The sequence below is a fragment of the Antechinus flavipes genome, chromosome 2 (assembly GCF_016432865.1).
Source record: "Antechinus flavipes isolate AdamAnt ecotype Samford, QLD, Australia chromosome 2, AdamAnt_v2, whole genome shotgun sequence".
Lineage (NCBI taxonomy): Eukaryota > Metazoa > Chordata > Mammalia > Dasyuromorphia > Dasyuridae > Antechinus > Antechinus flavipes.
In genome coordinates this window covers 607,962,581-608,034,669 of record NC_067399.1, presented here as the reverse complement: position 1 = coordinate 608,034,669, position 72,089 = coordinate 607,962,581, and the positions used below count along the sequence as shown (strand labels likewise).

The following is a 72,089-nucleotide window of genomic DNA, read 5'->3' as shown; positions in this document are numbered from 1 at the left end:
GAGAATTCTAGCTTCATGGATCTGGTGCAGTGGATAGAATACCACTTTTGAATCCAAGACAACCTGAGTTCAAATCCAGCCTCAGATACTTACTATATAACTCTGGACAAGTCACTTAATCCTGATTGCCTTCAATTTTTTTTAGTTCTGTTAAGGTATCACTAAGCAGTCCATTTACCCCCTCTCTGAATGTCAGTTACCTCATTTGAAAAATGAAGGGTTGGATTAGACTCCATGAAATGAATTAGACATTCATAAAATGAGGGGTTGGGAAGGACTTCAAAGTCCTTTCTAGATCTAGTTCATTGAGCCTAAGATTATGGAACTAAAGAATTATTCCAAGAGTGAAGCAGAGGGAGCGATGGAATGACAGATTTTCTCAGAGAAGGGAAATTCAGATCATGGAAGCATCACAATTATGGGTGGTTCAATTTAAAGGCATAACCATTTATATGTGTACCTATAAAATGAAACAATACATCATGGAAACTGAGAATGATCAACAAATTGCTTAAGTCTCTAAATCAGAAGGCTCAGCTTGGGATGGAGAATGCCATGTACGTCAGACACTGACATCTTTGAGAATGGAGGAGAAAGGCGGAAAGAGTGAAAAGGGACTTTGTGTGAAATTGAGACTGAGAGAGATCAAGAGATCATTCGAGATTGTATAGTGAGTGACAAAGCTAATTATCTCAGGGTCTACTCAAATCAAGCTCTTTTCACTACACAGAGAAATACTTTTCCAATAAGAAAGATATGATATTATTTCCATCTCCTTACTGGCCTCACCAGTCAAATCCACAAATATGCAATAAATGCCTACTATTTGCAGAGTAGTTGCTTGGAAGCTTTTTGAGGCTCAGTGGATAGAGCACTGGGCTTGGAGCCAGAAAATCTGAATTCAAATGGGGCCTGTGTGATCCTGGGCAAGTCACTTAATCTCTTGAATGCAGAAGAAAATGGCAAACCATTCCAGCATTTTTGCCAAGAAAGCCCCATGGGTGGTATAGTCTATGGAGTCACAAAGAATCAGGCATGACTGAATGACAATTTGCAGAACACTGTGCTTTAGCAGCTGGGTGATGGAGTGGGTAGAGTATTAGACATGGAGTTAGAAAGACATGAGTTGGAATCTAACCTCAGACTCATGCTAGATCTATGACTTTGGTCTAGTTACTTAATCCCACTCTATGCCAGTTTCCTCAACTGCAAATGAGGATAGAGTTGGCAATTACCTACCTGGATTGTGGCAAGGAGCAAATGAGATAATATATGTAAAGCATTTAAACCTTAAAGTGCTATATAAATGATATTATTATTATTATAGGTATTAGGGAAAATAATAAGTATAGCACTAGGAAAGGACATTTTTCAAATAATTATGGTACAAATTAATAAGAACTTTGTGGAGTTTAAAGGACAGAGATTGTTAAGAACTGAGGTCATAATCTTTCCTATAGGAAAAATGATGTAACTGGTCTGTAAAAGAGGGAGATGAATTTAATAGGTAGAAATCTGAAACATTTGAAGCATAGAAAACAGCAGGAGGTGGGAATGTTGTAGAGGATCTTGTTGATGGTAGACTAAGAAAGCCTTGAATGCCAATTAAAGTTCAAAGTTTACTCAGTAGGCAATCAAAAACAATAAAAAGTGTTTTGTTTTGTTTTTAGCAGAAAAGTGACAGCTTTATGCATTAAGGAAAATGATCCTGTAACATAATATTTTCACTTTTTTATTGCTATTTGCTTATTTGTTATTCTTTCATTTTTTTCTTGCACAGCATGATAAATGTGAAAATATGTTGAGAAGAATTGCATATGTTAATATTATAGATATTAGGGAAGATATAAGTATAACACTGGGAAATGACAAATATGCAGATAAATACAGTACAAATTAATAAGAACTTTGTGGAATTTACTGGATTACTTGTTGTCTGGGGGTGGTAGGAAGGGAGGAAGAAAAATATGAACACAAGGTTTTGCAAGGGTTAATGTTGAAAACTATCTTTGCATGTATTTTGAAAATAAAAAGCTGTTATTAAAAAAAAAAAAAAAAAGGAAGATGATCCTGGAAAATGTGAAGGAGTTTTGGAAGTTGAGAAAGCAGAGGCAATAAGACTCTGGCAATATTCCAGGTGGGAGACAATAAAAGCCTTATTTTAGGATAGAGAAAGAGGGGACAGAGGAGGAAAGAATGAAATGGAAGAATCAGCAAGGCTTTGTAATTAATTGGCTATGTGAGGTGGGGGAAATGGGAAGGTCACCAAGTTTCCAAACCCAGACCAATCAAATGGTGATGTCACTGAGAGAAAGAGCAAAGACAGAAAACGGTGTAGGTTTACATGGAAAGATATTCAATTCCATTTTGAACATGTCACGTTTAAGATGGCAGCTAGACTTCTAGGTAGAAAGAGGTATGTTCTAGGCTGCTAAAAATACAAGCATTCTGGAGCTCAGAAGAACTATGAGAATTGGATGTTAGTGTTGGGAGTCATCTGGACATTGAAGGAAAATCAGAGAATCCAGGAGACAGAAAGAGAATAATTCAGCCATGGGGGATGGATATCCATTCAGCAGAAAAGGATAAAGTATTTCATGCAAGAAAGAACCAAAAAGTCCTGATTGGATCATAGGGTACCTGGAGGAAACAACTAATGTTGAGATGTTACAAAGGATTAATATAAAACAATGGCTGTTGAGTGCCCAAACTGAAATGGAGTCTACTTTATGAGCTGTTATTTTTCTTGGGAAGTATAAGGAGGAAGGGAGGAAATAGCAACATCAAGTTCAAGTAAATATGAGGGTCTCAGCAGAACTCAAGCCAAGTCAGCTATGGCATAATCCCAAAAGAAGCCAATTGAGTTACAGCAGACCATAAAAATTGGGACCGAGAGTGAATTGGGCTAAGAATACAGAGATGCTCAATCAGAATTCACTATAAAGTTGGGTCACTGTTGGCAGAAATCTATCAGTGGCTCATGGGATCTTTTGATGAGGCATAAGGGCGCAGCCACCCCACCCATCAGATGCCTTAAAGGAGCCATGGTTCATTAGCCCCACCAACCAAGACAGGTGGAGCTGCATAACATGGGGCTGAGGCTGGGAACTTGGCAGCTGTGGTCAGGACAGGTGCAATGAGCCTGTTGGGACTCAAGCACCAAAAAGTTAAGGCAGCCACAGAATTCTCAAGCTTTTCTTCCCAGCCCAGACTCTGAGGGAGTGAATTGTTTTGTTTCTCTTCCCCTCCTCCCTCAACAGTTTCCAGTGCCTAACTTACCAGTTTCTGTGGTTAAGTTTGATGAATGTAACCCAAGAACAGGAAGCCAATGATCCACAGGAACTCCCAGAGAACAAATTTATTGTATGACTTTCTTTGTGGACTGCTCCTTATTCCATCAATTAACTGATATTAAATGATGACTGCCCTAAGGAAAGAAAAAGGCTTTATCCTAAATACAATGAAATTTTGGACATGTTACAAGGCAGAACTTCAGCAATTCGGAATTGATTTAAGAAGTCTTATTAACTATTAAGAGTATGAGACAGCAAGAATTCAAACAAATGTCTGATTGTAGCAGAAGAACAGGTTACCTACCTGGTGATGAATTCCAAAAGGACCAGGAAGAAAAGTCAGGGTAAGGAAGGTGACAGAAAAGAAGCTGAGCTTGGTATTAAGGCAACTAGACAACCAGAGCCCAGTAGGGGAGTAAGCTAGAAGGAGACAGTAATCAAGAAATTTAAGTCAAAAGCTAACAAAAAACCAGGGCAATTGTAACAATCTTTACTGAGTAGAAATGTTTCTTACTTAACCTAAATATTGTGCCCGCTGAGCTCTTTAAGCCTACATAGAAAATGTAGATTGCCATTTTTCTCTCTTTGTCCACTGACACCAGATGACATTCAATTTTAGATATTCTGGAGGTATGGGGAGGGAAAAGGGCAGTGAATTTAGTGCTGGCAGAAAATCAGGAAAAAATTGCTAACTCTATTCTGTTTCTCTAAGACTTGATAAACAAAGCTCCTAAATGGTAATTTGCAGGGAGTGGCCAGGGGTGGGATAGTAGCTGAAAGACACTAAAATGTTTTCCCAATCTAACATAAAGAAAAGACTAAAATCCGAAGAGTGACAGCTGAAGTAATAAAATAGTAGTTAAAAAGACCCTTTTAATGACTAAAGATTTATCTGGCCATATGGGTGTTTGAGTCACAAAAGAACTGAAAGGACCTCTGGAAATATGACCCAGGACCAAAAGATGCCATCAACAAAGTAGCTTATCCTAGAATCTAGTAGATGACCATCAAATGGACAGTATACTAGCAGAGGACAGTATACCACAGCAAAGAAAGCAGCTTATAGTCTAATGACATCACTAGGATAGGGAATGCTATTAATGGTTCTAAAGCAGTACCATTGGATACAGAGAATAATTCCAAGTGTACCACTCTCTATCATCATGTGTTGCCTTAGTGACTTATATTCCTTAGTTATAAGTTTTCTCTATGTATATGCTCACTTCCAAATATATTGACCTGGTCAAAGGTATTCCCTTTCCATGTATCTTCACCGTTGGTTTTCCCTAATCATGTTTATATCTATACATGCTCTCCTTCCTATTAGTGTTTTGGTAACTTTTGAGAGAGTTTTTTTTTGTTGTTGTTCCACTGGGAGAAATTTTCCTTGTCATTTATTTTTTCCAGGATATTGAATTAAATGACTTTTCCTTTGAAATTGTGTAGTCTGTGATTGGCAAGTGTAACTATCAGGTGATTCTATTTGGCAAGTTTAATTGTATAGATAAGAGAATAGCTTCCATACTTTGGTATTTTAAGGATTTGCCCCTAAGCATAGTCACTCTTCCCAGACTATACTTTCCCATTCACACCAGTCAGATCAGAGGATATGATATTCTTGTGGTTCACACCTCTACTCAGTCTTTCACACTAAAAGGCAGAAGTTTCATTGAAATACCTCCTGAATCCTGACTCAATAGCCTAGATGTAAATGGATTCAAGTCACATGGTTTGCCTATCTCTGCTATTTGAGAACTTATAAGAATTAATAATAAAAGCCCAAACTACAGAATTTTCTCTCTCTCACTCTCTATTATGTGTGTGCAATATATACATATCCCAGCATTTGGACTGAGGTTCTCACCAAACTATTCAGTATCCTCCACCATTGAATTCTGTAATGTTCTTTCCTCTAAAATATATTGTTCTCTGAGAGCAGGTTTCTTGGGGGCTTCTGGAGGCAGCCTTAGTTTCAGTTCAGTGTAATAATCACCTCAAATGCAGTCAGTTGTTAAAGTCCAAATCCTTTATTGTCTCCTTCCAAATAGCCGGGTTAGTTTTCTTAGAAGCCTCTCTCTCTCCTTGGTTCTGAGAGCTCTTGCTGCTAGTCCTTTGCCTCTGCTCCCTAGCCAGCACAAAGGTGGAAGTTGGAATGAATCTGACTCTGCCTCCAAGAGTGGGCTTGTGGGCTTCTGTGTCTGGCCCTGAGAGCTTCTTGCTTATATGCTGAGTATACACCAATCATTATATCACTAGGAAACCATTATTTGTTGTAGGATTAAATCCATGCTAAACTAGATTTAACCATTGTCTCCTCAATTCCACTTAGTACCTTGTTTCAAGTTCTGGCCCATAACATCTCCTTGTAGGATCAGATCAATCATACTGAACCATGCTAAATTAGATAATTATTGTCTCTATCAATTCCACTCTCTTAGCACCTTGTAAGAATTCTAACAGAATTCCCCCATACATAATTAATATGCAGAAATGAATCAGAGAAAAGTTAAGATTAATCATAGTTTCATGTTAAGAAAATCAAAAATTACAAATTACAAATAACTTAAAAGAAATAGAAAAATCATATAGAAATCCTTGTTGACTACAGGCATAGGGAAATGGAAGAGAGATATTAAATTTGTCTTATCCTTTCATTGATTTCAAAGGAATGATAACTGCCAGCAAATTTTATACATTCCAGACACTTCCATTAGATTTCCCCCCCTAATGAACAGAAGCCATGTTCAAGCAAACCAAAATAGCAACATTTGTATCACAAATGTATCACAAAATTAGTATCATAAAATGCCTTTTAAGGAGGCAATATCTGAAGAGGTTTTAGATACAATTACACTGATTTTTTTTTTTTGAGTTTGAATTCTAATTAAACCGCTTCCTTTACTGCTACTACTTATGTAATTTCTAGCTAATAGGAAATACCTGAAAAATTGCCATTAAACATAAGAATTTGAAAGTGGCTCTTAAGTTTTTTTTTTCCCTGATAGAAGGTAAAATTATTCTGCTAATGATCTAATATAAAGTAAATATAGAATAAAAATCTTGCTTATCTAGAGTTCTGATAAATAAGAACCCTCAATAAGTAAAATTTTATGAGTCCATCTAAATTGAAGGCAGAGGCAACTAACATCTAGAAGTCCTGAAATTGATAGAATTCTCACTTTATCCCTTCATATAGAAGAAGGAAACTTCACTCTGAGGCACCATGGTATTATGGCCTTGGAATCAAATGAAATCTGGGTTTAACACTTCCCACAGTCATTTATTAACTATGTGACCCTAGCCAAATCACTTCACCAAATAAAGTTCAGTTTTCTTAAGGATAAGATGGGGTCTATAGGATCAAAAAAAGAGAAGGGAGAAGTAATCGATATGGAAACACTTGGAATAAGTGAAAAATTCTGTTGTATACTGAAGAGTTTATGTTGTCTGCTGAAGAGAATTTCAGCTAACCAGAATCATCTAGGTGGCCATGGGCATCTGTATACAAGTGCAAAGGCAGTCTCCATAAGCAAATTTAAAAAAAAAAACAAAAAAAACAAAAAACAAAAAAACCTGGTTTTAGCAGTGTGGCTTAAGAAAAGATTTAAAATTCATTATAGATTTTGAGGTTAATATTGTGTCAATGTATACTGCTTGAGAAACCACATTAAGAAAGATACTGGACCTATGACTTTATAGAGTTTTTGAAACCACTTGCAAAAATTGGTTAAACTACACTTTTAAAGCATCGTCAAATAAATGTGTAAATATGTGTGCATATATTGGATTTAACATATATTTCTACCATGTTTAACATATATTGGACTACTTGCCATCTAGGGGAGGAAGTGGGAAAAGGAGGGAAAAATTGGAACACAAGATTTTGCAACGATTAATGTTGAAGAATTGTCCATGCATGTGTTTTTTTTTAATATTTTATTTTATTTTATTTAATAATAACTTTATATTGACAGAATCCATGCCAGGGTAATTTTTTTTACAGCATTATCCCTTGCACTCGTTTCTGTTCCGATTTTTCCCCTCCCTCCCTCCACCCTCTCCCCTAGATGGCAAGCAGTCCTATATATGTTAGATATGTTGCAGTATATCCTAGATACAGTATATGTTTGCAGAATTGAACAGTTCTCTTGTTCATGCATGTGCTTTGAAAAATAAAAAGCTTTAATTAAAAAAAGTGTCATCAAAAAACTCTAATACACCAGAATGGGCATAAATGAATTAGATGATATGTGTGTTTGTGCAGTTATGGGCAAATTGGCCAAAATATTAAGAATTAACGTACTATATGAAAAAAAATTTAAAATTTGCTTTTTCTTAAAGCTATGCCATGTCTTCATGTATACCTTGTCAGCTTAGGTTGAAAACAATAGAAAAAAAGATTATTTTTAGTCATAGAAAGAATTGTATAGATCATCAAAGAGGAAAATGATGTTTAAGGAGGGCGAATGCCCTCTGTGATATGGAATTCACAAGACTGTTATGAAAATACAGGGAGACAAACTTTCCTCTCTTCCTATTTCTGTTTAGGGTGCCATCTTGCTGTGTTCTTGTCTCCTTCACGCTGCAGTTGCCAAATCTTGTTGATTCCATCTCCACGTCAATATTTTGGCATCCATACCATCCCTTCCACTAACATGGTCATCATCCAAGACCTCATCATCTCTTGGACTATTGCAGTAGCCTCTTTGCTGATCTTCTTGTCTCAAGTCTCTCTCTTTTAATTTTTTTTTGTCCAAACAGCCACCAAGACATTCTTCAAACACAATTTTGATGATGTCACTTCTCTGTTCAAGACATTCTAAAGGCTTCCAGTGCCCCACTGAGACAAAATACAAACTATTCTGTTTAGCATTTAAAATCTTTCAAAATTTGACTCTCATCTAATGTTCAACATGCTCTTTTCTCTTCTCCCCCCACCTTTACTATATAATATAGTCTACTAGTTCTTCCCGCTATTCCTTGTATAGGCATATCTCAGTTATATTGCAAATTTGGTTCCAGACCCTTTACAATAAAGTGATCACAATAAAGGGAGTAGCATGAATTTTGGTTTTCCCAATGCATATAAAATTATGTTTATGCTATACTGTATTTTATTAAATATTCAATAGTGTTATATCTTAAAAAAAAACTTGTACTTACTTTAATTAAAAATATACTAACCATTATCTGAGCCTTCAGTGAGACATAATCTTGCTGAGGGAAGTTTTTGCTTCGATGTGGTTGGCTACTGACTGATCAGAGTGGTAGTTACTGAAGGTTGAAGTGGTTTTGGCAATATCTTAAAATAAAACAGCAATGAAGTTTTCAACATTGATTGAATCTTCCTTTCACTTCAACATTTGGAGGCCATTGGAGAATTATTAATTGCCCTAATTTCAATATTGTGTCTCATAGTCAGAGGAGAGGAAGAAAGATTGCTAGTTAGTGGAGCAGTCAGAATATACACAACATTTATTCTTTTAAGTTCTCCATCTCCTAAGTAACACCCCCAAAACAATTACAACAATATCATCAAAGATCACAGTTCACCACAACAGATACAATAATAATGAAAAAATTCGAAATATTGCAAGAATTACCAAAATGTGACAGAAATATGATGTGAGCACATGTTGTTGGAAATATGGTGCCAGTAGACGAATTTGATCCAAGATTGCCACAAACCTTCAATTTGTAAAAACAAACAAAAAAACCTACAAGCAATATCTGTGAAGCACAACAAAATGAGGGTTATTGCCTTCCATTTCTATTCTTTTATACAATCTGCTTTCTCCACTACAATGTTTTCCCAACTCCTCTCTGCTCCATAGAACCACTAGATTCCTTAGAAACACAGCTCAATTCCTAGTCAATTCTGATCTACTCCCTCATTCCCTCAAATATTACTGATCTCACTCCTAGAAAATACTATATGTAGCTTGATAGATATATTGATATAGATATAGATATACCATGTTTGCACCCATATATATATATATATATATATATATATATATATATATATATATGACAGAAAGGGTATATTTTATTTTTATTTGTAAACACTATTTTCCTTGAAAAGAATGTAAGTTCTTTGAGAATAATGATTTTTTTCTTTTTAGTTTTGTATCTAGTTTGCTCATGTTTATTAAATGAAAATAAGTATAAAACATTTTTGCAAACTTTTAAGCTTTACCTCAACTATTATCATCATTAAGTCACTTTGAATCAATCAATCAACAAGTATTTCTTGAGGACCTACCATGTGCCAGGAACTGGGCTAGGTACTGGACATTAAAAGACAAAATGAAGAAAAAGAAAGGAAGAAAGAAAGAAAAGAAAGAAAGAAAGAAAGAAAGAAAGAAGAAAGAAAGAAAGAAAAGAAAGAAAGAAAGAAGGAAGGAAGGAAGGAAGAAAGAAAGAAAGAAGGAAGGAAGGAAGGAAGGAAGGAAGGAAGGAAGGAAGGAAGGAAGGAAGGAAGGAAGGAAGAAGGAAGGAAGGAAGGAAGGAAGGAAGGAAGGAAGGAAGGAAGGAAGGAAGGAAGGAAGGAAAGAAGGAAGGGGAAGAAAAAGAAAGAAAGAAAGAAAGAAAGAAAGAAAAAGAAAGAAAGAAAGAAAGAAAGAAAGAAAGAAAGAAATTGTTACTCTCAAGGATCTGATATTCTATCAGAGGAGACATATACAGAAGCTCGAGACTTCACCTGTGATTTAATTAGTGTTACTCCCAAGCAGGAAAACTCCTTTTTACCAATGCAGGTCAGCACGTTCCCTGTTAAATGATTTATGAATGAATGAAAAAAACATTTATTGAGCACTTAGTATGTGCTAAGCTTTGGGATACACATTGAAAAAGCTCTCAAGAAACTCACTATGGGGGAGGCAACACATAAAGATCAGAAACCCAGAAAGCCTCAAATGCCCAGAATTTAGCAGATAGAGATGCCCAGGCCATATTCAAGTGACAGTAGCAGTAGATGCTACATCCTGGTAGTCCTCCATTTCATTTGAATAAGTAAGAGTTGGTGATTCCTGTCTCACCCAAGCTCTATGAGCAGTCACATAATCCAGATGGATTACGGGTTGTCCTGGATGGAGAAAGGTTCAAAAAAGAGAGAAAAGGTGGCAAAGTGCTCCTCTGGTGGTTCTTTACATTACTTAACAATTAACTCAAGTTTTACAGATTATCTGATCCAGTCTTCTTATATTATAATAGGATAAAAATGAAAAGTAATGAAATACTTCTCTGGCAGTTTCATTATTTTTCATTATTATTCAGTGTCATATTTATCAACAACAAGCATTTCCTAAGAGTTGACATGGTAGAATATCTTGTGGTCAGTCTTCTAACTCCCATCCAGTTCTCTGAATGCTTATCTTCAATATATCCCTTCTCTGTCCTTTTTAACTCTTTACTCAAAATTCAGAAAAATACTAACCAAAAATATCAATGAATTCAAAGTCAACTGAACCAAATGTATGAGAGAAATCTTTACTTGTTTAAACTGATCAGTCTAAAGTCAGTCCTGTGAGATAATTACTGATCCTGCTCTTTAAAAAAGATTTTTCCCATCTCTTTGAAACAATAAATAAATGTTATTAGAATTTATAACATGTTATGAATCTTGGGTTTTGGGTAGTAGGCATAAGAATTTATGAAAAATGCTACCTTTATTAATTGGGAAAAACGTAACTCCCTGTTCCATAAAGAGATTTGAGATCTCATTTTGGGAATCTCATTATCTGGAAAGACTAAATTAAATGGAGAGATACCGCCATCTTGAGGGCCATTCTGTCACTGCTACCAAAGATCTTTGTTGTGTTTTCACAACCACACTAAAGTAAAAATGGGTTTTAACCCTCAGTTAGCTGGATCACTTGGGGATCAGAACTCTTAATTCTCCAAGTATTCTGGCTAACCAAATATCCTCAGGACATGTAAATAAGAAGGATTTTCAATTTAACCCTCTTATAATTTTAAAGGGGATCTATACCTAAAGCTTCATAAGCAGATCAAGACACTAAATTTGATGGTGCTGTTCCATCAATTTTGTTCTATCAAACTGTGCACTCTGCACTTGTTAAACCTCATGTAGGAGGTGCTGTCTTCCTCTGCTGGGAGTTATATATCCATATGCCCCTAAAAAAGTCTCTGCCCATTCATGTCATATTAGTCTTTAGTCCAAAATTCTTATTTAACAGATGAGAAAATTCAGGCCAAAAGGGTGAGAAGATGAGTTAGTCTAGCCATATAACAAGATCTTGTATCTTTCTAGAATGGAGGTAAGTCAGAGTACTATAATCAGATGAGTTCAGTTCAGCTCCATTCATGCTTTAATAGGGTATGCTTTAGCCAGAGCAGATGGAGGGGGGTGCTTGTTACCCCCATTACATTTCATATGGTATACTTAATCTCTAACTAAAGAACTAAAGCTCAGTTTCTTTATCTGTCAAATGTGTGACTTAGATTAGGTGATCTGTTAATGCCATTTCCTTCACTAACAATCCTCTCCTCTTGCCTTCTGCCTGTTGAAATTCTATCTATCTATCCTTCAAAGCTCATTTTAAATTCCACCTGTTCAGTGAAGCCTTCTATCATTCTTTCAGTCAGAAGTAATCCCTCCTTCCTGAGACTTTGAAGAGCATTCTATCTGGACTTCTACAATTTCATAGTGATCCACTTTGTATTAAAGTTAGGATTTATAGACATCCAACAGATTGAAAACCCCTTGAGGACAAAATATTCTATCACACAATAGAAATTTAACAAAGGTTTGTTAAATTAAATGGCAAGGTACCAAAGACATAAAAACAAAACATAAAAAATAGAGGGCTTATGAACCCCCCAAAAAGAAGACTGTGGGGACTGAGTGTGGATCATAACATAGTATTTTCACATTTTTGTTGTTGTTTGTTTGCTTTTTGGGTTTTATTTTTCATTTGTTTTCTTTTTGATCTAATTTTTCTTTTGCAGTATAATTATGGGATTATGTATAAAAGAATTGCACATGTTGAACATATATTGGATTACTTACCCATCTAGGGGAGGGAGTGGGGGCAAAGGAGAGAGAAAAAAAATTGAAACTCAAGGTTTTGCAAGGGTGATGTTGAAAATTATCTATGCATATGTTTTGAAAATTAAAAGCTTTTAAAAAACAAGGGGCTTATGTTCACATCTCCACCTTTTTGTTTCCTATTTTTCATTAAGACTCACCGTAGATCCCATCTTCTTGGTTTAGTTTCCTTGATTCCTGCCCCTAACCTCATCTGATCTTTCTTTCCTCAAATATTGCTACTTTTCTGTATTTACAATCTTTATAAAAATAGCTCATAGTGCATCAAGGATATTATTATTAAAGGTATGAAGAGGGAATATTCTGAATTTTCTACACATTATTCTTTAACAGAGTCACACAGCTGATGGAAAGATATAGAGAATACTCAATCCCACTATGCTTATTATTGATTGTTTTTTAATAAATTATTTATAGAGCAAAATCTTGCACTAAAAGTTCTCCTCCAAAAAAGGTATTTCTCATTTATATGTAAAAATAATAAAAGATTGCTCAAAGATAAAATAACAAAAATAATTTTGTTCCATAACTTTATGATCATTAAGGCATAAAACACCAAGATGTATACTCATCAAAAGCATTTGTCACTTGTCATAGGGAATATTTAGAAGACAGTGCACATAAAGGAGGGATTTCCTGCAGATGGTGAAGTCCTCCAAATGCTCCTATTTGAAGATCGTATGTGTTGATTGCATTAAGCCAGGGACATCACAGAACCTTACACATAGCAGGCATTTCCCCATAGGCTAAATTAAAATCAACTAAATTTATTTGAATTATATTGTCAGGCATATAGTAATTTCAACTATCTGGACATCTGGTATTACTCTTTCTATAAAAAAAAAAACAACAGAAAGATTGATACATTCTTGACTGATCTTGCAGCTAAATTCAGTCTTCAAAAGTTGAAGGAAATACCAACAATTGCTGATTAGGCTTGATTTTTATTACTAAAGAGGAACTAGTTGTGAAATGATTGAATGGAACTTTGGTAGGAAGTGACAGCATGTAGATGAAGAAGAAATAGAGTACCAAGCTGTTTGGAATAGTGACTACTACACCACAAGTCCAGTATGGGACTTGAAGGCAGAAAGATCTGCTTCTAACAAAAAACCCCCCAAAACCCCAAAAAAACCTAAATATGAGAGCGATCATGAAGAAGCTATTAACTTCTCAGCATCTTCCAGATTTCCCCAAGGAGCTAAAACAACAAGATAAAAGATTAATTGCTTATATGGAGCAGTAAAATGCTTTTCTTATTTGGTTAACTGTCTTCTATGTCAGTGAAATCACAGTTCTGGACCAAAGAGGGAGAGAATAGGGAAACATCAGGCTTAGTTAGAACCATGTACTAGATTTTGAGAGAGCAGATTTCAAAAAAGTTCAGAAAAAGAATAAATAGTATTCTACAGATTAAGTATCTATTAGGAAAGGTGACAAAATATAGATGAAATATTCTCAAAAATAAAATTTTCATGACATAAATAAAAGATTTCAATCAATATAAAAAGTATCCAGGGGCAGCTAGATGGCACAGTGGATAGATCCTGAGGTTAGGAGGTCCTGACTTCAAATTTGATCTCAGACACTTAGTACCTCCTAGCTGTATGACCCTGGGTAAGTCAAAATCCCAGTTGCCTCAGGAAGAAAACAAAAAAGCACTAACTAAAGAGATTAATGTGGATGCATAGGAAGCTCACTGAAAAACTATGACTTTTTAAAAAGACGTTTATAGAAGATAGAAGCAAGGGAGAGGCAACTAACAGTTAATATTTTAAAAGGGTCACAATTCCATAATATCACCAAGAACATTAGGTCAGAAAATGAGCTGTGACTGACAATGAATTCTAAAGATAATGAAAAAAAGTATTTTAAAAATGTGTTAAGGAAGGAGTAAACAAAACATCAAAGAAAAGATAGGATTACAGTTTGGAGTGTATGGGATAATTATGACATATGACAATAAAAAGGCAAAACTACTTATATTTTATTTCTTCTTTTTTCCCCTTAGGAGAATCTATATCAGATGAGCAAAGATAGCACAAAAGTGATTATGAGTAAGTTGAAAACCAGTTAAGTAAAAAGCTGGTAAGAAAACGTCTAACTTAGCCAGGAGATCAAGTCACCTGGCCCTGAACAAACTATATTCCAGGGTACTGAAAGAAGTAGATATGATTGTCGAGTCACTGTAAATGATCTCTGAAACTTCTTGAAAATGGGGAGAAGTTTCATAAGCCTGGAAAAGAAAAATTTGCCAATTTTTAAAAAGGGAAGAAGAGAGAGATTATAACCTACAGGCTAGTGAATTTATTTTTAATTCATTATAAACATCTAAAATATACTATTTATTAAAGGATTCGCTTATGATTTACAAAGGAAAGCAAAGATTATTAAGACCTAGCATGGCGTCATTAAGAATATATTTGCCAGACTATTTTAGCTTTTTTTTTTTTTTTTTTTTTTTTTTAGTTACTAGACTGAGAGTCCCAGTGGAATGTTATGCAGATGTAGTATACTTGAATTTCAGCAAAATATTTTTGTCTCACGTTATTCTTATGAACAAGATAGAGTGCTATTGGACTAGACAGAAATAAAGCTAAGATTAAGAATTTGTTAGATGAACAGACCTAAAAAATTGTTATTAGTTAAAAAAAAAGAGAGACAAGAAATCTACACATCACCTTGAGAGGCCTACTATTAATTAGGCTCTCTGGGAAAAATAGCAAATGAATGAACAAATAAATAAACGTGTATATGCATATGTGTATATAAGAAATCTAGATCTACATATTATCTGTGTATAGATATAGAAAATAGCCATAGATATATTTAGATCTATATTTACTGCTCTAAATCTATATTAAATCTATCCATATAGACAGATAAATAGATCTGTCTAATTATATATGTAGCTGTACATATAATTTAGATTTAGCTAAATAGATCTGTTTATATGTAGAGCTAATTTTATGTCTAAATCTATCTATATTTAGATTTGTAGATCTGGATAAATCCATTTATATGCACAAAAAGATCTTATCTAGATTTGTTTAATCTGTATATAGGGATAGATAAATAAATCTTGATAAGTATCTGTAGATCTCTCCATCTAGATTTATTTCAGAACCCTGGCCAGATAATAAGTGAACCTAACAAAATTTATAAGAATGCTTTAATCTGTTGTCTTACAAATCTAATTAAAAATGCTTACAACTGAAAAGGTAGAGGAAGGGATATTACTGCCAGTTTATATCTACCAAATTAAATACCACAGGAATATAGTTAGTTTATTTGGAAAACATACAATGAAATGTCTTATAAATTTGTCTGTTTAACCATATTTTTGATGACTTGGATAAAAGCAAAAATAGGATCCTTCTCAGATATTCAGATGATATAAAACTGGGATAGATTGATAGTACTTTTGCTCAACAAGAGAACTGCTCGGTTCTGCAAACATATCTTGTATCTAGGATATACTGCAACATATCTAACATATATAGGACTGCTTGCCATCTAGGGGAGGGGGTGGAGGGAGGGAGGGGAAAAATCGGAACAGAAGTGAGTGCAAGGGATAATGTTGTAAAAAAATTACCCTGGCATGGATTCTGTCAATATAAAGTTATTATAAAATAAAATAAAATATTTATATATTAAAAAAAAAAAGATAGTACTTTTGCTCAGACAGGATCCAAAGATACAAGCTAGAATGATAAATTTAATCTAATAAATTGATTATTTTAGAGGAGAATAGGAGTAATATAAATAGTAGGAGAAATGTAAAGTCTGACAATTGGACTCAAGATCAACTTCAATGGCATGGCCAGACAAGATTTTTGTAAAAAGTGATCTAGAGGTTTTAACTGACTGAAAATTCAACATGAGTCAACTACCATAGCCAAGAAAATTAATGCAATTTTAGTCTTCTGGAAAATAAAAAACATAGTCAAGAACATAAAAGGTAATCATCTCTCTATCCTCTCCCTGGACAGAGGATATCTGGAATATTGTGTTATATTATAGGGTCATATTATAGGAAGGATATTGATGAGCTAGAGCATACCTGGAGGTATGATGACAAAAACTCTTAAAATACTAGGGACATAAAGATAGGTTGAAGGAACTGAGGATGTAATCTGGAGAAGAGAAGACTTGGGAGGACATAATAATTTTCTTCAAATATGTGAAAAACTATTGGGGATGGGGGGTGATGGTGGAGAAGGATTTGGTTTGTTGAAGTTATCCCCATAACATCGAACCAGGGCACTCAGCAATGGATAGAAGTTGTAAAGAGGAAGATTTGAATTTGATAGAAAGAAGAAATTTCTAACAGAATTATATAAAAGTGGAATTGTTGCTTGAGAATATAAGTAGTAGGTTCCCCCTCCCTGGAAGACTGGGACTGAAGCTGGATGACCATAGGAAAAGAACATTGCAGAAGAAACTTTGACTGTTTTTGTAGTTTTTTTTTTTTTTAGGTCCATTCCAACTTGGAAATTCTGTGATTCTTTGAAACACAATAATATAGATAAACAATTTGTAACTGCAAAGAGCAATACAGATATGTTGCCACTGTTGTTTTATTATAATCAGAGCAGGACTTTATAATCTTTTTTTTTTTTTTGTCATTTGACTGGTGAAATCTGTGGAGCCTTTCTCAGAATAATGTTTTTAAATAAGTAAAATAAAATACATAGGATTAGAAAGGAAATCAATTATTTGAATCACATTTTTCAAAATGATTAAAAAAAAAAAAAAAGAACAGGGACCTAAATCCAAGTTAAGAACTCCCATAACAAAAGAATAATTTAAGGAAACATCTCTGATGTAAATAGTCTCCATGAATTGTAGGCAATGCTTCTCAGAAAATCCCAAAATTTGAGGTTGGGGGTGGGGAAGGAAAGGCACATTTTTTATGTTGAAGCTTTTTCATTTCCTACAGAGCTAATGATATGGTGATCCTTGCAGTTGGAGTGCTGTCCATCTTGAATATTTTCTGCAGCTTTTAGCACAATTTTATATAAATGAGTTCCCAGAAACACTTTAGGGAAAGCAAAATTGGTTAATAAAAAGTTCTTTTCCTATAGGCTTCTTAAAATTGTTTTTAGTATATGGAATCTTCTGGGAAAAGATTTAAAACTCAAGCTAAAACTCAAGGAGACAATTATTCTTCATTTTTGAAGGCAAAGTACTTGAATGTATCCAGTTTTAGGCATTGAATGATGAGAGACAAATTCAGAATTCTTTAGATTTCAGAACTTAATGGGCCAATTTTCTTGATTTTACATATCTATATATATTTAGTTGGGTTTTCTTTTTTAAAAAGTTTCCCACAATTGAGGCAATTTTACTCGACTTTCTTCATCCTAATAGATTTACTATAAATAAGATTACTTAATTTTTTAAATACGAGGATCATTATCAAGTCTGCACAAAGGGAGGGTTTGTTGTTGTGGTTGTTGTTTTTTAACTAAAACAGCTCTCAAAGACTTTTTATTAAGATACCACAGGGTTGGAACTTGTTAGGGGAATGGGTGACCAGACTGAGGCAATTACAGATTCTTGAATTATTGCCTTCCCTTCTCTACCTCTTGGTTTTCCCTAACTCCTTTAAGGTCCCAGTTAAAATTTAATCTTTTATAAGAAGCCATTCTGGATACCCCTTAATGCTAGTGTCTTCCCTTTCTTATTTCCCATTTATCTTATTTGTACATAGTTATTTGTATATTATCTTCCGTTCCAATGTGAGCTCCTTTAATGATTCTCTTTGTTTTGCATAGTACCTGGCACATGGTGGGTACTTAATAATTAGATGCCTATGAACTTAACTTGATTTGATCTCATTGATTTGCTCATTACTTCCAATGATACAGATGGCAATTCATATAGGCTTGTCAATGCCATGTGACTCATGTCCGTATTCTTCCAAGAAGAAATCATTCCAGGCATGAGAACAGTCAGTGAAAATACTGAATGATAAAGTAGAGTGTCAAGGAGGACATCACCAATGGCTTACAAAGTAAAAATAGAAGAATGAAGTATAAGAAGATGGAATGGTAGGAAGGGGCCAGATTATGAAGAGCTTTAAAACTCAGAGATTTTGTATTCGATTCTGCAGGTAATAGGGAGCTATTGAAACTTATTGAATGAGAGTGTCAGGGAAGGACATAGACTTTTTTTTAGGAAGAGTGTCTTAACAGGTGAGTAGAAGATGGACTGAAGTGGGAAGAGGCAGTGAGACAAATCAGAAAGTTATTGAACAAGAAAAAGAATTTTAAAAAATTAAATACAGAAAGAGAAAAATACAGAAAAAATAAAAATTTTAAAAGAAGGCTATTGAAGTATTTCAAGGTGCTCCAGGGGGGTAAGAGTGGGAGAATATATAAAAGATGCTACGAAGGTAGAAACAACAGGACTTGGCCACAGATTGGAAATGGGTGGTGGTGGTGGTGGTGGTGAAAGAGTTAAGAGATTGAGTGTGACCCTAAGCAAGTCACTTCACCCTGTTTGCCTCATTTTCCACATCTGTAAAATGAGCTGAAGAAGGAAATAGCAGACTCCTCCAATATCTTTGCTGAGAAAACCCCAATGTATCCACAAATAGTAGAAAATGACTGAACAACAACAGCAAAACCTTGGAGTCTAAATTCAACAATCCTATTATCCAATTTATTGTTGGTATTTCATTTATGATGATTTAGTTACATACTTATGGGGATTATGAAATTGAGAGAGAGGGGATTATGAGTGATTGGGAGGATGGCAATGCCTTCAACAGGAATAGGGAAATTTGGATGAGGGAAAGAATTGAGATTAAGTGTGTGTGTGTGTGTGTGTGTGTGTGTACACACAGCAATGTGTGTGTACAAACATATACATGCACATTGCTCCCCCATTGCTTCCCCAGTAAAAAATGACTTACAGTAAAAACATGTATACACACACACACACACACACACATACACACATGCAGAGTGACTAATTTTTCACTGGGAAGCAATGGGCGGGATTTGGAGATAATGAATTAAGTTTTAAAAAGTTAAATTTAAGATATCTACTGACAACCCAGTTAGATGCCCCCAAAGCAGTAGGAGACGCAAGACACACACAAAAATCCATTGAATCTTTTGACATTTACATTGCTCCTTAAAGAATGGAAAACATCTTATGTACATTATTTCATTTAGCATTCACATCTAAAAGAAAGAAATATTGTTGGTATTAACATCCCCATTTTACAAATGAGGAAACTGAGGCTTCATGTGGTTGAGTGGACTGTTAAGTATCAAATAACTAATATGATTTTGAGGCAGGATTTGAACCCAAGGCTCTCCTAATTCCAAGTCCAATTGTCTTTCCCTGGGCCATGCTCTCCATAAGCGTGCAGCTAAATGATTATAAGTGTAATACCAGCAATAAATTGGTTATAATAGGAAGACTGTTGAATTTAAAGTCCTTTTTTGTTCAGCCATTTCTTATTCTTTATGACTCGATTAGGGTTTTTTTTTTTTTTACAAAGATGCTAATGGGGTTTGCCATTTCATTCTCCTGCTCATTTTACAGATGAGGAAACTGAGCCAAACAGGTTTAAGTGACTTGCCCATGATCATACAACTCTATCCACTATACCATCTAGCTGCCATTTAAATAATTCAGAAGATCTGGGTTCAAAGCCTAATCTGCTAATTAATACCTGGGTAGCCCTGATCAAAATAATTAACTCTTTGTGCCTCAGTTTCCTCATCTGTAAACTGATAGGGTTGAACTAGATCTCTCTAAGGACCCTTGAATTCTTCATTCGTATCTCTATGAAATATAAGAATGAAGATTACTATGGTTCCTAGAGAGGGGAGGCTGCCTACAGAGAATCACTATAGCTCTGCAATTTAGGACCACTGCAATCTATTCCTCACTCACTCTGCCATCTCCAGATTAAAGGTGTGCAATGTGTTTGTGTTTCCCATTGCATTGAATATGGGCACCAGTGACCGCACTAGCTTTTGCTTCAGTGAACTCAGCCCCCTCTCCAATCATTGACCATATTTGGGCATCCCTCAGCATCGACTCTTTCAATAGAAAATGCATCACAGTAGAAGCAGTGGCACACACACACGCACGCATGCACACAAATGAGACAAGGCAGCTTGGCTAAGAAAGGCTTGAGAGTAGAGTTTTGCAATAGAGAGAGGGAGGGAGAGAGAAAGAAAGAGAGAGAGAGAGAGAGAGAGAGAGAGAGAGAGAGAGAGAGAGAGGAAGTAAAGGAGAGGGAAGGAGAGAGAAGAAAAGAAGGAAGGAGGGAGGGAGAGAAAGAAGAAAAGAAGGAAGGAAGGATAGAATAAGAAAAAGAAAGGAGGAAATGAAGGAAGGAAGGAAGAAAAGGAAGAAAGTGAATGAAGTGAAAAGGGAAGGAGAGAGGAAGGAAAAAAAGGAAAAAGAAGGAAAGAAGGAGAGGGATGGAGGAAGAAAGAGAGACAAACACATAGAGACAGGGAGAGGGAGGAAGGGAGGGAAGGAGGAAAGGAGAGAGAAAAGTTAGAAGAGTGAGGTAGAGAGGGAGAAAAAGAAAGGGAAAAAAAGAGAGAAATTTAAACCCCACCTGGACAGAGTCAAAGATTTCCTGGATAATAGCTCAGCAGTCTTCCTTCTCCTTGGCTCATTTCCCAGAGACTCAGAGTATCGGTTTTAATCATTGAATCATTTTGTAGAAAAGTATCTTCTAGGTTCTAACCTTCTATTCCAACCTTCCAGACAAAAAGGGTTGAAGGGGAAAAGGAGAATATGTTGAAAGGAAATCAGATATAGACCCCTTTTTCCAATCCAGTGAATATGTGTAATATAGATTATGGAATAAATTCCCAGGAATCATATTTAAAAGAAATACAAATTTTCTGTATTCAAAAGGGACTAGTAACTATAACATCTTATTTCTATGGTTCATATAGTTTGCAGAGCACTTTTGTTCACAGCAACTCTGTGAGAAGAGTCATAGAAGAATTATTTTAATTGCCATTTTAAAGATGAAGAAACTGGCTAACAGTGACTAACAGTCAAGTTCACTCATGCCATAGTCAGGACTTGAATTCAGGTCACTCAAAGACCAGTGTTGTTTTTATTACATCACATTGTCTTTTACTCATTAAACACCCTGTAATATCAAGTCTTCTCCCTCCCAAATTGCTTTGTTTTTACTTAGTATTTGCTATAGTTTATTCTTGCTTATCCGTGCACATTCTGTTTTTTCCTCACTAGAATGTAAGCTCCTTGAGGGCAGGGACATTTTCATTTTTGTCTTTAAAATCCATCTTCTAGGATGCTTTTCCTGGTTCCTCTTAATGCTAGTTCCTCTCTTCTGTTGATTATTTCCAATTTATCTTTTAACTTATTTTACCTAATTTTTCTTTTCTTTTCTTTTCTTTTCTTTTCTTTTCTTTTCTTTTCTTTTCTTTTCTATTTGTCTCTTCCATTAGATTATAAGCCCTCTGAGAGCAGAAACTTTCTTTTGCCCTTCTTTCTACCCCCAGCATCCAGCAATTAACTAATAAGTGATTGTTGACTAACTTCTTAATTTTGTAGTATGGTGCCTGGTGCACAGTAGGTGCTTAGTCAATTGTTGGATTAAATTGAAATGACCTTGGTCCAGAGGGTTGGACCAAATGATCTCTAAAATCTAAATCAGTTCTAAAGCTATAGGATTCGATTATAACCAGATAGAATATAAACCCCATGAGGGCAAGAACTATTTTGTTTGTATATCCTTAGCACTTCACAAGGTATTTGGCAGGAAAGAATGACTTAATGAATTGTTGCACTGAATTGAAATCACTTTTGGCAAATTGATTTACCTTTTTGAGCCTCAGTTTTTAGTTCTAGAGGGAATAGGGCTACAAGGTTTCTAAATTCCCTTCCAACTTTCAATCTATGGGCCTGTGTATTAAACTCACTTAAAATATCAATTACACAATTTTACAATTGTAAGAAATTTACAATATCTACACCTGGAGATTCACTCTGACCCTGAGCTTCTTTTTATTGACTCTTCCTGAGCCTTTCTTCTGCTAAATTATCTTATTTATATTTAAGCCCTACCCAGGTTGTGTCACTGCTAGAAACTCTTTAAGAACTAAAGGTAATTAGGAATTTTTTTGGAGCAATCTTCCCTCATGTACACAAAGATATAAGGTGAATCCTAGTTATTCTCACGCTCAATTCAAACTGAATTTAAACTATGGTGAACTTTATTAGGAATTTGTGAAGTTGTCTCGCTTTCAAAGTCTCTGGGTCTCTGACTGGCTGGGATTTTCTTTGGGGGAACAAATAACTCCCCCATTCCACTTCCCAGCTCTGTTCCCTGGGCCACTGCTAAAATCTATCAACCTTTCTCCACACTGTGATTGATTTGGCATTTTCTAATGTAGTAATGAGATTCTATTGAGGGGAAATTCACAGAACCATCATTTCAACTGGCACATGCAAAGAACTCTTGAAAACTTCCTGAAGAGGAGCTTCCAAGGAATAACTGGGGCTGCATTTTTCCTGGAGATGCTGTGATATTTCTATCTATAAAATGATTGTTATTTCTCCAGGAGAAATGACTGTGTGTGTGTGTGTGTGTGTGTGTGTGTGTGTGTGTAAATACACATACAAATATATATTTAACCCTTCCAAAAATATTTGATGTCTTCCAACATAGAATTCCAATTTATCTCTTCCTGATTTATATATTACCAAGGAAAACTGGCTAGATAAGGCCTGGATTAATAGGGAGCAGGGAAGTAATTCATATTTAGTAAATAATTAAGAGCAATAGTAATTAATTATTTATATATTCATTTGTACAATTATTTAATTTATATTAGTTTTAAATTAATCTAATTTATTTAACTTATGTTTGCCTATTTTAAAAATTAGGTCTCCTTTTCTCTCTCTCAAACTAGAAATGCAGCAACCATTGACTTGCCAGATCCCATTGCTAAAGTGCAAGGAAGTTTTCAGCTGCTTCAATGTGATTTGGGCCAGTTAATCCCTCATTAGGTAGTTTGAACAGCCTCCTTAGTTGAGCCTTATTTCTCTATCCTGGAGCTGAATTTAGTATTCATGATTTTAGCTTTAAGCCCTCCAGCATCTCAGAATTCTGGAGCTTAAGAGATCCACCAGCCTCAGTCATCCCCAGAAGCAGCATCACAGGCCACTATTATCACTTGCTCTTCCTACTTTGATAAGGATTGTTAATGCCATATGAGACAGATGACTACCAGACTGTTAATACTGAAGTTTATACTGAAGAACCCCTGGAACTTTTCAGACACATTTTGCTAAGGAGAGAAAAGCTGTTTTTAAGGTTTTTTATTTGTTTTTATATTTGTCCTGGGTTCAGAGATGTGATTTGCCATGAAAGGAGCCCTTTTAAAATGATGAGCTCCAAACTATATCACCTCTAGATTTTCTCCTTAATTTACTTCCCAAGAAAATAAATAGTGTATGGAAAGGAGAGAAAAACACACAGAGAGACAGAAACATAGTGATAGAAAGATGAGATAATGAGATAGAGAACAAACATACACATAGGAGAGAGAGAGAGACAGACAGACAGACAGAGACACACAGAGAGAAAGGGAAAGAGAAATAGAGAGAGAAAGAGAGAGAGAAACAGATATGAATTCAGAGAAAATGGGAAGAGGGGGGAGAGACAGAGACAGAGACATAGAAAGACAGACAGAGAGACATACAGAAACAAAGAAAAAGAAGGGGAAGAAAGGCAAGAGGGGGAGAAAGACACAGAGAGATATACAGTCAGGAATTCAGAGAAAATGGGAGGAGGGAAGATAAAGACAAAGACAGACAGAGATAGAGGGGGAGGGAGAGGGAGAGGAAGAGAGAGAGAGAGAGAAAGGGAGGGAGGAAGGGAGGGAAGGAAGGGAAGGAGAGAAGGAGGGAGGGAGGGAGAGGCCACTTGGATATTATCTGTTTGTCTTCACAGCTTAGGGGCCAAGTGTCAGACCAAGGGATGAAGGGCCTGAGAATGGATTGGGAGCAGAGAAGCTTTGGGGTTTACGGTGACAATCTCAAGGACAGGAGCTGGGGAATGTGTGCCTCAGCTGACCAACTTCTCAGGTCCTGAAAAAGGGAGGAGGAAGATACAGGGAGGCTTCGGGAAGCCACCAAATAAGGACATTCACTAACTCTCTTTCTTCAGTTCCTCTAAATGTCCTGGCAGGCAACCATTGGTATCGCTGAAAGCATAGGACCATGAAGTGGTTTTGGAAGAAGGCTTTAGACAAGATACCAAATTGAACTAGATGGACAGGAGAAATTCATGTGAAGAAATTAAGCCTCCTTTTTCTCCAATTCATTTCCTGATTTATTTGTTTGTTTGTTTTCATTTTGCCACGTGGTTTTCCTAGATAAAGGGGCACTGTCCATCAAGATCCTGGGTGGTAGAAAACAACATAACCAGCATGTTAAAATTACTGTCCTCTGTCTTAACAGTCCCTTAGAGATCAGAGAGCACAGCCTCCCAGTGCTTTCATAGGCTTTACCTGGGTTAACGGCTTGATCTTTTACCAACCCACACTAACTCCCTGGTGAGCGATCCTGCAATGCCTTCAGAGGCCATTTCCTTGCCAAGCATTCCTTTTCAGTGAGAGTGCATTTTTCTTCTCTGGTAAACAATTCCTGGCTTAGAGAGAGAAGACAGTGCCCGTCCCTCCTCAGACGCGCCACTTAGTGCTGAGATGATTCCAAGCTCAGAGGCGTCAGTCTGCACTATAAATTCTTTGGTGAAATCTGACCTACCCAGAGTCCTTAAAGAGGAGCAAAGATCTGGGAAGCCTGATAATTTTTATCCCCTGCCCCCACCCATCCAAGAGACCCCTACCAAACAAGATCTCTCCTTTCTTATGGGAATGCTGCTTAGAAATGACTGCCTTTTGGTTCATAGCATCATAGATCTAGAATTTTGAAGAGACCTTAGAAATTGAGTGCTAATTTTATTTTATAGATAAGGAAAATAAGGAAGGACCAGAGATTAAGTGACTTGCTTAGGACCAGCTAATAAATATCAGAAATAGAATTGAAACCCAAATTATCCACAACACCAAAGATGTTGAAATTGTGATTAGCAACAATTCCATGTACAGTCTGAATCAGATTTAAATGTAATTCAAAAATGTTAGGGGGAAAAGAAAAAATATAATTAAACATAGAAATTGTAAAATTTTGGGTTTCTAACACAATATGGGCCCCAATGGACCCTCTTGGTCCATTTTGAGTATTGAGTGGTCAATATTTGAGTATTATACCTGTACTACCTCCCCCCCGTTATTACTACTGCTACTACTACTTCTTATTTTTATGATTATTATTATTATTAAAGATAAGGATAAAGATAAAGCTTATTATTATTAAAGATAAAGATATATTAAATATAAAGATAATGTTGTGTCTCTGTCATAGAACAAATCTCAGTCATGACTGGGAGTGTTGCAGTTATAAATTTCCCCATTTGTTTTTACAACCAGCTTCTGAGAACAGGACTCTGACCACCAGGAAGCAAACAGAGGCAGGACACTAAGGTAGCTTGCTGTGTGTCAACTGATCGGCTCAGAAATTCCTACATTCCATTTCCATAAACATCGTGCTGAGGGCAGAAAAGCTGAGAGTGCAGAATAGTCTACCCGTAAGTCATTTCTATGGACTGACTCTTCTTTCCCCTCCTTCATTCCACCCTTCCCTGGGCAGCACCAAAAGGGGAGAGAGCCAGAACTGGGATTGCAAAGGGTATACACTGTCACATTCCTGTGGACCCTAAGGAGCCTAAGCATGCTGAGCTAGCAGACAATTGTAGAACTGTGGGATGGAAGGTAGAAGTTGAAGGACAACTTGTATACACTCTTGCTATCTTCCCGTCCCTGGAGCTATAATTGGCAATGATGGTTTGTCCTTTATTCTCAAAGAGGACCATGACATCAGGGAGATGATGCTATGACATGCAAGTGAATTGGATTGAAGTGAGGGAGGGCTGTGCACTTTCCCCTCTAGAGCCATTTGTGTCTAGTGGCAAGGGAAAAGATCTGCAGGGAAGAATTTCCTTGGGGGCACAAGACTTCTTATCTGTGCTATAAAGAGTAGCCCCCCAAGAGAAAAATACAGCAAGATGGGTTTTGCTTTAGTGCAAGAAGATCTCATGATCTTACTTTGGTGGGCACAAGGAACCAGCCATCACCTTCACTGAAATCAGAGTGAGGAGTGAAATTCTCTCCATTTACCAATAATTGGGTCAGGGAACATTAAACTGTCTTCAAAAGACTAAAGCCAATAACCCTGGAAATCTCCTCCCTGTCCCCCACATCACCAACTGCCTGGAGGAGGAGGTAGGAAGCAGAGAATTGTGACCATCATCTATCTCCCTTTACCCAGGAATGCAGTAATGTGCTTACTGTACCTTAAGTCGGTCATTACAGGAGAAGAAGGGTAAAATGGGAATAAGATCATCAGAGAGTTGCAGCCTGGAGAGGAGAGAAGAGGAGAAAAAGGGTGGTTGTATGAGAGATGGAAGAGGACCATAAACCAAATGAGAAATGTCTGAAAGAGGGAAGATATATGCCCGTAGTCAGATGTTGGGAAGCCTGGGAGAAATCTCCAGCTTCCTTGTCTTGGTTATATCTTTACCTATCTTTTACCTTCAACTGCTCATGTGTTTTAAGAAATAAGGGATGGGGGCATCTAGGTGGTGCGTGAATAGAGCACCAGCCCTGAAGTCAGGAGTACCTGAGCTCAAATCTGGTCTCAGACACTTAAACTTCTTGGCTGTATGACCTTGAGCAAGTCACTTAACCACAACTGCTTCAGGGGTAAAAAAAAAAAAAAAGAAGGGGGCTACACATGGAATTCCTGAATCTGGAAAGGCATCCATCATGAAATAAGTTTACCAACAATGACTGGCAAGAGAAGAGAGCACTGGGTAACTATTAGCAAGCTTTTGGAAAATCCATTCTGAGATTAATATAGAGAAGCATTAATTGAATGGGGTGAAATTCAACAACAATCTCCAATGGATGGTGACTAGATATTGTAAGGATAAAGACTATGCTGATATGTTTAATGCTAATAGGAGTCAAATTGTGGATTCATTCATATAGAGAATTCCCTGTATGCTACAAATATTTATAAAGCTCTTACCATGTACAAGGCACCATAATAAACTGTGGAGAAGATGTGAGATTTTGATAAAACATGACCTGTCCGATCAAGTAAGAAGATACCATATTCCTAAATAACTATTCTTTCAAATAATGAATCAGTGAATCAGAGACATGCAAATTAAGTGGTCTGTGGTTTGAGGAAGGAAAGAACATATAATTACTCAACAGTTGAAATGATCAAGGAAGGTTTCCTGAAGGAAATTATATTCAATTTGGGTTTTAAAGATGAGTAAGAATTCAACAGGTAGAAGGAAGAATATATTCTAGGTAGAGAGAAAAGCATAAGTAAAAGTTCAGAACTGAGAAAATATAAGGCATACACAGGGGACAGCAAGTAGTTCAGTATAGCATGAGTAGAAGAAAGAGGAAAGGATTGGAGTACTAAAGTCTAAGACTGGAAATGTTGATGGTGGATCCCTTCCTCTGCTTTTTTGTCTTCCCCCTATCCCCAGCACTTAGTAAGGGAATTGGTTTCTATAAGAGTCTCAATGAATGTTTGCAGATGATGAAAATAATTTCTTCTGAAAATTAAGTTACAAGTTTAATCTCGAGATCAAATTTAAACAAAATTAAAACAAAATTTTCAGATGGTGAAGTTGTAAGCATTAGAAATTTTAAAAGACTAAATTTACATTGATATGTTTTGGTTGTGAAAGATTCATTTCTCTCTTTTTAAACTTTTATTTTTCTGGTTATGCATGTATATTAACTTTTAAAAAATAAACAGTTCTTTATGAATTGTTTTGAGAGAAAAATCAGAGCAAAAGGGAAAAACACAAGAGAGGAAAAAAAAAAAACAGAAAAAAGAAGTGAACATAGTATATGTTGATTTACATTCAATCTCCATAGTTCTTTTTCTGGATGCAAATGGTGTTTTCTATCCAAAGTTTATTGGAATTGCCTTGGATCACTGAAGCACAGAGAAGAACCAACTCTTTCATATTTGATTATCTCAGAATCTCACTGTTACTGTGTACAATGTATTCTTTGTTCTGCTTGTTTTGCTCAGCATCAGTTCCTGGAAATCTTTCCAGGACTTTCTAAAATCTGATCAAAAAGGGAAAAATGAGAAAGAAAAAAACAAGCAAGCAAACAACAACAACAAATACTATGTTGTGATCCATATTCAGTTCCCACAGTCCTGTCTCTGGATGTAAATGTCTCTCTCCATCATAAGTTTATTGGAATTGGCCTGAATCATCTCAATGATGAAAAGAGCCAAGTCCATCACATAACACATTGTTTTGATTATTGTTTTGTTGTTTTTCTTTCCCTTTACAATGTTACAACCATTGTGTATATTTTTTTTTCATTCTGTACACTTCAGCCTACATCAATTCATATAAGTCTTCCTATACTTTTTGGTATTTTTCAAATTCACTCTTCCTTCCAACATAATAATATTCCATTCAAATCATTGTTGGATGAGAAACTTCTTTGTTTCCAATTTTATTAAACACTGAAAAATGATTGAGGGAGTTATAGTCTTTAAAAATATACTCATTTAATGAGCAGGACCAGGAGATCATTATATATTTCAACAACAATACTATATGATGATCAATTCTGGTGATCATGGCTCTCTTCAACAATGATATGAACCAAATCAGTTCCATTTGTTCAATAATGAAGAGAAGCAGCTACACCCAGCGAAAGAACTCTGAGAAATGAGTGTGAACTACAACATAGCATTTCCACTCCTTCTGTTTTTGTCTGCTTGATTTTTTATTCCTAAGTCCTATTTTTCTTGTGCAGCAAAACTATGAACATGTACATATATATTGTATTTAACATATACTTTAACATATTTGACATGTATTGGTCAATCTGCCATCTGGGGGAGGAGGTGGGGAGAAGGAGGAGAAAAGTTGGAACAGAAGGTTTTGCAAGCGTCAATGATGAAAAATTATCCATGCATATATCTTATAAATAAAAAGCTATAATAATAATAATAACATACTCATTTAAAATGTTTATATCCTTCAGCCTAACAATCCTATTACTGGGCATATATCCCAAGAAAGTCAATTAAAGAAATATTTAGAGAAGTATGAATTGATACAGAGCAAAGAAAGCAAAATCAGCAAATAATAAAATCAATAGAAACAGCTTTAAAAGTCAACATAACTCTTTAAATGCAATGAACAATTGCAATTAGCTTTAGAGAACAGAAGACAAAACACATCCTTCTCGGTAAAGAGGCCTTGGTTAAAATGTATACACTATAAGATGTATTTGCTTTGTTAGTTCATTTTGTTTAACTGTTTTTCTTTGTTAGAAAGGAGAGATCAATGAGGAGTGGGGGAAGTTCATTGAGAAATGTCCATTAAAAAAAACAACAATGCAAAAACATTTAAAAATAGATAAAATATCTTTTCATCTGACATTGTTACTTTTCCCTAGAAGCAGGGGGATGGATTAGATGAACCTTAAGATTTTTTTCTAGCTCTAGCTGATTCTTGAAGAATTCAAATTTAATATTTTCTCAAGTATTTTGACTTCAATTATAAAACTACAAATCAAACCAAGGAATATTTTTACCAGTTCTCATAAAATTGAAGTAAAAATTACATTTTTAATATATCTACTCTGCCTTTAACAAATTGGCTAAAAAGGTTAAATGGATTTTCTTTCGCTGTTTGCAGTCACAGAAGTACTTATCGCTCATCCCAAGTGGGTGCCACACGTAATTGGATGTGAGGTAATTCCAAAGTTGCATCAAAGCCTTTTCAGAGCGTTACTATGACAATCCGAGAGACTTTTTAAAAATAGCCCTGATACAAATGCAGTATCATCTCATTGCCCATGCAGTGAAACTTCATCTCATGAAGCAAATTTAGCTTTTCAGAAAGGGGGAAGCAAATCATTTTGCATTTACTTGCTAAGTGATTTTCCCCCCTTCTTTTCCCAGTTTCTGTCCACAGTTGGGGCTTTCTAGTTTTGTTCGTTATAAAGTATTTTGATAGCTGAGAGAAAAAGTCTCCCCCCGCCCCTTTCCCCTTTCCCTCTTCCACCTCTATCCCCAACCCTTATGGTTCTGCCTTAATGAAGTTATGGAAATTAGCACAGGTTCCAGGCTCAATGGTCCAGCCTCCAAAGAAACCATTGTGTGAGAGAGTGAGAATTTTAATAAACAGTCACTAACAAGACTGGGCTCCATGCCATCACCACGCTGACACTGGCAAAGGACGAAGGGCCAAGGAAAATTTGATAGACCATTTCAGTGTTTCTCAGCTTTGGGGAGCTCAACTCTAAAGGAATAGGATCAGTTCTTTAAATTTGGAAATGACCTTCAAGGTCTTCTAGTTGGAATTGAGAAGACCTAGCTTGGAATATAAACTCTGTTGCCATCCATATGACCTTGGAAAGTTATTTAATCTCTCTGATATTATTTTCTCTTCTGTAAAATGGGGATAGTAATCACACCTACCTCACAGGGCTGTTTGCAGATGAAATGAGGTAATGTATTGGAAGTGCTCTAGCAATGTAAGCTATCATTATTCCACAGACAAGGAAATGAAAGCTATTAAAATATTGTATTGTGTCTAGGGTCACATAAGTGAGAAGTAGAAGAGCCTAGAATTTTAACTCAGGTTCTCTGATTTCAAATGAAGCATTTTTTCTACTACTGCTTTCCCAAATCCTCATAATACTTTGTTAGTGCCTTGTTTATATGTTTTGCCACAAAACCCTCTGGGATTTGTATTTCTTCCCAGTTTGAGAAGAGAGAAAACTAACTTGAAATCAGTTCTCCCAAAAGGGGAGGGCCGAGAGGAGGAGGAGAGCTTTCAAAGGAGAACAATGATACATGAGAGGTGGTTCTAAAGCAGAGGTGTTTCCAGGGAAGCAGCTGATTCTGGCCACTCTGGGTAGTTCCTTTCTGTAAGACCATAAGTGATGACAATTGAATGGACAGATTGGGAGATTCCTGTGACTGTGTGTTGATCATGGAATAGAAACTTTGAGAGAGGCAAGACAGCTGGGAGTAACAGTGGGCAGATTTCATGAACTAGTCATACTTCTGTTAGTATTTTACTTTCTTTTCCCCCCTTTTTCCTCTAAGGCAATTGGGGTTAAGTGACTTGCTTAGGGTCACATAGAAAGTGTTAAGTTTCTCAGGCAGGATTTGAATTCAAATTTCCTTGACTCCAGGGCTGGTGCTCTATCCACTGCAGCATTTAGCTACCCCTAGTGTTTTCCTTAAATTCCTTACATTTATTTATTAAAGATTGCATGTGCCACATTTTAATTTGATTTCTCATAAATACTTATGGTTGGTCCTGTCTTTATCTTACTTATTTAGTATCCCTTTGTATAGCATAAGGGTGAAATAACTTAAATCCAATTCACTTGCATGTCATGACATCATCTACCTGATATCATAGCCCTCTTTGAGAATGAAGGACAAACAACAAAATGAGGACCACAATGGAGAGAGAGAGAGAGAGAGAGAGAGAGAGAGAGAGAGAGAGAGAGAGAGAGAGAGAGAGAGAGAGAGAGAGAGAGAGAAAGAGAGAGAGAGAGCGCTTTTGTGGTACAGGGCTAGGAGTTCCAACCTCAGCTCTTTGTTACATTTTGTTCTCTAACTGGGAGCATAAGCATGAGTCATTTGATCGCTATCCTTCCAAAAGCATCCAAAATGAATTCAAGCAAATTTATTTCATTAAACTTATCTGTCCAGATTGTACACTTTCTCTATTCACTAATCCCATTCAATTAAAAAATTATTCTGAATTTAAATATCAAGAAAAGCATTTCCATAATAAAGCAGAACATTAAAAGAGGATTCTGTATAAAATTGTGAATCTCCATTTCACACTACTTACTTTTTAAAGAAGCATAGAATAAATTCTACTTATAACTTTCAAAATCGTCTTGCTATTCTGTGCTCCCTTCTGAACGTCTGTCTATTCTATTCTGTATGCTTTTTAAAAAAATACTAATAAGGCTCTCACTATTGGTAACTCTTTTCCCCTGCTAATTAATCTAGAAAAAGAAAAGGGGAAAGGCACTCTTGTCACAAATAAGTATTGTTAAGATGTTATGTGTTCAAAAATGTTTATCTCTGTACCTTGTATTGATCACCTTTCAGCAGAGAAATAACATGTTTGTTCTTAGTAATATCTTCTGGAGATATGGCTAATCATTGCTTTGAACAGAGCCCTTAAGTTCTTTCAAAGCTGGTTTTATTTACAATGACATTGTATAAATTTTTATGTTTGCTGTCCTCTGTATCAGGTCATACTACTTGAGATTTCTGAAATTATCTTTTGTTGTTTATCATAGCACAATATTATTCTATTATATTTATATGCAATTTGTTCAGTTATGTTCCAGTTATCTAAATAGGAACCCCACTAAATTTTCATTCATTTCTTTTCTTTTTCCTACTTCTAGCCTCCCCCTCAGGGTCTGGAAGTTTTGCATTATAGTTGTATTTTTTGTATTAAACTTATTTGTGCTCCTTCTTCCTACATAATAAGCCCTTACTGGAATCTTAGCACCTTGAAGACTTATATCACATGCTTTGCCACAAAACACTCTGGGATTTGTATTTCTTATACATATCCTGTATTGATACCTTCCCAGACCTAGCATGGTTGCTTTACCTGACAGCAGGCAATTGGCAAATGTTGTTGCAATATTATGTTGTATTATATCTTGTTAGGTTATGTTATATTGTTTTTACTCAAAGTAATTTAACAAAAACTCCTTATTCCTTATTTCATTATTCCTCATTCAGTACTTTTTGTTCTGTGTCATGTTGCCTTCTTTCCATCCATATCATGTTTTTACTTCAAGGAAATGGATGAAGTAAAAGAGGAAAGAGAAGGAAAAGGGATCTTTCTGGAGTTCCCCTAAAGATTCTTGTCCTAGTTCCATTAGTTCTGGAACTAATGTATCATTTACCTGGTACTTATGCTGTCTCTTGGGAATGAAGGAAGGAGACTAGATTAGGACACTGTTACAGTGCTACTCAAATTGTCGTTGTCCCTCCCTACCCCCCCCCCCCAGCTTTCCACAAGCAAGTTTCCATTTCTATGCCTTCCCTAATCCCCCCCCCCCCCCATTCAGCGGACTATCATGAAAACTACTGTAACAATGTTTGCATGTTTTGTGACTGTCATTTGTATGACAAATGTCTGCCTAACTTGGGTTCATGGCAGTCCCAGCTTAGTCAACTATCAGTGGGAGCCAAGAAAAGTGATTGACAATTGGGATCGAGGAGAAACATGGCAAGGAAAATGATTAGTTGTGTATACCAGTAGACCAAAAAAGTCTCCCAGTCAGGGCTTGTTCAAAATGAGTCAAGCCATATATATTGGAATAAAGTATATAGATAGCAATCACAGACTTCACTAGCTAGAAAGTATTTATAGAAATGAAAGGAGGACTATGATGGTAACTTGCTCAAATCTGGAATTTTTCAAATGAAAGATCATGTTGTCTTCCACACAAGATTGTAAAGTTCCTTGAGGGCAGAAACTAGCTGGGTTTTTGTTGTTGTTTGTTTTTTGCTACTTTTTCTATCCCTAGCACTTAGCACAGTGCCTGACACAATGGGGATTTGATAAATGTTTATTGATTGGAGCTGTGATACAGTGTATATCATATAGCAACATTTCAAGTGGTAGCACTGTGCCTGGAGTCAGGAAGGTCTGAGTTCAAATCCAATACTATTTTGTGTGATTCTAAGCAAGCTACTTCTGTCTGCTTCAGTTTCCTCATCTGCAAACTAGGGTACCTACCTTGGAGGGTTGTTATGAGAAGCAAATGAGATAATATTTGTTAAATACTTAACAGTGCCTGGCACGGATTAGATATTTAATAAATGTTTATTTCCTTCTCTTTCCCCCTCTAAAGAGTAAGTTGATGAAAACAAATCAGTACTATAGTCAAATAATGATAAAGATGTCCAGCAGTAAACAACAACTCTCCAAAAACCTGAATAATATGGGTTATTTGTGCTGCTCCCAAATGGATCATTTTAGAGTGGATCCTCTGAAAATCTCTAATTTAGAAAGTCAGGATCTTTTACTCTGGAGCATCCAATTCATTCTGCCTGAAGCTTTCCTGCTTAGTTTGCCCAATGTTACTTCCCTCTCTCCACTTTGTGTGAAAGTCTCCCTCAGTTCCTCCTAGCTGTCTCTTAACTGTCTCCTTAGCTGGCTGTCTTCCTCTTCAGGCCAGTGGGGTACTTGTCAGGTCAGTCCTCAGGTAAAGCTGTCTCTGGGAGGTGGGGAATACTTCCTTAGCTCCTTTGTCTTAGCCAGGATTTCACATGTCCCCCTGTTTCAAACCTAAAGTTTTGCCACAAAAAAGGTGGAGAGGGAGAGCCTAATTAAGGTTTCTCCCTTTGTAACCCAGTTCTGCATAACTCTCACTTTTTAGTGAGACAATAAGAATATTCAGTGTTTTCCCCAGTTGTGTTTTGGATCCATCACATTAATCCTTTTTTTTTTTTAAATAACTTTTTATTGACAGAACTCATGCCAAGGTAATTTTTTACAGCATTATTCCTTGCACTCATTTCTGTTCCAATTTTTCCCTTCCCTCCCCTCCCCCAGATGGCAAGCAGTCCTTTACATGTTGAATAGGTTACAGTATATTTTAGATACAATATATGTGCATCACATTAATCCTTATCCAACTGTTTGCAACTCCCCAAAAGCCTGAGAGCCTCCAAATAAATGTATAAATGAATGAAAAAAGCCCATAAGTAACTATGTGTCATGGAAATGCAAATACAAAACAAAAACAATCCCTGCCTTCTAAAAATTTATATTCTAAAAGAGGTACATAACCTATATTAGGGAATAGAAGCAATTGAAGGGTGTTTTGATCTTGGAAATTATAGAAATGAAAAGTAAAACTGTAAGGCAGGGTTATTACAACTGACTTTTTCAGGTAGGTACTGAATGAGGTGTGGGGGAAGCCAGGAAAACCCTGTATGGCTTCCTGTCACATTCATAAAGATCCAGGGAGCTACACAGGGTTTTAATAATAATTTATACCATATGATTTGTAATAGGCATAAATAATAATTTACATCATAAAAATACATCTATTTTATAGATGAGGAAACAATTTCTCTTTTTAGATAAGTTAATATATTTGCTCAAGGTAATATTGGAGATAAATATCCGAGTTTCTTGACTCCTAATTTTTGGTACTTTCCAATACAAATGCTTCTAACATACATCATTTGTAAAGCATTGACAACTGGGGAAAATCTTTCCATTCAGAGTTTCTCTAAGGTTTAATAAACAAAGTGATAGACCCAATTTATTGGCAGAGATTCAGAGAAGCAGCTGGTAGGAGGAATTAGCTCTGCCCACTGATACTAAAAAAACACCACCACCAAATCAAAACCCAAATCAAAAAACCTAGACTCATCAAAACACAATTAGGCCATAACCTCTTTCTTCTCCCTTCAGCAAGAAAAAATTGGTAGACCAGACTCTCATCCTTCCATAACATTTTCCCTAAGGTTGCATGTTTTATGACTCCTCTCTTCATTTAAGGATCTCCTTTATGTTCAATTTAACTTAATTGCCTTGGATACAGAAATATGCTAGTAAATGTTTAACAATCAGCTCTCTGGGAGGAAAAATATAAGAATGAAATACTTTTAAGTTTAACCTACATTATTAAAATTTCTGCCATTTTAAATCTAGACATCCAGGAAAACAATTAATCAAGCCCTGATTTGTATCATCTGCTGGTCCACAGCAGATTCCATCTGGTTTCAATACATGCTTGCCTGGATAAGTAGGTTAGGTGATACATTATGTTATTTGTTCTGGGGCTTGAACTTGACTCTCTCCAGGACTTTCCAGTCCTTTACTATGCCTCATGGCATAGAACCTATGGCAGCTTTTCTATATAATTTCCCAGCAACCTCTTTCAATATTATGCACTTGCTATGTATAGAACACTATATTAAGTACTGGAGAAGATTCAAAGTTTAAACAAGACATTGTCCCTGCTCTAATGGAGCTTATAGTCTAGGAATTCAAAGTCTTTTAGCAACTAATCTCAACTTGCCCCTTCATGATTGAAGAAACTGGGGGAATTGAAGCAGCAAGTGGTAGTGGGAATGGAGAGAACCATCATGATTCCATCATGGAACTTAATTCTAGCTCTAACTCAGTTTCCTTTCTATTCAATTTTAGGTCTAGTCCAATGTCTGTCTTTTGAGAAAAGATTATTCAGTTGTGGGAAGTGAGGTAGAGAATTACATTGTTTAAACCTAACCTTTTAAGTGTCTACCTGCCGCTTAGAGACTCTCAACTATGGACCTGGGTCATGCTGACCTGGTCAAATCTGAAGACTGATATGTTTTCTCACAATTGTACATCTTAAGCAACCCATGTGTCTTATAAGCAAACTGTTCCAGTACTGATCGATCATTATTATTTCCGTTTTCCTTTAATTGTTCACAGACACTTGGGGTGGGCAGGAGTGGGAGACCTTCTTTTCTGATCTCAGGGAATTGCAACTATTTACCCTCCCCTCCTCAACTTGGGAAAATCCTTAATCTTTCTTCCAATTAGAAATCATATTACCTAAAGTTATATCCTAGTTAATTGTTTCTGTTTAATCAATTGATCTCAGTTTCCTTTTCTTTAAATGAAAGTAGTAGAATGATCTCTAAGTTCCTTTTAGTTCTAAATTTATGACATTGATTTCTTTGCTGGCAACATAGTTGTTTGGAATCTGCTCAGAAAATATTTTTTTAAAGGATATTTTTTTTTAAAATAAAGAGATTGAGAGTCCCAGTGTACTATATTAAGTTGAATGACAACATTGAGTCAAAATGCATAGCTGGATACTTCGGAGTTCTCCTAATGATGGTAATGTATCATGTCATGGGGTCTTTTTAGCCCCAGACATCATTCTGGTTCAATAACCCTCGAGAGAATTCCAAGCAGATATAGACAAGTGCCATCAGGAACTTAAGTCCTGTCCTCTAAAGCTGTTTACATGTTCTGAAGCCCCATTTCCCTTAAGGGAAGTGCTGATAAGACTGCTTATCAGAAAGATATTACTGTGAGTGTGATACATGGGGCATTTACATTTTCTTGATATGTTACTCATACAAAAGCTGGCGAGGAAGGGGAAAAATGTTGAGATATGGTGCAATATCAACAGACAGCTGTCCCATGGGCACTTGATGGATCAGATGACTAGCATTGCTGAGCTATGTAGTCACTGCCAGTGGAACGGGCATCTCACATTTCCCCCTGATTCACACATTCAATGTGGTCAGACTGCAATGCTCCCCCCTCCCTGTGCTTCCCTGACTCCCAGATACTGGGACTGGAATGAACATTCACCTGCCTCTGAGTGGACTAGTGGTGGGAGGAGCAAGGAGGTTATTTGGGTTCCCAGGTTGGAAGATTATCTCACTCAGCCTTCCTCCTTCATCATATATATAGGCCTAATTTGTTAGTGGGTCTCAGCAGAACTGACTTAAAGGTGTCATCTAGTAAGACTGTTGTCTAAAAACCAAGGACTGGTAAAGATGATGATGCTTAATGTAGAGGAACTGGTAGGTACAGATTTATATATGTATGTATGTATGTATGTATGTTTTTTTTTAATCTGTTTTTGAATTTATGTAGACTAGGGACTCAAGTCTAGTTGCTTTTGGGAAAAGAGGATGCCATTTTCTTATAACCAAACCATGTGTAAAAAGAGTTTATTATAATATGATAGGACATGTCATTGATTAGAAAATGAAGGAATTTGATAGTAAACTGATAGTATACTTTGAATTATGGCTAAAAGTTGATTTATTGCCAAAAATTAAATGGTCATATTTATCAAAATATCTGATTTTTTGCTAAACATTGAATGGTCATATTTATTAAAATATCTATGAGAAAAAGGATTTATTTCTAGAAGCCAAGAATATTGGGGTGAATTAAATAATACAACATTTAAAAAAACCTCCTAAAAACTCAACCATGAAAGTTTTAAAGAACTAGACTTGTGAGTTTCTAATTGAGGAGCAAGATGGAGAGACTTTGATTAAACAAATAAAAATGTCTTAAAAGCATATCTATCTAAAATTATTCTTCATTTGCCCAGTATGATAAACAGGAATCCATCCATGACAACCTGAATATTTGTGATTAGCCCTTTCTTGAAGTATTTATAACTTGTAATCTAGTCTTACTCTTTCTGCCAAGATAGAATTTCTTTAGGCAATCAGAAGCCAGAGGAGAATTCAGCATCCTTCATGGGAATTTACCTGAGATGATACCTTTTTACCTTTAATCTTGCATTTCCCTTTTTAGGTGACAGGGAAGAAAAATGACAACAGGGAGACCAGGGACTTCCTCCCAGAGGACTTCAGAAATGGAGAATATGAAGCTGCTGTGACTTTGGAAAAGCATGAGGACCTCAAGACACTTCCAAGACATTCATTGATCTGGGAAAGTCAGAATGAGAAACAGCTAGAGGCAGAGGTAAGAAGAAAAAAAAAAGTTTGGTGCATCCTGTGATTATTTTTTCTGTCTCAAATCTTAACTGGATGGAAGTGGGGACAAGAAAATCATTAAAAACAGGAACACATAGTGTGGTGTAGTGAAGGAGTGCAGGGTCTGGAGTCTGAGAATCTAGGTACCAATTCTAATTCTGCTACTTACTGGCTTAGTGACTTTGAATGTCATTTTTAACTCTTTAAGACTCAGTTTACCCATTTGTTATATATATGCATCAATATATAATATTATTTATATTTATATACATCTATATTTATACATCTATATAACCTAAATCCCTTGCTGAAGGAGGCACAAAGTATTTTGAAAAAAATGGGCAAATTAAGTGAATTGCCCAGATCTCCCAGCTAGATAGTGGCAGAGCCAGCTATGCAGCTTAGTTTATTCAACTTCCTCAAACTTTTTTCCCCACCACATCACACTTTGTGTGCTGATGATAATAACTGTGAAGTCCTGAGGTCTCTTTACTATGAAAGTACCAACACTTAGTGTTTAATCTGTTTCTATGCTTGCACAGACATGCAGAGTAAAATGGAAATGGAGGCAATTGTCTGAATAAATCAAGTTATTCAAAAAGACAGATTGTGAGAATCTTCCTCATAAGCAGTCTTTGACAAGGCTATCACCAATGGATCCTAAGTCAATCTTTTCAGTTTGTATGATCACATTTGCATACACCAAAATGAAATAGAAAGGTGATAAGTCTAATTCAAATCAAGATGATGATTTTCCCCTTGATAATATGGCTTATTGTCCACTAGAGTAAAAGCCTAGATAATTGACTTTGCTCTGATTTTCTTGTTTGTGTGGACAGCCAGTCTATACAATGGAGTTTCAAGTGTGGTTAATCTACTGGTAAAGAAACAAAATGTGTAGTGACAAGTGAATGTTAGAATCACAGGATTGCATGTGTTTCAAAGAATAGGGTATTGAGTCATAGACTTAGAACTGGAGGATGGGGAAATTATCCAGACATATTCTCTCATTTAACAGATGAGCATACTTGAAGCCAAACATGATTAAATGATTTTATCTGAGGTAATATTGCCAGTAGGTAGCAGAACTGGAATTCTATCCTGGATCCTTAGAGAGTGATTTCTATATATCTCTTTTTGAGATTTATTTTCACTGGTGTTTATAATTATAATCAAATAGATCATGTGCAATAAAGAGAAAGAAAAGTGAGTTTCAGAGAATTCATGATAGAGCTGAAAGAGACCCAACCATTTCAGTTTTATAAGTCAAATGAAACTTAAGAGAGGTTATTTGACTTGTCCAGGATTTCATAGCTAGATAGAGATAGAGGCAGGGATGTATCTTAGGTTGCTTGACTTCCTGAAACCATTTCTCAGTCACATGGCACTTTGTGTGCTGATGATAATGGCTGTGAAGACCTAAGATCTCTTTGTTTTGGAAGTACCAACATTTAGGGGTTAGGCTATTTCCACATTTGCACAGACATGCAGAATGAAATAGGGAATGGAAAAATTGTCTTTTGAATAAATTCAAACTTCTACCTTAATCTGAAATGTCTATATTAAGGGAAAAAAAACAAACTTTCCTTGAATTATACAAATAATTACTCCCCAGTAATTTACTCTTTGCATGTAGATAGAGTCTGTAGCAGAAGATTTTTAACCTGTGAGATATAAACTTTTAAATATATTTAATAACATGTATATAACATCAATATAATACATTTAATATATTTGAAAATTATTTCAATCAAATCAGTTTCCTTTGTAACTTTATGTATTCTATTTTATGCATGTAAAAACATTATTCTGAGGAAGGCTCCATAGGTTTCACCAGCTGGCCAAATGGGACCAGGACTCCCATCTGTCCTTAAGATGTTCTCAAGAGAAGGGTTAACAAACTATTTTGTTTTGTTTTTCAGCTCAAGAAGAAAAAACTGGAACAAAGATCAAAGCTTGAAAATTTACAAGACCTTGAAACTATCATTCAATTAAAGAAAAGAAAAAAGTACAAGAAAATCAAAGTTCCCGTTTTAAAGGAACCTGAACCAGAAATTATAGTAAGGACTATAAGAACATAATAAGAAATATAGTCTAGTAACTGAAAGTTTGTTATGCTGACATATGTAAGTCTGTGATGTAGTCTGTTCCTCCAAAAATACTTCCCATAATACTATATATATATATGTATATGTATATATATATAATATATGTATATATACACACACATATATATTTATGTATATATATATACACATATATATTTATGTATATATACATATATATGTATATCCTATATAAACATAGTTATTTGCATAACTTGTCCCATTTAAATATGAGCTCCTTGAGGATTTGGACCATATATTTGCCTTTTTTGTATTCCCAGTGATTAGTTAGTAACTGACAAGAGTAAGTGTTTACTAAATGTTTGTTGAATGGTTGAGTGTTATAGAGCATCCACAGTAACATACATGCAATGTCTTGGTCTTTAGACAGAACCTGTGGATGTGCAGAAGTTTCTGAAGGCTGCATTGGAGAATAAGCTGCCAGTAATTGAAAAATTTTTATCTGACAAGAAGGATCCAGATGCATGTGATGAAGTAAGTCTCTTAGTTATGCTTTAATAAATCTGCATCAAGACTTCCCCTCTTTCCCCCAGATCTTGTCCTTTTTATGTTTCTGATGCTTTACCACAAGCTCCAAATTTAGCAATTGAAAACTTTCATCACATCTTATCACCTATGGAATAGCCTGATTGTATGCAACAACAAGGAACTTATAGCTCAAATAATTTTCCCTTCCTTGTACCATACTCTGCTCCCTTCTTCTTTACGTCTTCCTTGCCTTTGTTACTTTTTAGAAATAGTTTAATGTTGTAAGAAATTAATTTTCTATTGATGCCTTTAGTTTTTTCCATCACATTGCCATTCCTCATAGTATATCCGAACTTTGTCTTTTTTCAATAGTACAAACGGACAGCTCTTCACCGAGCATGCTCCCAAGGACATTTGGCCATCGTGGAAAAGTTAGTGAATTCTGGAGCCCAAATTGAATTCCGTGATATGGTAAATATTTGAATTCTTCCCTCATTCCTCCCTCCCTCCTTCTCTTCCTTCTTCCTTCCTTCTTTCCTTCTTTTCGCCTTCTCTCTCTCCCTCCCTCTTTTCTTCTTTCCTTCCTTTCTTCCTTTAAACTTAGGAAAGATGAATACAGTTCTTGACAGTTAAGAAAATATGAACCAATGTGAAAAATCTGGCTGAAAGGACTGAGAAAATTGAGAAAGAATGAATAATATTCATTGTGGTCATTGTGATTCAGGTGATGGGTCATGATTAAGTCAGTAGAACTTTAGAGAAAAAATAGTCAGTTTGTCCCTTTCAGCACAATGCTCTCTCATAACATAAATTTTGCTATGTACTCATCAATGCTGACTGGTTTCAGCAGCATACAGAGCCTGTACACTCATATGTTTGCATGTGCCTACTGTACCAGTGAGATTCTGATCTTTAGTGTATTCTAAATGAAGAGAATGTATGGAAAGTGCCCCCTCTAGAGGTCTCAGTCACTGAATGGCTGTGATTTCCACCAAGATTCATACATTTTATAGATTTGCTCAATAGGTGGGAGACTATTTTCTTCAAATGAAGTTTAATTGGTGGGTATGTAACAAAGGGTAGGGCACGGGGGTGGAGGAAATAGATTTTTAAAAAAAGATCTTTATTTTCCATTTTAAGCCAAACAGAGAATTATAAATAAACAAATAGATAGACAAACAGAAAACAAAAGCCACTGCTTTTGCAGCTGGGTTCCTAAATGGGATTTGAATGTAAACACTAACACTGGGGGCAAATGGAACTCCAAAAGTCAAAATTTCATTCAATTTAGCTTAGTGGAAGCATCTATTAATATGTATAATATGAAGTAACTGTAAATTGTAGGTCCTGAAGTTGTCAGCATCCATGACTACTGCAAATTGTAGGAATGGATTGGGTGAGGGAAAGAATGAGCAGGTACAATGTGTCAGATTGGAATTAAGATCTGTTCTAAGCTTCCACTGTGTTTCAGTAACCAGTTCTTAGAGTACCCACTCTGCCTACTCATGTATCACTAATATTTATTAAGAGGCTATAGGTTGTTCAGATATACAAAAATAGAATACCTGTCCAGTACAATGTTAAGCTCTAGGTGAAACACAAACTCCTCAATTTTTTTAAACTAAAAGTGAGAAGAAACAATTGTCCACAACAAAACGAATGAATAGGACGTCAGCAAGCTTTGTCACAAAGGCTCTGTCCCCCTATATGCCAACCTCTGTCCCCCCAAAACTCACTGATTTTTTAGGGATTATGTCCTAACTATCCTAGTGTGTGACTCTTTGATATATAGTATCTCATATTCTTGATGTAGCTGGAGTCCACTGCTGTTCACTGGGCATGTCGTGGTGGGAACCTGGATGTTCTGAAGTTTTTGCTAAACAAAGGAGCGAACGTCAATGCTCGAGATAAGGTAAAATTCCTTGTTGGCTTAGCAGTGGAAACCCCATTCTAAGGTCATGCTACTTAAATGAAAATCCATTGTTAAGTTTGCCTCCTCTTTCCAGCTATGGTAGGCTGGTGACTAAGAGGAAGGTTGTGTGGGTTACTTTCTTACTATGTATCTCTGACTGTCAACACTTACGATTATCTAGCTGCTCAGTACACCTCTGCATGTGGCTGTGAGGACCGGGCGGTATGAGTGTGGGGAGCATCTCATCGCATGCGAAGCTGACCTTAATGCCAGAGACCGGGTAAGTCAAAGAGACTGAAATTTTTCCTCCAAACCTTGGACTTACTAATTGTTCTTTGGGAAGAGGTTGTTGCATCCTTTATTTAGCTTGTTTATTCTACCTCTCTTAGGAAGGAGACACACCTCTGCATGATGCTGTCAGGCTGAACCGTTACAAAATGATAAGACTGCTGATTATGTATGGAGCAAATCTGAATGCCAAAAATTGCGTGAGTATTTAATAGTCAGCTACGTCATTTGCCAAATGTTCCTATCTAACGAAGGATTCCCTTTAATCAGGACTGGGATTGGGGGTAGGGCAGAGTAAAAGCCACCAAAACTGTAGCACACAGGTTAGGTATATTTAGAAGGCAGAAGTAGGGCAAGAACAATTAAGGATACTTTTTAATATTATTTTTATATAAAAGTACACATTTTTGGTGCCTTTCAACCTTCCCTATAGCATGTAGGTTATTTTGTTTTATGATATGTCAAGTAACATGAGTTATAGCCACATAATATATTTTTAAACATTTATAAAAGCTCAAAGTTTCTACCTAATAATAACACAGAAAAGGCACAATTTTCATTTTTTCCTAGGGTGCATGAATGCCCTTTCCTTCCTGGCTCTGCCCTAAAAATGGCTTCAGAAAATTCATGTAGCTACATGTTTTAGGAGGTTCTGTGATTCTCTTAGGAGAGTTGATATTCTCTTCCAAAATCACTAATGGTTTCCATAGTGACAGTGGGGAAGACTTAGGTTAGTTGGCCAGAGGTAGGAAAAACTTCAGTCTGTGTAAAAGAATCCTTCATTTGATATTTAGATGGTTTTTAATTTGTTCTTTTACTGAACAAAAGAAAAGCTCTGCAGTGCAAAGCCTTGTTCTTGGAATACAGTGGCTGCTTCCACTTCAAAGTTGCTTCCTTTCTATGCAAAATATTTCCTTCCCAACTCTAAGTTTGGACATCAAGACAAGAGAGCAATCAGAAGCATTCACTTTCACAGTGAGACACATGAGTCACTGACTCACTGCCTGCTTCTAGCACCAACAGCTGAGTGAAGCCCAAGGGCCAGTTAGAGAGGTAGCTATCCTTTCCACTCCTGCTCCCTTCCTGAAATATTCGAAAATTTTTAGAATGGAGAGCAGAACAATGATACAGGGAATTCCAGTTAATGTTGCTATTCAAATTAGATAATTTAACTACCATCCTCCCTATTGCCTTCTTCTTCCTGACTGCCACCAGCTCCCCCACACTTTTTTTCCTCCAAGTTATTCTTTTGTCTGTATTTTGAAAAAAAAAAACTGTCATAACTCTCAATTTCAATTCACTTTCAGTAGCCCTTAAAATATTCCATTAACAGAATGATAAGAATAATAGCACTAAAAAAAAAAAAACAACCCAAAACAAAAATAAACCCAAAACTGTGAATTATTTTAAGAGGACAAATCCTCTTGTAATATAAAAAAACACTATATCCCCCATTTGACTTAAATATATCTCCCTCCACAAATATTTTAATAATTTCTGTCCTTCCATTTCCCTGATACTAAGTAATATTGAGTATCTATTGTGTGTTCAGAATCACCTTCTTTAAAAGTAAATATAACTAATTCATTCACTGCTTATTAGGCATCTGCTGTGTAACATATATTGTACACAGCAAATCATATGTTTCTTTTGCTTTATTTTGTATTGTGGTTATTTGTCTATGTGCCACAAGCCTTGTAAGCTCCATTAAAAAAGGGGGTTGTATCTTAATTTTGTATCTCCTTGAGAATCTATGGCAGTGCTTGGTATGTAGAAGAGACTTCATAAATCAATGCTTGTAGAAGCAAGGGTAAAGAAGCATGATTCTTGCCTTTAAACCTAGATGTCAAAATGTCACCTAGAAAACATAAAAATAAAGGATGTAATATTCCATTAAGATAAAATTTCATTTTAAATTGGTCTAGATTTTAAATTTTTTGTCCTTTGCAAACTATAAATCCTGAGGCAGGTATACACAAAAAGGGAATATTGAGATCAAGTTTATAATAGATTTATTTGTGTAAAATAAATCGAATGATTCCAGCCCTGAGATACTTTTTCAAGTTTATTACCTCTAATTAGTACAATTAGTTGAAAATAATATGCCTTAAATGTGGTATTTGTCAAAAACATTTTACACTTCCTAAACCCCAGGTTTCACTTCATATAATGTATTTGTTCCATTCAGAAAAGTTAAGTGAAAATTGCCATGTTTTTGAAAATCAAAAAAAATTATAAGTGCACTTCCAGAACTCACTATTTCAAAGAATCTTTTGGCAGAGCAGAAAATTCTTTTGTCATATGAATAAACCACCTTCTCTTTGTTAAATCCAGTGAAATCTAGGGACCACTTCTCAAAATAATGTTTTTATATACAATCCTCCCCCCCCCCCAAAAAAAAATACCCTTCGGATTACAAAGGAAACCAATTGTATTACATTTATTTAAATGTTTTAAAAATAAAAAAATGAAATGTTAAAAGAAAAACTGGCTTGGTGACACTCCTAAACTGGCTACTAAGGAAGCTAAGAAAAACAAATACAGATGTTCTGGGATAGATTCTAATCTTTTGAAGTTGTTATCATGAAGGAGGATCATACTCTTCCGAAAGCCTTTTCTGGGTTGGTTCAGAAACATGTTCCTGAACTTTCTGAGCAGTGTTTCTCACATAGCATAACATTTCTTAGATTCAAATCTCTTTTATTGTTTAGATTTTCTTAAAGCAAGGTTTACCGTTACAGGTGGATGTAGAAAAGTTGGACTAGAAAAATGCAACTTTTCCCTCTAGTAATAGAAATAAAAACATGATTTGTGAATTATAAAGTCGAAGCAAATTTCTAAATGCAAGTATATATAATTGATAGCAAGTACAAGACAATTTTACATGGATTGACCTAACTATTCTGGGACCAAGATGTGAGCCCTCAAAAGAAAAGGGAAGAAAGTGTGGGAGGATTCTTTCTTAATGTTGTCTAAGTGACTCGGAAAGGCTCAAAAGTACTATCTTGAGTATCTAATTTACAATAAAAGAATCATGTAAACATATGGCCCGAGGCTGAACATCATTAACTACAAAGTGCACACCATGGAAAATATGCAAAATATCTCTACTGTTTTACAATCCATTGATGCATTTAAACAACAAACAAATCTTGTAAGTGTGAATTGATTAGTTCTTTCCACCTGGAAGTAAAATGTATTTTTCTCTTCTGAATAGGATGGGAAAACGCCAATGGATCTCGTTCTTCAATGGCAGAATGGTACGAAGGCAATATTTGACAGTCTTAAGGAGAACTCCTACAAATCCTCTCGCATATCCACATTCTAAAGGAGGCAACAGTCGTCATTCTTTTGAGAGTGGACTCCCCCTTCCCCCCCCGGAAATCTATTTCGCTTTACATACCTAGTTCTAAAGCGTTAAAGTGCTAAAATGTGAATAAGATACACACATAATTTGAAGGAAAAAAACCTGACATGTAAAAATTCCATTTAGGTCAATGTGAATTTGCTCTATTTATTTGTCTTATTTATTCCTATTTATTTATTTGATTGCTAGTGAGAGCCACAGATTTCAAGATCGCTGCTTTGGCGATCAAAGCTTAATTATTGTGTAGAATTTCCAGAGAGTTCCGGTACATAGTTGCTAAATCTAATTAGCCAGCAGCATTACAAACGCCCATTGATATTAGACAGTGGCCATTTTCCTGGCCAACGTAAGTGTAAGGAACTTCAAGGCGGGCATTATAGTCTGTTTTCTCTCCTGAAGTTTTGCTGCTGGAGCTAAATCCAGCAAAAAAGAAAGAAAGATAAAAAGAAAAAAGACAGTGAAAGGAGACTGGTTGAGAAGGGAAAGGAAAGGGAATAGTCAAAAGCCGTTAAGCTCTTTGGACTGGACTGACTTGTATTTTGACAAAGTCCAGGGAATCTGTAGTGAGATGAAGGGAGTGTTGCATTCAGAGAGGGTCGTGAATGTGCGCGTGAGGCAGGGAAAGGGAACAAAGGCAATGTATTATATTCCACGGGGCATGTAACACAAAACTGGAGAATGTGCACCCAAATTGTAAATGTGTAAATTTCTGTTGCTTTGTATGTACATTTTGTATTCGTAATTACAATAAACTTGAAAGCTCTTGTAGAATCCTAGTTTTAGTTCTTTATTGACCTGGGAAAAAACCAACACCAAAGGACATTTCAGAGAACTGGAGGCAGCCTCCTTCCCCCCTCTCCCTTTTAACAGGCTGGCGGAGAATGACAATGACCCAAAGTAGCTTAGAACTGGATAGTTGGAGACATCTAGTGGCGAAAAAGAGAATGATGGAGGGGGAAAAGGAAAAAAAATGAAACTTAAGAAGGAATCACTTGTCAAAGTTGGGACTAACTGAACAGTACAAAGGAACTTGCAAGAGATAAAGCCTCTGTTGGATATATCATATTTAAAAGGGTATGAAGCTATACTGGACATTAAAATGTACAGAATAAAATGTTATAGTCTTGGATTTAGAGTTAAATAGGTTCTTGGCCAAATCTTTCATTTAACAGATAAGGAAACTGAGGCCCAAAGTACTTTTGAAAAGGTCTCATTTGAGGCAGTAACAAAGCTAGGATTCAAATCCAAGCCCTTGGACTCCAAAAGCGTGCTCTTTTTGTTGTTTGCATGATACCTCTACAAGGGGCTCTAAGATCTTTAGTTCCAGAGTCCAAACTCCTTCAGTTTTTTTTTTTTAAGTATACATTTTGATCTATTAGCCAATTCCCAATAAATAGCTTTTGCATAGCATCTCCTCCACCTCTGAAATAAAGTTGAAACACTCATTATGCAATGGTGACCAATAAAATATGTAACATCATTCTTACATGTAATTTTATCATCACAGAAAATGTGATTTTGTTTTGAGTTCAGTCATCTGGGACTAACACTGACCACCGTATTTGTTGTGAATTGTTTTCTTCTAGTGGGATCTTCATTTACTTTATTGTAGTCATTGTGTACATTAATCTTCTGGTTCTGCTTTCTTCACTATGTCTTACGGGACCATAAAGACAGTTTTGAAAGGGACTTTAGCAATTACCTGTCCAACCCTCTCATTTATTTTATAGATGAGAAAAGTTAGACACAAGTTTTCCTGTATTTATCTGAATTTTTATTGTCATTTCTTATAGTATAATAACATTCCATTATATTTTATGATAGTTTCTCCAGCTATATTTCTCCAATCTGTTTGTAGATCTTTCTTATTTCAGAGTGATACTGTGAATATTTTGGTAAATAAGAGACTTTTAAATTTCTTTACATTTTTAGTCAATAGCCTCTGTGAAACATAAATGCAATAATGGATTGCATTAATGTGATTCCATTCTACTTGTGACTAGATACATGATAAATAAAATTGATATGTAAATCAAACATTTAATGATAACATATCATAATTTCATGACCCCTGCATTCAATTATGAGACCTCCATATAGGATTACAACAAACAGTTTAAGAAACTGAGGTCTAGACACATAAAGTGGCTTGCTTAAAATCATGCAATTGAACCAGGCTTAGAGTTTCCTTACAATCATATTCTTTCAACCATATCAACATTATCACCTTTAGAATTATCTAATGTATATGACACCACCAAGTCACAACATCCCTAGGCTTTGAATCTCTTCCTTTGTGAAATGAGGTTGCACAGTGGAAAGGACACCGTACTATTGAGGATTTGGGTTTGGATCATCTCCTACACATACTAGTTGTAACTTTATAAATCTCTTACCCAATTTGTGTCCACTTTCCTCATCTGTAAATTGACCTCTAAGATCCTTTCAGCTATGACTCTCCATGGCCAATGTCCACATATCTAGTACACTGATTTTGTCAAGATGCACATTCTTATTGGTATTTCTAAAGTGTAACACTTTCGGATCCATCAATGCAGAACTAAGAGCAGGCAGGGTTTGTGTCTGTGACTTAAAGATGCTGAATAGAGTGTTATTCTCAACAATTAAAAAAAAGTATATTGAGTAAATTTGGAGGATCATGAGCACTTGAACAATGGAAGATTATTTTTAAATATAATGGGAGAAAGTATTGTTTTATATCTTTTTTTTTTTTAAGATTCAGAGACATTTGTTAATTCAACTGAGCATAAGCAATCGATACCGATTTTCATGATATATATTACGTAGTTCTTCATTTATGAAACATTTCATGCTTTTAACATACAAGGGAAAACTTCTATCCCCAAAGTGAAAGAAGTTGTTTATATAGCAACATCATGGGGAGAAATGAGTGGAATGAGAAGACTACACTTGTAAGCTTCTTGTTATGTCAACTCACTTAGAGATCTATTATGGCTAACTTGTGAATAGCTGTCCATCTACCTCAACAAATACTTATTTGATCCCAATTTTGAGCACTGAGAAAAGTACAAATATGAACAAGACAGTTTTTCTGCTCATGGGACTTTTTAGCCCCTGGATAGATAAAACCAATATATAAGGCATAGTAATGCCATAAGAAAGGTATAAATCAATTGCCAGTAGATTTTAGAAGAAGGCACTTCCCAGTTGAAGGATCATGCTGGGTTTAACGTGGCAGGTGGAGCCAAGAAGGTCTAAAGGAAAGGTAGAATTTTGGCATCTGGACAACTCAGGCAGAAGACCTGACGTGTTTTGTAGACATCAAGTGATGCAGTTTGGCGAGATTTAAGGCAATGGAGAGTCATTCAAAGTTCCCATTAAGAAAATGACTGAACCAGAATTGAATTAGAAGAGAAATTGTAGTGGTATGATGGATTGCAAGGGTTCAAAGATTAGAAATTAGAAACCAATTAAGCTTAAAATATGGCTTATCATTTCCTTCTCCAGCCCTTTTGGAGGAAACTGGGCTAAGAGACCTGCCCTGGGTCACATAGCTAGTGTCTGAGGTCAGATTTGAACTCAGGAAGATCGTCTTCCTGACCTCTGGACTAGCCCCCTACCCACTGGAGCAGCTAAGGCCCTCTTCTCTTTTATGCCGTTTTGCTTGGTTATCTCATCAGCTCTTGTGGTTTCAATATCAATTATCATCTCTATACTGGTGATTCTCAGATTTATCCAGCTATAACCCTTTTCCTAGTAAGTACTGTACAAATGTTTGTTGACTTGATTCACTAAATGTACATTGACTGTAAACAAAGGCAGAGAGGCAGGAGGGATCATTTCCATTTGTGCCTTTAAACCTAAGAGTAGTGGTTTGGGTGGAGCAGAGTGTGTAGGACAAGAGTAATATGAATATAAATATAAAACATCATACCACAGAAAAATTAGAGACTAATGGAAGATTTGTTCTTTCAAAATTAGGGAATAAGAAAAAATTCATAACCAAATGGGAGCCTGAAGAGAAAAGTAACAATATGTTAGGTAAAAGCAATGTTACCAGAATCAGAAGAAGAGATAAGGGTGGGAATAAAAATAACCCTTTATATTAAAGTCTTACAATAAAAATCTTTAGATATTACAAACTATCAAATTATCACAAATGTATATGATCACAAGTTTTCAAATGAAACAATCATAATCTGAAAAATGTTAAAAATCACTAATAAACAAGAAAAGGCAAAAACATTCTGATACTTTACTCAGCAAGCTACAAGTCCTAGATGAGAAAAACCAATGGCAGAATGGTTTTGGGTAGATAGGGAGTATAGCAAGAGAATTTCCGGCTCACACTTAATACTGTCCCTATGACAAAAGAGAGACTGTGATGAGAAACTGGTTCAGCTTTCTTGCCACCACTAAGATGAGGACATTGGCCCAGTCTCTATTTCCAATTTTCAGACTTTGTTCCTGGAAACTCAGGTCATAACACCTGCATGATCAGGCTGGGAAAGAAGCCACAACTCCTGTGTTGACCAGCTTGTAGGTGATCTCATTGTTTTCCTGTTTCCAAACACGTATAACATATTCTTCCCCTCGTTTTCTGAAAATTTCACTTTTATATTCCACTTTTTGTTGTTGTTCAATTGTTTTTCAGCTGTGTTCACTCTTCATGATTTCATTTAGGATTTTCTTGGAAAAAGATATTTTCAGGCTTGTTATATCCATCTTGAGCTCATTTTTCAGATGAGGGAACTGAAACAAATAGGCTAAGTGATTGGCTCAGGGTCACCCAGCTACTGTTTGAGGCCAGTTTTGAAATGAGAAAGTTCTTGAATCCAGGCCTGGCACTCTATCCACTGTGCTAACCTAGCTGTCTGTATTGCTTATATTCCTATATGAGTTTGTTGAAGGTCATATTCTAGGTTCTCTTTTTTTAATACAGAAAAACTTGTGCAATGTGTAATCAAACTCCATAGATAATTATCTCTGAATTCTTTAATTTAGTTGATTTAGCAGTACTTACTCAATAGATCCTCAACTTATCTCAGCAAGTTAATTCACTGCTCATGGAGCTATAAATTTGCTCCTTTGTTTGTAAAACAATTTGAAATCGTGGAACAGAAGTTACTAAAATGCTCATACATTTTGACCCAAGACTCCATTATGAAGACTAACTCTCCAATAGCTAATGAAAGTAAGAAGCTACCCAAATGTACCAAAAATATGTCTATGTCCAAATAACTCAGGATAACAAAAAGCTGGAAACAAAACACATACCAAATAATTAGGAAATGGCCAAATTATGATGTATAAATATGGTGCATAAATAACATAATAAATACACTATAAAGAATGACAAATGTGAAGAATTCAGAAAAGACATGGGAAGAAAACTTAAGTAGTCATGCAGAGTGAGGAGGCAGAAGTCAAACAATATGATTTCTTCAAGAACATAAATTAAATCAATGAGAAGCAATAGATTGGAAAACAATGGTCAATCTTAGCATAATAAAGATTAGAAAGCTCTCTCTTTTATCTAGGCATGAGAGGAAGGGGAATATGCTTTGTAAAAGGACTCATTTGAGTATCTGTTGAGAAATATTTATTGTATCAAAACAAATAACTTGACATATTTCTTTTCTGCAACAAAATTTTAAAATAAAAAAGATCTCCTCTTCATGTCTCAAAGTTAGTATTACAAAAGTTTTACTCACATGGCAAATTTTAATATACCCCTAAATATACTATTTATTTTGAATAGTAATATGGAAGAAATAAATTACTGATATTGTATAAAAAAGCATAAAAGTATTTAAAAAGAAATAGGATAAAGTAATATTTCAATTAATTAATACATTCTGTCAAGTGTTTGTTTTCCATAACATCTTACTTGCAAGTAGAGACAAAATATGATTCACACAGTCATCTAAATTATCTGATACTATGGTTATTAGTGGTAGTTCATTAGTCTACTTCCTTTTTTTTTCTTTTATTCTTTCCTTTTTTTTATTAACTAGGGCACAAAAAAAAAAAAATGATTGATTTCAAAATAAAATTCAAGCAGAGAGCCTGGCAAAGTCTTTTCTTCATGATTGTTGGTGACAGCCAATGAGAGGAGGGGGATGTGCCGGTTAAAGTCCTGGTGCCTCTTTTAGTCAGTTCTCACACTTGGCTTTTTTGCAGGCTGGAACACTGTCATCCTCCTCAGTTGTTCTTGGTTTCTTTGTTGTATAAATAATACCAAAAGCAGTTTTTCTAGTTTCTAGAATAAAACAAAATCACATAGAACACATCTGTGTGAACTTGACTTACGAACAAAACAACTAATAAAATATCAATATCCTACTAAGTTACTGGAGTTGGAAAGAAAACTGCTACAGATCTAATGATACTTATTATATCCGGTTTCACCAGATACTTTAATAGATGCTCATCACCAACCATCACTAAAGTGCCCTGATAAATTTTAAATTACCTGCAAGGTATAAACTAAGGAACCAGATCTTCCCTTAGGCTTAAATATTATCAGCCGTATTTAAAGTATTATCATATTCCTATTTACACAGGAACACTGATTCATGAGTAGTGTGATCAGTGTTCCAAATTAAGGTAACCTGACATAGTAACAGAGCATACGAGGCATCTATAAGCTCAGTCACATTTGCAGTGACACAAAGAAGGGTGCAGGTATAAAGAAACCTCTCTGATACTCTTCTAGCTCTTTTTCTTCCTCTCCTTCTCCTCCTCCTTCCCTACTGTACACCCTCATGCTGACCCATGTCCGTCCAGACACTGTCTCAGTCACTGTCCACCCATTCCCAAGCACTCCTGACCATACTGACCACCTTCAGGGCTGAGACAATCCACACGAATAGTATGACGACAGTCTCTATAAAGGGCCCCAGTCTTGAGAGGCTTACATGAGGGAACAACAGATTACAGCTGCCCAGTGTTTAAGGCTTTCAAAGGGCTTTCTTCACAACTACCTAGGAAGTGGCTCACTGTCCCATCGTGCACTTTTATAGTTGACAAAGTATTAAGTGCCGTCTCTGTGTCTGGCACTAGGCTAAGCATGGGGCACAAATAAAGGTCAGAAGTTAAACACCTGCCTGTGATTACACAGCCAGCAAAGGTCCGAAGGTGGGCTTACATCCAGTTCTTGTGACTCCAAATATGAAGCTTTTTACTGTCTACCAATCTGGGAAGGATATAGGGAGGGAATATTGTAACACAATATAGGGACCAGGTTTTAAAGGGCTTTTTCCTTTTGGCAATGGGAAGCCCATTACTCTCTTGGCAGTACTATTTCCTCTGCTGGGAAGGTCCTCCTAACCACTTACCAAGCATATTCCTTCCTTTTAAAACCCACCTTCAATTCCACTTCAATCATGAGACCCACCGCAATCACAACCACTCTTAGGAATTAGTAACCCAACAGGAAATTTTCAGTCTATACCAAGCCTTTAGCACAGACACTACCTTGCACTACTGATTGTTTCTATATCTGCCTACTTTATATTTGTTTTCTATCTCTGTTTTCAAAGCAATCAATCTAATGAATTGCCCTATATACTTATAAGCCTTCAGTAAATGTTAGTTATTGATGACAATAGATCTGTTTAATTATTACTCTTTAAATGAAGAGATGAAAAAAAATGCAAAAAAAAAAATGAGTGCTTCCTTACAACTTAGCATGGCTAACTTGCTTGGGTCTATATACCTTGATCCATTTAAAAGTATGATTTATATTAAAGATAGAATCTCATTCAAGGTCATTTAAATGCTATATACAATTAAGACTAGAGTTTTTTTAAATAAATGGAAAATGCTAATGATTTCCATTTTCCAAAGTGGAAAATAATGATGAATTTGGAAATGTATATTCATAACACCAAGACCATAAAGGATAGAGTCCAAACAAGAATAGAGTACAAAGCAAAATTGCAAAAGTAAAAACATAAAACAGATTATCTTAAATCTTTATCTTTAAAATGGTTCTAATATCTACTTTTTTTTAACCATGTGAATCAACTTAAGCTAAACTGATTCAATGCAAACAGAACTACTCAACTTCTGTATGTAAATTATTTTAAGAAATTTCATTAATTACCTTTTAAAAAAAATTCTACTTTACAGTCTGTAACTCATCAAGGAACAATAATTTTCCTCCTATAGATTTGTAGGATTTCTTTTTATAGCATTACCTTTGCCTGGCTCATTCCCATTTCTGTATCATTACAGTCCCTTCACCCTTATGATTTATTGTGTTGTGTTACTGCGGGTGAGCAAGTGAAACAAAATGCACCTTCTTACCACACTTAAATTTTCTCTAAAGAATAATGAAGAAATTACTGGAGAAAAGTTCACCTGAAAAGGTTTGTGAAAAGAATGAAATAATAATGAAATTAACTTATTATGAAGCAAAAAATTCTTTTTTATTTGGGTAATGCTTCTAGGTTTGGATAACATCTTTGCAAGAAAAAATTAGAGAATGTGATTTTAAAAGTGGCAAATTTTAAATGTAGCTCTATTTTGATATTATGAACTAATTTTTGAATAGCAATCAAGATTCACTAGGTCATATGTAGAAAAAAAAAGATCAGAATTCTTTTTTAACATATTCAATGTATAGGTTAACTTGCACAACAACTTAATTATACTGAGACTGTTAAAAGTATATTTTTTAAACATAGTTTTTGGGAATTAAAATACTAAACTAAGGCTCTTTTTAACAATGAGATGATTCAAGGAAATTCCACTAGACTTGTGATGGAAAGTGTCATCCGCATCCAGAGAGAACTATGGAAACTGTGGATCAAAGCATAGTATTTTCACCCTTTTTGTTGTTGATAGTCTCATTTTCTTTTTCTTTATCATGTTTGTTTTCCCTTTTGATCTGATTTTCCTTGTGCAGTAAGAGACAGAGAGGGAAGCATCTTCTGTGAGGAAAAGCTAGCAGACCAATGTGTGAGCTCCTTCAGGGTGGAGACTGTCTTTATTATTACTAGTGAAGGTATTGGAGTGAAATGACTTGCCCACAGGCACATAGCTAGTAAGTACCGAGTGGCTGACACCAGATTTGCACTCAGATCTTCCTGACTCCAAGACTGGCACTTTATCCGCTGTGCTACCAAACTGTGCCTCCCCTTTTTTTGTCTTTTATCTCTTCCTGTATGCCCAGCATTTAACAAAGTTCCTTAAACACAGCAGGTGCTTAATAAACACTTCCTGACTGCATTAGAAAATACAGATTTTTAACTGAAAATCTTTGGCATTATTTGAACAAAAACAAAACCAGAGGCACAGAAATTTAAGGGAAAATCTATTTCAAGTCTGTAAAACAGCATCCCACTTACCTCCATGAAGAAGTGTTGCCCTGCAATTTGTGGACACTGCTGCCTTAGCATCACTTTCAGAGAGTCCAAACAACAAGCCTCTGCCAATTCATTAAGAATTACAATATCATGCCAACAAAAGATGCCTTAAGATGGGTTAGAACTCACAAAAATGAAACTCAAAATTCTTTATATAGACATATAGGAAATGCACTGTTTTCTAAGTTGTTTTTTAAACTGGCAGTCTCTGTATGTCCACATCTCATCCTTACATCACCCAAATAAAATCTTGAACTCTGGAATAAAGATAATTAGTAAATCTAGGGGTGAAACTATTTTAAGGAAGCACTTCTCTTTGGTCTAATATTTCTCTAGTCATCAGCAGAGTTTCATCAGAGGTTTAACTAGAATGACTAGCTACTTAACATTTTCTAACTGAATGTATAGCAGTTTTGTTTTTTTTTAATTCTCAAATTAAGCAAAAGCAGTGATCGTTAAATAACTTGAATATAAAATTAATAAACTACAACCATCCTAAAAATCTCAAAAACTTATGGAAAAATATTTTAGATTGCATTGCTATTTCTATTCACCAGGCCAAAATCTTCAATGACACAACAATTTTAGAAAAGGATACAAGTTTGCTACATCATATGGTCCTCTTATTTCTAAAGGCTGAAAATCAAAAAAAAAAAAAAATTGTGATTAGGTTATTTATAACATTTCAAAAATTTGCTTTGTAAATAATTAGCTGGATACTCAAAAAGGCAATAGGACAAGAAAAATAATAATACTATAGTTAAGCAGGCTGTGATTTCCATAATTTTCATAGTAAAATATATTTTACAGTTAAAACATTTCTCTCTGCTAGAAACCTATAAGAAAAGGACCCTAGACATCATTTCCATGTTATAGGTGAGAAAACTAAGAATAATAGGGCCAAGTGACTTGTCCAGAGACCTGGAACTTGAACCCAAGGCTTCTGATTCCAAGTGCAATGAGGGATCTTTTCTTTAGAACAAGGTACCCCAGCACTGATAATGTTGCTATTTAATTTTTTCTTTAGACAGCATTTTAAAAATTTAAGCCAAACAAAACAAAGTGTGCAATGAGACTTACCCTTTCAGCACCACTAGATACAATTACATTCTACAAAATAAAAGTCATTGAAATTAATTTCAGATGATTTAAATGATGCAAAATTATTCAAACTCAACAAGGTAAAAATCAAGGGAGGGAAGAAAAGAATGTAAAACTAAAAATGCTCAAAAAGGGAAATATAATTTTTTTTTTCCTAAATAGAAAAACTCAGAAAAGCTGAACGAGATCAAAAAGGTTGAGAAAGGTCAGATAACTTTAATTCAATCTACTAAAGACAAACACTGTTTCTCACTTTCTTCCAAAACACTAAATTCTCAATGCAGGCCTGATGTCTACAAGGTTTTGTTTGTAAATCAGGCTTTTCAAGATTTCTCTTCTCATTAAAACCTGAAAATAACCCATAATGTGATATAATCTGTTTTTGTACCCTGAATACTTTTTGTATTAATTACTGGTATAAAGGCAGGAAATTTGATCCAACTGCATCAGGAAGAATTAACCTGTTAGTATTTGAAATACTTTCTCAGAGCACAGACATACCTTCCCTTTGCAGATCTGCATCAGACTGAGAGCATTGGAAATGGTGTATCTTCTCATTGTGGAGTCTTTGATGGCAGGAGAATAAGTAATTTCAAAGCCTATGCCTCGCTCAATTGCCTGAACAAACAACAGCAATAAGAAAAGATAAACGGAAAATATCCAATCATCCTATTCCACTGTACACATCTATTTGTTTTTTCATTTAGTCCTAATTTTAACAGTCAAATCTTTCTTAAAGAATGAAATGAGGGAGGCAGCTAGGTGGCGCAGTGAACAGAGCTCCAGCTCTGAAATCAGGAAGACCTGAGTTAAAATTTGATCTCAGACACTTAACAGGATCACGGATCACACCTGGGCAAATCACTTAGCCTCAATTGCCTCAGCAAAAAAATAATAATAATAATGATGATGATGATGATGATGATGAAATGAGGATAAATATATACTACCAAGTTAGAGGATTCCCTCAGAATAAGTTACAGTTGGACAAATAGTTGGTGAATGAATGAAACTAAGGACTCCTTGGTATGATTCTTCCCAATAGGAGATAAGGAGACAATGATGAATGCCGTTTTACACAAGACTTTAAGAATCAAAAAATGCAAGGCGGAGCCAAGATGGTGGAGTAAAGGCAGGGACTTGCTCAACTTCTCCCCCAAACCACTCCAAATCCTTTAAAATAATGACTCCAAATTTTAGAGCACCAGAATACCCAAAAAGACAAAAGCAGAACATTTTCCAGCTGCAGGCAACTTAGAAGATCAGGGAGAGGTGCAGTACCGCTCCCCGCTCCTCCCTTCTTCATCTCTCCCACTAGCATCAGCAAGAAGGGGCTGGAGGCCTCTGGACCCCTTGGCTTGGGGACACAAGGAAGGACTTGGAAGGTCAGCAGAGAGGGTCTGTGGCAATGTGGTGGGAGTCAACACTCAGTGGGGCACTTAGCCCCAGCAAAGCTGAATTCTGTTACTTTAGCACACTAGACCTTAAGGCTACAGTGGGATAGGGACATTCCTAACAGCTCTACTTCAGAAGAGGATTTGTGGTCAGGTCCCCAGAAAGATCTCTGAAAATAGTTGCACAAAATTACTGAAGCTTGGGACACTGCACCCTCCACCCTGGAAAGAGTCCTACTTTAACAAAGAGTTAAAAGCTGAATAATAGGCTAGGAAAATGAGCAGACAACAAAAAAGTTTCTGATCACAGAAAGTTACTGTCGTGACAAAGAAGATCAAAATACAATCAAAAAGATGATTAAGTCAAAGCTCCTACATCCAAATCCTCTAAGAAAAAAAGAATTACAAAATGCTTTCTTAACTCATAGAGTTGTTGAAGAAAACTCTCCTCTATTTTACAGAAGAGAAAACTAAGTATCAGAAAGATGACAGGACTTAACACTTGCCACACAACTACTAAGTATCACGGCTATGATTTAAACTTAACTCCCAATTCAAACACAGTGCTCTTTTCATTATACCAGAATCACAAAATGTGAGCATTGGAGGGGGCCAGAGTGGCCACTGAGGCCACAGCATGACTCAGAGGAGTGCCTTCTTTGAGCATCCTGGAAAATAGTCACACAGCCTCTGCTTAAAGGCCTTTATCTAAGCAATGGAAACCTGCCAATTCCGAAGACATTTCTGGAGAGCTCTCACTGAAAAGCCATTTTCTGTGACATAAACCCTACACTTCTTTGCACCTTCTACTCAATGTTCCTTGTTTGGCCAGACAAAGCCAGACTGGATGCCCCTCTTCCAGGAGACAGCCCTTCAGATCACTGAACAATCATCAGGACATTATTCTCCAGAATGAACACTGCTAGTTCCTTCATGATCCTCACAAAAGTGGGACTTGGTTCTTCTTTGTCCAGCCTCCCTATGTCCTTTTTCTATTACAACTCCCAGAACCATATTTTCCAATGGGATTTTGACTATAGAAGAGTTTAGAGGACTATCACTTCTTTATTTTTGGAGACTATCTCTACTTGCATAAAGGAAGCCCAAGATCACATTAGCTTTTCTGAATATCAGAGCACACTGCTGACTCAGGGTAGTCCCCTGAGACTCCTCAGATCTTTTTCCAAAACTTTCATTTAACCATATCTCTCCCCTCGTGAATTATATCTCACCAATTCAATCCAATGCTTTTAGTTTTTGTCAACATCTTTGTTGATTCTGACCATATTAGCTATCTCTCCCCAATTATGTCCTCTAGTAGTGGCCTGAGCAAAGAAGAACCCAGAACTATTGCCACCTCTCTGCTCCTAGACACTGTAACTCTCAATATAGCCTAGCCCCTGATGATGAACCCTGAGTCTGCAGCTTCCCGAACCAAACACACAGATCTTTCCCAAGTAAACTACTGTGTAATAGTGCTTAGGGCAGCTATGTGGCAAAATGGATACATTGCCGCATCTGGAGTCAAGAAGACCTGAGTTTTTGATGGCAGAAAGTGAAGAAGAATCAAGAAGCTTTTTGATGAAGGAGAAAGGTGTAAAAACTGGTTTGAAAATTAACATAAAAATACTAAAATCCCTTGAATTATACTTTCATAGTAATAAAAAAAAATATCATCTAAACCTTTTCCATTTAAATCAGTTCTGAATCTTTTTTTCACTAATTGGATATCATTGGCAATTTGATAAAGCTAATGGATTCCTTCTGAAAATGTTTTTAAATATATAACAGAAAACACACACATTTTTATAAAGGAAACCAATTATAATGAAATACAATTATGAAGACTTCTTAAAAAAAGTTTACAATTACAAAATTAGGAACTCTTGATTTAGATGCTACCCTAATTTTAAGAAATTAACAAATTACATTAAAATCTACCCTACAGTAGAACAACCTTAGATAGTTTGGGTATTTGTCCAGGTGAACTTGTTATTGCTATCACCACACTTGCCAGAGGGTCCAGATTCCTCTACAGCAGGGACTCTTAACAATTTTTTGTGTCATTTCAGTTCACTTGCACAGAATGCCTAGAAGAGGCATTCTTCAGATGAAGTCTGAGGACCCCTCTCAGAATAGTGTTTTTAAATGCATAAAATAAAACACACAAGATAACAAAGAAAATCAATTATAATGAAATAGTTATTAAAATGTATGTGTGGTGTGGGTGTATGTATGTCTGGTGTATCTATCCATAAAAGTTCACAAACCCCAACTTGAAAACCCTTGCTTTTTAAAATTCTGGTAATGAGCAGTACTAAGAACAAGTATTAACCAATCAAATTCGCCAAATATGATATAATGGGCTAACTCTATTAAACAGTTTTGAAGTTAGGTCACATATTTGGTACAAATGTGACCCTGGAAGGAGAGAGAAAATAGGATGGAACAGAAGACAAATAGGGGAAATTCATGAGATGACTTTATTAGCTTTCATTTCAGTTCTTCCATGAGTTCCTTTTTGCAGGAAAACTTTTGTTTTATAAGGTTATTTTTATATGATAAAGTGAAAGTACACTGGATTTGGATTCAAAGGATCATGGATTTAGAGTACTAAAAGACCTATTACTGAATCCAACTCTTCATTTGATAAATGAAGATGTTGGGAGATGTGTGCTGTGCTTTGGAAGAAGACAGAAGCTTGGATTTGGCTCTCCTACTGACTACCAGGGTACTGGCATCTTTTTGGGCTTCAGTTTCCTCATCTGTGAAACAAGGGAGCCCAACTTCCCAACCCTTCTTCCAGGTCTGAATTTCTGCTCCTGAAATCCTCAGGGCTTCTCCCTCTAGTCCACAATCTCTAGAGTGATGAAAAGTTCTCATGCTGTTTACAGAAGGTCTAAGCATCTTTATTTCCTTCTCCTTCATTCTCTTCAATTTCTTTTTTCAGTATTCTTACTCCATATATTGATAATATCCAATTATTTCTGAAAAAATGTACCTCTTATAATTTATCTTATTCAATCTTAAAAGATTGAACTTCCTCCTTCTTCAGCCATAAAAAAGATATTACTCTAAAAGTAATCCTCTTCTGCTCTAATGATCTTTCCCTTTTTCTTAACTTTCACTTTAATGAAAAACACATCTGATTAAAGGATACCAGACTTACCACATTAATGGGAGGTCTTCTGAAATAAAATGGCAATTTCTCTGTTACTGATATACACACCAAATCCACATCTAAACTTGTGCAAGCAACCTGTATAAGCAAAACAAAGGGTTTTTAAACACACACACACACATTTTTTAAACATCGAAGATAATGGGACAAATAGCACAATCAAATTGAGAGACTCTTTGAACTTGTTCTTTCACTGGCATCAGGCAAGTCCTCTTGTCTGCATTGGAGTGGAGTACGGAGGCAACTAAACTGTGTGCAAGGATGCTTGCAGACCCTATATTGACTTAGAAAGTCAAATTATGTTTATTCTGATCTGGCTGCACTACAGCACATTATGTGTGTATGTCTGTTTCTGTCTCTCTCTCTACATACACACAGACACACACCCACACACCCACACACACATACCCATCAAATCACATAAAGGATGGTAGTTCTTTATCCAAGTAACTCTGTTGCACTAAAAATCCAACTTACATTTTTATGAATTCAGTTAGAAAACTTAAGAAAAGAAAATGGTTCCAAATTGAACTGCTTTAAGATAAAGGTTTTGTTTTATAAGACTAATGGGCATGTAATCCCTGATGGGGGAGGCCGAAGATCTGGATCTCTTGAGCTCACAAATTCTGAGCTGCACTAGCCTAATTATAAGAAATAAATCCTCTATAAGTATGATAATTAAGCGTTGACAAAAGTTGTAACATTTAGAAAAAGGTCTTTAGCATTGACATGATAAAATAATATATTTATTCTTGTCCAGTTATAATGCAAATTAAGAGGCATCAGATACACTGACTGTTTTGGCTTATTCCAGAAATCTCGACTCTCTCATTCAGAGGAGACTAAAAATAGAATAAGTGGTGGAAGCAACTGTTTTTTTCTTGAGACTGTGCCTTATAAACTAGTTATCAAAAACTTCTATATCATACTCTAGGATAAACAGAGCCACTACCAAGGTGGGGAGGGGAGGGGAGGGAGGAGAAGGGTTGCATAATTGAATATATAACATACAACTTTCTCCCAGTCAACTGCGCCATCTACTGGATAAAACAGGAAGCTAACTAAAAATTTCAGAGATGTTGCTTAGAAAAAATCATGTCTATTTTCTTTTCTAAAAAAATCTAGAACTGATTTACAAACATATGTCGGTGTCACTAAGATTGTCTGGAGATGTTTGTAAAATGCCAAATGTTAGATGATAGGCATTTAAAAAATATGGATCAGAATGACTCGTAAGTTTATAATTAAGTCTGAATTTTTAAGCAATCTAAATGTAGCTTATCTCATTTTAAGATGATAAATGCTTTTGGGGAACAAAAATCAAAATTTTAAAATAACAATGATTGTTCTAATATACCATAAATGCAATTTAAAGGAATTCAATACCTCTATAAAATAAACTCCAAATTGGGTAATCTAACCCTGGTTATGCACATTAGTTGCTTAGGGTACTAAAGGCCTTTAAAAAAGATTTGTTATTTTAACCTCCTTTGGACTCTCTTTTTGTTTTCTTATCCATCTCTCTGGCTGTCCAAATCCCCAGTATGGCATTTTACGGAGGCCCTAAAGGGCAAAGAATGCTGGGCCTGGGTAGGGTTCAAATCCAGCCTCAGATACTTTATGAGCTGTGGGACCCTTGGAAAACTGTGTCACCTCTATCTGACTCAGTTTTCTGAAATGAAAAATGGGGATCATAATAGAACTTACTTCAAAGGGTTGTTGTAAGGATCAAATGAGATATCTGTAAGGTGCTTGGAATATAGTAAGTGCTTAATAAATGTTCATTCCCTTCCTTCCCAAATTTCCTAAAGTGTTCCATCATCTAAAATTATCTTTTCCACTTTAGCATTTTCTTAACTACATAGTGGGGGAGGGAAATCTGATTAAAATATTTTATACTAAAGATATGAAAAAAACAACTTACCCATTTTGAAAGAATTGAAAAAAAGATGAACTAATTAACCTAAAATAATTTCTAATTAGTAGAGAAGAGATTTTTTTTTTGACCAAAGACTATCTTGTCCATGATCCTCTTGCTAGTATACTAGCGAAATCAGAAAAAAGGTCAGTTTGACATATCACTTCTGAAAGATGGCTGATTCTAAATGTATATAGCCTTTGTACCCAGAACTTTATTGCATCATTTCATATTAACATAATTTCATAACAAAGAGAGCATGGGTACCAAAAGAATTCAGAAACAAGGTAGAGCACCAGGCCTGAAGTTAGGAGGACCTGAGTTCAAATCTGGCCTCAAACACATAACACTGCCTAGCTGTGTGATCTTAGGCCAAATCACTTAACCTTTTTGCCTCAGCAAAAAATTAAATTAAATTAAATTAATAGGAAATAGAAAGTTTTGTTGCATAAATATTACTAAAATCTGTATTAGTTAAAGGGAAAAGATAAAAGAAATGAGAGGGAGAAGGAAAGGATGGAAGGCAGGGTAGAGGAAGACTTGAGGAATCAGAAAGATGATGACAAAGGCAAAAAAGAGGGAGGAATAGGAAAGGGAAAAAGTAAAAGCAAAGAGAGCACTAATGTCCCAAAATATAGGACAAAGATCCTTGGGCATGTTTAGCCTGGAGAAAAGAAGTTCTTGAGGAAACAATGATGGCTGCCACATAAAAAAAGGACAAGACTTGTTCTCTTTGAAGAGAACATAAACTCCAAGAGAACAGAGGATTGTTTTTGCCTTTCTTTGTGAACAATGTATGAAGGTTGCAAAGAGAGCATTGTAGGCTTGATATTGTGTAAACCCGCCTCTCATAACCACAGGTGTATGTCCAGCTCCTAAAGGGGTAGGATCCTCCTCAAGACATGGTGGTCTTCAGGTAGACCCTGCATAAATAATACATCTTAACACTGAGATCAAAACTTGTCTAACCATAATGGAAAAAAAAAATGAGTTGACAATATTTTTTACTTACATGGAAAAGTTTTTCTGTCTTAGGAAAGACTGCAACAATGTCATAAAGCTTGACGCGAGAAGATGTTGCTCTCTGTAGTTAGAAAAAATAAAACAAAAACAACCTAAGAGGAATTTGTGCCTTTTCTTCCTAGTTACCTTATATTATTTGTATTTTTTTATATTTATTATACATATATATACTTTACATCTATTTTTCATATATTTATTTATTTCCCCTTTAGAATATAAGTTCCTTCAAAGTAGGGATGATTTCCTTTCTTGCATTTGTATTCCCAGTAGCTCACACAGGATCAGGCTCTTCCATAAGCAGTGCTTAATAAATGCTCAGTGCTTGATTAGAAGGGACTCTAACTCTACAACTTAGTAAGTATACAATCTTTTTTTTTTTTTTTAATAATAATAGTTTTTATTTTTCAAAATACATGCAAAGATAATTTTCAACATTCACCTTTGCAAAACCTTATATTCCAAATTTTTCTATCTTGTTCTCCACTCTTCCCCTAGACAGTAAGTAATCCAATCTAGGTTAAACACGTGCAATTCTTCTAAACAGATTTCCCCATTTACCATGCTGCACAAGAAAAATCAGATCAAAAAAGGGAAAAAATGAGAGAAAAAAAAAAAAACAAGCAAGAAAACAATTAACAACAAAAAGATGAAAATATTACGTTGTGATCCACAATCAGTTCCTCTTTCTGCATGCAGATGGCATTGTCCATCACAAGTCTACTGGAATTGGCCTAAATCTAGGTATGTGATTTTGGAAGTCACCTCATCTCTCTGGGCTTTATCCTTCTCTCTGGCTCCATTTCATAAATGAAGAAACTGTTCAAATCATCTCTAAAACTCCTTCCAGATTTACGATGCTCTGAAGAGGCTGAAAGTGTTGAAGACAAACTTCTTTTGCATCACATTTCTATGCCAAATCTTCCCTGTTTTCCTTCAGCAGATGGGCACTGCAAACTGAATCTGGATTCAGCTGCAATGCCAAGCTTGCCAGTAAGCCAAAGCTAACACTTCTTCAAACTGACTTACGAAGTTAAGAAAAAATTGTTCTTTTATCACAAAGAAGTTCTTTTTTCAGAGAATCTACTGTTCATAGAAGGTACTTCTATAAGTGGTACAGGCAATGTATGGTGCAAGAACTCAGAGAAGGAAGACATTATATTGAGTTTGGATGATCAGAAAAATCTTTGTAAAACAAATGGGGTATTTACTTTAAAGGTATAAAAAGATAAAAAGCTATTCCCTTTAATATTCCTAAATATCACTGTAAGGGGAAAAAATCACAAGCATACTATGATATGTATGCTAAAGAGGAAAAACAAAACAAAAACTGACTTACCAGAACATTGCAGTGAGATGGATCTGATACTATAAGTGTCAGTCTACTTAAAATTTTAATTGGTTTTGATTTCCCCTGTAGGTAAAAAAAAATCTATTAAAAAAAAGTACAAAATACAATTGCTTCATTATTTTCTTCATTAGAGAAATATATTAACTAAAGGAAATGACACAGGAAAGCAAATCAACAATTATTTATTAGCTCTATTAGTGAGCATTGCATTATTATGCCCTCTGAGGAAAAAAAGAATAAAATGTCACCCTCATTCAAGGATCATACAACATAGTGTGATAAACAAAGTATAATATGCATTACTGACACAGAACACTTTATAATTAGGAATCTTCTGTAGAATAGTTCAAAAGAGATCAAAAAAAGAGGAAATATAAGGAAGGCTGCAGTACATAAGAGGCTAAATGGATAAATTGAGACTTGATGGTATCAGTTTTGAACTAAAAAATGGGAAATCATTGTAAAAGAGAATGATACAGATAAAAAAATATCTATCATATACTTAATTCTTTGAACATAAAAATGATACTTACCTGTACAATAGGTAAAGATGAAAAAAGCTCAGAGGGAACTATTGGTTTGTCAATTTCCTAAAATATAAAAATAGTTAAATCTAAATTGAATTAAATCTAACTTACTCAAAAGTAGTATTAAGATGCAGAATGTAAAAGGATAAATACAATACTGGCTAGGTACTGATAAATGGTCTTTAAAAAAGACTGGTGAAACAAGGATCTGTCTTTGGACCTGAGAGAAAGAAGATGATGGGAAAAACTGGATGGCATGGAAGGACCATGATTCTTGGGTCATAAGAGTAGTCCAAAATGAAATGGTGAATGTTGAATACACAGTGAAGGGCAAATTTAAATAAAAATGTGCATTAACTTTTTGACACTGCAATTATACTTAGTTCTTAAAAAAATGTTAATAAGAGTGAAGCCCTGAATATACCCCAAACAGAAGTTTCCTTAAACTGACAAAGTTATTCCAAAAACTATTTTCCAGTTGTATTGACTCAGCATATGTCCTCATATCCAAGATTTAAGTCAGAAAAAAACTTAAGATTGCATCTATCATTATTTTACTGTGTACTTAGTAAACCATGTTATGTGAACATCTACTTGTGGATTACCTCAGTTGTTTTCCTACAATTAAGCACATATATTCCTATAATAAATATTGGTGAACATCTTCCTATGTGACAGCTAGATGCCTCACAAATCTAGCTTTCAGGGCTTCCAAAGATCCTCATTCATTTTAGGTATTGCTTCTATTAGTACCCAATGAAACCTATTAATGATGGAAGGAAGGAAGGAAGGAAAAGGATAGAGAGGGAAGGAATAGGGGAGGAAAGAGGGAGGGAAAAAAGGAAGAAAGGAAGAAGGAAGGAGCCTCTTTGAATTTGGTCAGGCTGGTTTGTGGAAGACAGTCTGCCCCTGAGGGCCTACCAGAGAGTGTATTCCATTGGCATATTATTTGAAGGCTGAGTAATCTTCACATCTCATGAGTTTTCTGAAGGAAGAAACTATTTTCATTATATTCCTAGCAAAGAGAACAGTGCAGGGTATATAAAAAGTGCTTTTATGCAATAGGACACTGTGGAGAAAATAATCTCATTATGTCATAGGTATTTGTAAGTACTGAATTAATCATTATTTTAAATATACTGAAAATCTTTTCTGATAATAATATCAGGAGTAAAATTAGAAGAAAAAAAGCAGGGGTAGTAATCACTGATCTCAAAATTAAAATATATTTAATCAAAAGAGAAAAAACAGGGAAACTACACTATATGTGAGCTATATTAATCAATATTATTTCAGACTATTTAAAACAAGTAGATAACAAGGTTAGAATATTGCTATGGTTTAGAAAATGAGTTGATTGATTTAGAAAAATATGGAAAGACTTTGACCTAAGAAGACTGTTATCCACCTTCAGAAAGAGAAGGCAAACAAGTATAGTACTTTACATATATATATGAATATAGATGTGTAGGATTATAGATATCTACATATATGCATACACACACACACGTATATATGCATGTGCATGCACACACATACATAAATCCACCTTAAACCATAGCCTGTATAGGGGAGATGAGAGGGAGGAAAGGATAAAAAAATAATAAAATAAAAAGTGAACAGCAGAGAACAAAGAAAACCTACAAGGAAGCAAAGAAAAGCTTGATAGTCTGGAAATACAATATAAAATATTATATATGATTTCTTGAAATGAAAATTTATTCTTTTTTTGAATCCTCTCATGTTCTGCTGTGCACAAGACAATGCTTTCCCCCCTATTTTGTAATTAAGTTTTAAATAAATAAATATATTTTTAAAAAATCTCTTCTAAGACAAATTAAATAAACATAGTAGGGACTTTATGTTTTTGTTAAAAGGATGGGAAAAAGTCCAAGTTTTCTATACTTAATAAAAATGCATGTTTTTAAGTAGCTTCTGCCATAGAAAAATACTAAGAGGCTAACTAACACAGAACCTTGTTAATCAAACAACTGAGAAATTTACCTGTTTCTTTTCTTTAAAGTCCACCACATGATTAATGGCAACAGTGGAAAACCCAACTGAAAAATTAAAACACAAAGTTAAACCCAATTTACCTCTTCTTGAGGTCAATGACATAAAGCTTTACATATCTAGAGCTCAAGATTATATGATACTGATCCAACACTAACTAACCCACAACTGTGTACTTCATTTCTTTAATTACAAGATTTTTTCATCCACAGCAAATACTGAAGACTGGGCTTTATTTTCCACATCCTTTGTAACTCCCTCCCAACAAACACAATCTTCTGTATAATCAATAAATTTGACTGTTATACTAATCAGAATTTTTTATTAGTTCAGCGAACAGCATTTTATTATATTTTTTAATATCAGCCTTTTATTTTCAAAATACAGCATAATTTTCAACCTTGCATAAGGCTGCAAAACTTGATGTTCCAAAATTTTCTCCCTCACTTTCCCCATCTCCTTCCCTAGAGCAAGTAATCCAATATTTGTTAAACTTGCACAATTCCTCTATATGTATTTCCACATTTATCAACATTTCATTTTTTTTTTTTAAATGATTGGAGTTGAGTAAGAATGATATTCAAACAGTGAACATGGTGTGAGAACAAGCCAGAGCTCGGAATCAAAGCCACTGGATCCAAATGGGGTCTAACACCGAGTGCCGGGGTGAGCAGCAATACAAAGGCCCCGCCTTGCAGGGGGTCTGTACTCCCGGCAGGTCCCTCCAGTTCACGAATTAGCCCGGATTTCGGCTTGATACTGTTACTTTGTAACATCCGCCTCAGGTTAACCACTTTGGATAACAACTCCAAAAGGGAGCTGACTCCGATGCTGACATTTTGGGGGACAGACTCCTACACTATGGGCTTCGGAAAGTTTTTGGTTATCACCTGGTTCTCCGTGTGCACTGGAGGAAACTGAGGACGGGAGGAATTTGCCCGAGGTCACTCAGCCAGAAAATGGCAGAGCTGTTTCTCGCACCCAGACCTCGCGTGACGCCGTCTCACTCAGTGGGAGATCTCGAGCCTCCGCGACCCCCACCGCTCCAACCAATACGTGGGCCCGCCCCCTCGGCCCACTCGGCTCCCCTTCCTCCCAGTCAGGAGTTGGCGTGCCGCCCTCCCTCCCCCTATGCAAGGAGCCTGTGGAGCGAATATCTCGCCGGCTCGGGTGCTCCCCCACATCACCCGATTCCATGAGGGGGCACTCACGGTGAGCGGCATTCTCTAGAAGCCCCTTAAGCGCTTTTGTGTCGGAGCCCTTCTTCAGGTTTAAATCTGCAAACACCGCCATGCCGACATCACATGACAAGTGATACTCGTTCTTGACGCATTTGCGCAGCCGCCGGAGGCGTTCTCCTTACTACATCCCACCCCCTTTTCTACTCTAGTGCATTCTGGGAAGTGTAGTTCTTTTTCGGTCTCCATGCTGACTCTAGCTAGTCTGTTCTTCCTCATTCCCCCTCCCACGGAATATTATGTTGTTCAAAGCTCGGGAACTTTTCTCATTCATACAAGTGCAAGCAGTTGTTAAAATAAGCAGTGCCTTTAAAAATAATCTTCCCCTATCCTTTTTCCTTCCTGGAACGGAAACCATTAGTCTCCCTCTGCCAAGCCCCACTCTAGCTTCCCCCGTGTAGTTTCCATGGTAACCCGGAGGTCAATCCTAATTCTGATTAGCCTAGAAGCTCAGCCGGGCTTTACTCTGGACCAGCCCAGACCGGAAGCAACTTTCAGTTCCAGCACGTGGCTCCATGGAGAGATGCCAGGGTCGGGGTGAGGAGGTCGTTAAGGATGAACTTAAAAACTGACCCAGAATTTCTTAACCCGTGAGGTTGGAAAACAAATCTTATTAATTCGTTGGGCAATAATAGGTTGCATGGATTTATAGAGTCCTTTTGCATCAGAATTTATTAGAAATAAGGTCCAGGAATTAGAGAAATCCTGAGTTTGCCTCCATTTCCAGTTTATCCTGTATAGAGCATTTTTGTACAAGGTGCTTGTCATGTCTCCCCAAACAGACCCTTAGCTCCCCAAGAGCACTGACTATCTTTTGCCTTCCTTCCTATACCCAGTTTTTAGCATATAATATTATTATCCAATCGTGTGCTACTCTGTTACCCCATCAACCATACCAAGACAAACCCTTCTATCCTCCACTACCTCTATGAGTCTAAATTGATGACAGCTTCCATCCATTTCATCCTTCGTCCTTTCTCCTTTTCCTTTTCCCTTCAATCTTTCCCAACATCAGGATCTTTATCAATAAGTCCATCTTCTCCTACATAACCAAAGTATTCAAGCTTCAACTTCAGTACTGACCCTGCAGTGATTTTTAAGTTTCAACTTATTTGATTTCCTTGTTGTCCGAAGAATTCTCAAATGTCTTCTCCATAGCACCACAATTAGAAAGCATCAATTCTGCAGCTCTCAGCTTTCCATAGAGTCCAAGTCCTAGCTACACATTGCCACTGGAAAAACCATAGCTTTGACTATATGAACTTTAGTTGGCAAAGTGAAGTCATTGCTTTTTGGACATATGCTGTCCAGATTTCTGCTAATTTCTTTTCAAGGCACAAGAGTCTTTTAATTTCATGGACACAATTGTTATCTACGATAATCTTTGAGCCCAAAATCTGACATTGTTTCCATTTTTTTCTCCCTCAATTTTCCAGGAAGTGCTGATATTAATTGTCAAGATCTTTGTTTTTTTTTTTTTTTTTTTTTTTTTTTTTTTTTTTTTGTTTTGTTTTGTTTTGTTTTGTTTTTTTTGATATTAAGTTTCAGGCCACTTTTTTTTTTTTTTTTTTACTCTCCTCTAATAAGTCTTCAATGACATTATATCAACAAAAGGCTACTTAATTTCTCTTCATTTTCTGCCATCAGGGTAATATCATTTACATACTTGAGATTGTTGATATTCCAGGAACTCTAATTCCAGCTTTTGATTCATCCAGCCTAGCATTTCACCTGATGTGCTTTGCATAGAAGTAAAATAAATAGAATGACAATAT

General features: G+C 35.8%; 2 protein-coding genes across 2 annotated transcripts; one reads left to right on the top strand and one right to left on the bottom strand.

Annotated features, from left to right (window-relative positions):
* The first annotated feature begins 38,011 nt into the window (after positions 1-38,011).
* On the top strand, positions 38,012-47,986 carry ANKRD1 (ankyrin repeat domain 1). The gene is made up of 9 exons (XM_051981623.1): positions 38,012-38,121; positions 38,873-39,043; positions 40,977-41,114; positions 41,547-41,654; positions 42,021-42,119; positions 43,462-43,560; positions 43,742-43,840; positions 43,950-44,048; positions 47,066-47,986. The coding sequence occupies exons 1-9, from the start codon at positions 38,095-38,097 to the stop codon at positions 47,174-47,176; spliced, it is 951 nt and encodes a 316-aa protein (XP_051837583.1). The 5' UTR covers positions 38,012-38,094; the 3' UTR covers positions 47,177-47,986.
* A 4,796-nt stretch (positions 47,987-52,782) lies between these two features.
* On the bottom strand, positions 52,783-70,404 carry RPP30 (ribonuclease P/MRP subunit p30). The gene is made up of 11 exons (XM_051981625.1): positions 70,288-70,404; positions 69,068-69,123; positions 67,070-67,126; positions 66,525-66,599; positions 65,178-65,249; positions 62,236-62,325; positions 58,174-58,290; positions 57,652-57,681; positions 57,170-57,207; positions 56,554-56,633; positions 52,783-53,459 (listed from the first exon to the last, which is right to left on the bottom strand). Exons 1-11 carry the CDS (start codon positions 70,367-70,369, stop codon positions 53,353-53,355), a joined length of 804 nt encoding a protein of 267 aa, XP_051837585.1. The 5' UTR covers positions 70,370-70,404; the 3' UTR covers positions 52,783-53,352.
* Positions 70,405-72,089: the final 1,685 nt, after the last annotated feature.

Bases quoted from the DNA above. Each gene is read 5' to 3' on its own strand.
- ANKRD1 (XM_051981623.1), top strand. From the start codon at position 38,095: ATGATGATGCTTAATGTAGAGGAACTG. The intron at 41,655-42,020 runs GTAAGTCTCTTA...TTTTTTCAATAG, and splicing joins ATCCAGATGCATGTGATGAA to TACAAACGGACAGCTCTTCA. The intron at 43,561-43,741 runs GTAAAATTCCTT...ACGATTATCTAG, and splicing joins ACGTCAATGCTCGAGATAAG to CTGCTCAGTACACCTCTGCA.
- RPP30 (XM_051981625.1), bottom strand. From the start codon at position 70,369: ATGGCGGTGTTTGCAGATTTAAACCTGAAGAAGGGCTCCGACACAAAA. The intron at 57,682-58,173 runs GTATGTCTGTGC...TTTATTTTGTAG, and splicing joins TGCAGATCTGCAAAGGGAAG to AATGTAATTGTATCTAGTGG. The intron at 57,208-57,651 runs GTAAGTCTCATT...TTTGATTTTCAG, and splicing joins TATCTAGTGGTGCTGAAAGG to CCTTTAGAAATAAGAGGACC.